This window comes from Ciconia boyciana, chromosome 12 (assembly GCF_034638445.1).
Source record: "Ciconia boyciana chromosome 12, ASM3463844v1, whole genome shotgun sequence".
In the NCBI taxonomy this organism is placed as follows: Eukaryota; Metazoa; Chordata; class Aves; order Ciconiiformes; family Ciconiidae; genus Ciconia; species Ciconia boyciana.
The window spans coordinates 2,096,154-2,166,866 of NC_132945.1; the positions used below are offsets into that span (position 1 = coordinate 2,096,154).

Below are 70,713 nucleotides of genomic sequence, written 5' to 3' on the forward strand. Positions count from 1 at the left end.
ACCTCCGAGTTCCAGGACCAGCTGCTGCACCACAGCTGTGCCGCCCTGCGAGCTCGGTTCACGCGCCGCGGGAGCAGCCTCTCCGTCACTGAAACCAGCCATGACATTAGTATGAAAAGGAGGAATCTTCCACGCTTTAAGTTTTGGTCTCTTCACAAGTTCTTTGGCCGAATAAACAGCATGGAAATCCCTCCAATGCCGCCCGACGAGCTTCTGCTGGAGTCCATCTCTTGAAACATAAGCCATTTCTCTCTGTGTAGGTGCTTCTCATAGCTTGAGTGAAGATTGCATTAGGTCTCCAAATATGTCTTGAATTACCCTTGTGTGCAACAGATGCCAGCATCTGACCTAGAAGAACATTTTGATGAAAAAAGGTTTGCTGGTTGTGTTGTCGCTGCTGGGGACTGCTTGCCTGGAAGCATTCTCCGTCACGTTATCGTTAAACTACCTGAAGCAGTCGTCGTTGATGCCAGTATTTCTCCCGTGTCGAACTGCAGTTGGGTTTGGGTCCCTCTCATTTCTGTTGTTTCAGTGCTTCTACATGTTTGTCATTTTTGGAAATCCTTCTGAATCCTGAGTTGCAAGCGGGCAGCTCAGCCTCAGCGCAGCTCGGGGAGGTAGCACGAGGGGAGTTTCAGCCCTGACCACAGCTACCTGCAGCCCGTGCTGAGTTACAGCATCCACTGTGCTCACAGGAGACTCTAGATCAGGACAGTTAATTATCTCCATGTAAACTGAACCTCTTTCCATTGCAAAGAAAAAAAATCAATCATCTGGACCTAATCTAGCCTAATCTGGACTGCAAGACTATAACTTTACCAACATATATCAAGCAAAGAGTATTAACTTATATCCACATCAGTGTTAAAGGGAGCTTTCAAACAAACTGGGGTCAGCTCACGTTATTGAAAAAGGCACCCAGAGCTGAGCAAGGGAGTCCGCCTGGCTCCCGGGAGCCACGGGATGCTCAACTGATTATGGGGGGATGAATACTTGGAAGACAGACTGTGACTGGATATGCCACGAGCAAAGAGGAGGAGGATGAAGGCTGTCTCCCAGGGCACATGTGCTTGCAGAGACCTGGGGTCAACCACAGAAGGGAGGACTAGTAGCTGGTGTTCCCGTTTCTTGTGTCATTATTAGGAGTCTTGTGTTACTTGGCATATCGCTAAAGCCTGTGGTTGTAGATTCAGATGTTACCCAAGCCTCTCAGTTTTGCTTTAAAAACCAGAGAAGGTCCCAGCCCTCGCTGGGTACCGAGAGAAGTTTACAAAACTGACCCAAGTGCATCCTCAAGGCTTCAAACTTGGGAGGAAATAAAATGATCTCAACACGTATTTTGGCATCACGGGTATTATTTTAAGTGCTTGTAAATAGTCTCGTTATGCACCACAGCTGCTCTCAAAGCAACGGTACAATCTGCAGAGGCGGGGGACCCCAGCTTGGGGCTCAGAGAGGCCCCATTGCCACCGTGGCCCCTCGCACAGCAGCCAGCGCGGGGGCTGCGAGGTTTCCTCCTCGTGGGCTAAGGCATCGACGACTGCAATGCCAAAAAACCCTCCGGGAATTATATAAGTAAACATAGGCAGAGGGGGTTTGATAGAAAACAGCTTTGCCGATGATTGGATGCACATTTCCAACCCACACAGTATTTCTGGGAAGCCCAGAGCAGGCAGTGGTATACCCTCGCATTGCCAAGGCAGGTCTTGGAAAGACAGAGGGAGATCCAGACAACCTGAAGGAATTTGCTTTGGTACTTACAGTGTGCCAGAGACGGGCAGAAAACACTGAGACGGGCAGAAAACACTGAGACGGGCAGAAAACACTGAGACGGGCAGAAAACACGCTGCCCTGCAGCTCTGTCCCAAATCTCCTCCTCCTCTCACCAAAAAAAAAAAAAACCAAACCAAAAAAAACCCAGGACACGTGTTCCTTATTTGCTTGGGGGGGGGGGGAAGTTTTCAGGGCTGAAAAAAAGCTGCTTCAGATGGCGCAAAGCCAGCAGCATTCACATGGCAAAACAGGAAACCCAAGCATAACCTTGCCGGTGCCGTGGCTGGCCAGACCTGGCTCCGGGCGGCTGCCACGGAGAGGAGAAGTCACATCACCGGCACCTTAACCAGGAGCGTGGTTTTAGCCTGCGAGTGTCTTTCGTGAACAGTACAACCCTAAGTAGCCAGGGTGGACATCCAGGTAGCCCTCCATAACCACGGTTAGATACCTAGAAGCCCTGCCAACCGACCACAGAGCCTGTATTGCAGCTCTGACCTTACGGCAGCACCAGCTCCAGGTTTCCCAGTAGCACCAGTTCCCAGTGGGACTTTGCCAGTTTGTTTTCAGATTGCACAGCTTTTCTGCAGTTTCTGCAATGCAGCTTCCCCCTTTCAAAAAGAAAACAGGAAAAAGAAAGCAAAACAAAAACTCTCACTAATCCGTCACGCAGAGACACAGCAGCAACCCTTACTCGGGCTGCCCTTGCCGCCCCTCGGGCTTGCTTGCACCACAGGTTGCATTGGAAATACAGCAGAAAAATCCCTTTCTGGGTTATATGCACAGGACAGCAAGAATTTTGCTGGGTTTTACCCCAACCAAACCCTGGAGAAATATCCTTTTCCAGTGCAGACCGGTGCTTTCTGCCCGTCAGAGGCCACGAGACACCTGCCAGCCTTGTATCACAGCCCACCAAGATCCACTACCACAAACACCCTGGCTGGGCACCGGGACCCGAACCACAGGGATCTGGGGTCAGCGGGAGCTCTGCTGCCTGGATGCTGCAGTGAGGGGGGGACAGACGGACAGGGATGCTGCCAGCCCCCAGCGCAGGGATGCAGGAGCAGCGGGCTTCACCAGTGGTAGTTCAGGTACCTTGTGGGGCAGCAGGTCAGTGTGGGCTGGGGGATGTCTGGCTCTACGGCACTCCTAAGATTTAGGTAAAAATCTGCCACATTGAGGATTTGCTTTGCTGAGGCCAAGGTGTGAGCTAACTTCTTACACGGGAAAAGCTCGAGGTTGAAGAGAAGGGAGAGCAAGGGACCGGGAGCTGACATATGGGGGAAGAGAGGAGAGGGTGAATTAAGAGCTTTTCAGGATTTCTTTCTCAAAGCCATTACCTGTGGGCATTAAAACTTTGATTCACGTGGCAAAATCAGCCAGTAATAACCCCAATACGGCACTTTAGCCTCATTAATTTCCAAGTAATGTATTACAGACCCTGGCCATGCTCTTGCAAGCAGGGCCAGTGGCAACAGCACCAAGAGCACGTCCCTTAGCCAGGCCACTCTCGTCCCCACGTACCATCCTCAGCTCTTCCGACGGAATAATACAGGGCACCATGCTCTGGCCTCAGCCAGCCTGAGAGCTCAGACCGATAAGCCACCGGTGAGGATTCTGGCTGTGATTATTTCCTCCCCAGCAAGGCGTGCTGGCAGGAGGGCTTCCGAAATGCCGCCACGGGAAGGGACGGGGAGCAGCGGCAGGGAGAGCAGCAAAGCTGGCAGCTCGGCCGGACCTCTGCCGGCACCGATGACAACTGCATATCCTGAGCTTTTCACATGCAATTAATTATTCTATATGGCTTAATCCTTTACGACTAGCTTTGACTAGAACTGCTTAGCTGCTTTTCTATATGTGCGTCCATCCATATACGCATACACCCCTGCACACATACTATGCTTACATATACCTAAAATTATGTAGTACTTAGGAATATCCAAGAAGACGTCTCTTGTGCACAGTGCTTTCTAGGGCACTGCAAGGAAGGAGGGAAGGTTGCTTTTCTCTTTGCTAAAAATAGCTTTTTCCTCCCTCCATGACCGCATGCTTCCAGTCCAGCCCCAGCAAAGTGACTTTGCATCTGGAAAACCACTCAGCCTCAGCTCTCGGCAGAGCTCGCACCACCTACCCGGTAGCGAGACCCGGACTCTGACGGTTTTTGGCACAGCGCTAATAGTCACCACCGCTGGCAACAACCTGCTTCTCCATCCACCCACCTCGCGCCGACGAGAGGGGAAAGCGCTGCGCCTGGCAAAGGAACAAACACAACAACTTCAATTCTGAGTGCAACCTAAACGCACAGAAAGCAAATTTTGCTGCTTTAAACCAACCCGAGCCAGGGAGTGGTTTTCCAGACGCTCATGATTTCATCAGACCCAAGTCCAATTTTTTGATTCACAGGCTCAGCCAGCAATACACTGCGAAGCCCAAGTCACTGGTGGTCAACGGGACAGCACCGCTTCGGAGACCCAGGGCTGCCCGTCAGTCCCTCGCGCGCTGCAGGGTCCTGGTCACGGCACAAGGGAAAGGGTTTTGGGAACTCTGTGTCAATGCCACGGCCACGTTTGGCACTGTAAGGGTTAGCTCTCCCCCGAGAAACAGTCAAAGCCTCAACCTTGCGGCAGTCAGCAAGTCCTTCCCAGCAGGAATTGCCACACCGATGGCTCAGTCCTGCTCCTCTTAACAGGGGATTTTTTGTTTTTGTAAAGAAATTTTCCCTGCTGTAGGCGGATAGGGCAGGCACTGAGGCTGGGGAGGAAAATCCAGAACTTTTTAGCCCCTGGCCTAGTGAAAGCAGCACGGCCGCGTCCCTGGCTCCATGCGAGCCCTGCTGATGCTGGGAGCTGCGGGCGAGAGCCCCGCGCGCCCATGGGCAGCGGTGCCAGGGCCCTGCGCCTGCTCCCTTTGCAAACGTGCTCCGGCCCGGTGCGTGCCCTTCCCTGGGCTCCTCCTGGGTCATCACCGAGGAAAACATCACCAGCCACGTGGAGAGAAGACAGGCACACAACCTGTTCTCAGGAATTATTGCCTTTAAAGACTGTCAGTGCAGACCAGAAAGACTTAGCTGTTTCTGCCTGAGGATCTCCTGCGAGGTCACGAAGCACAAGTTTAGGTGAACTGAAAGTTTCCAGTTTTTTTGAGATAAAAATGTAAGTATAAGATAAAATATAAGCAATAAGAGAAAATTATAAGTATTAGATAAAATTTTATCTTATACTGTAAAATAACTGCTTTGTGATTTGGTGCCCAGCTCCAAGTTCTCCTGATTTTTGGTGGCCTCAACTATGGCAGGTTTGGGGACGGCCCGGCCAGCGCTGCCACTGTGCGCCCCGTGCCAGGGGACAGCACGACTCGGAGACTGGCACTGGGCTGCCGGTAAAGGTGAGCCGGGGAAGGCACCCTTGGGTTCCCACCCACACAGCCCGAGAAGGGGCTGAGCCGGCGCTGCCGCACGCGACGGCTCCTGGAGTGACGTGAAACGGGATGGAAGGCGGCACGCGATGCACGCCAGCTGCACGCGGAGCGCAGCACCAGCAAAACAGGATATGGTTATGCTCTGAAAGGTGTTTCAGAAATGAAAAGTCTATCTGTACAGTAAATACACTCGCTGCCCCAAGCATGGGCTATGCTTTCTTATAAATGGTTGCCTTCTGCGGAAATGAAAGTGCAAAATTGAGCATCCATCACATATTTGATCAGGAAAAGAAAAGAAAAAGATGTCATCTTCAGAGCCCGTGTGTTCAGCCATGGTGGGGGTGGTACTGCCGTTAGGCTTGGGACTTGGCTCGACTCTGCTGCCTATGAAAGAGGTGTCCAAAGCGTCCCCCTCGGCCCCAGGGTCCCCTCTGCGGAGGCAGGTGGGTGCCAGGGTCACGCAGGGAAAGGCTGGCAGGGCAGGGGCAGAGCCTGGGGCCTGCCAGGTTTCACATCACATAATTTTGGGGTGGGGGGGAAAGGAAATAAAAGGTTTTTCTTTAAATCGCTGCAGTGAAAACACTTTGCAAAGTGTGAGAGCACACGGCAGAGGTGGCTGCCGGGAGGTGCTGGCAAGCACAGGGAAAGTTTTGCATCCCGGATACCACTGCAATTACGGAAACACTCTAGGACTAACGTGAGCAGAGCTGGCATCCTCCACAGAGGTCCCAGCACATCGCCCAGGACACTCCGCAGCAGCGACAAGCCCCATTTAAGCAATAAACCCCAAACCTCCGCTGCTTCTAGTCCAAAAGCATCAGCAGATTAATCCATCTCTGCACCCAAGGGGACAACTCTGCGGCAAAGATCCCACAGTGCTGAAAGCTCTGGCTCCCACACAAGATTAATTAAGGCACATTAAGTAATCAGCAGGCTTACAAAAAAAAAAAAAAAAGGGCTAGAAGCTTTAACTAGTAGGAGTATTAGCTGCTAAAACAGGCGAGTGCCTGCGTGTTTTGGGAGGTGCAAGCTGCAAAGCCCCGGCGAGGAGCTGTGCCACCGCAGGGATGACAAAACCCAGCACACCGTGAGGCTATAAAAGCCCACGACGTGCCCCAGAGATTAATTTCCTATAAAACCACAATAAAAAGAAGTATATAGAGCTGCAAAACCCTGCTATAAGCTGGGATTGTTATATGAATAAATCAATAATGCTTTAAAGGAGTAGGTGTCACTGAGACCCTGGTACCTGCTGCGAGCACGTGAGGCTGCGGTGGGGACACCGCAGGGGACCGGGCCCCGGGCACCCGTACGAGCCTTCTGCAGACCTGCAAGCCCCTCCACAAGTCACGCTGCAAAATAAGCCCTGTTCTCCTGAGCAGACATGCAAGAAAAATGAATGCATGCAAATTTAAAAAGTTGCGGATAATTTTAGGTTGAATCGCTACGGAAATGGTTAAAAAAAAGTTGCTTTTTCAAAGTGATCAATTGAATCAAGAATCCTCCATCCCTCTTGATATTAAAAAAATGGTTTTTAATACTTCTTGAGCTAGAGTCCCCAGACGGATAACTTCAGAAGCGCTACTTCTCAAACTCATCGTATCCCTGAGCGCACACTGGCAAGCGAGCAGCGCGTGCCGTGGCCAGCAGTGCCCTCTGCCGATGGCCACCGCCTGCCGAGCACCCAGCGGGTGCAGGGGCCTGGAGCCAGGGGCCACGGAGATGGGCAACGCCGCTTTGTGGCACAAGCATTTATTTGTAAGAGAAGAGTCCTCAGCTCTGGCCCTGGTTTGCTCCTCATGAGCTGCCGAAATCCGCTGAATAGGAAAATAACGACCGTGGAGAACCTCCTGCTTTTGGGGAAGCCCAAACCAGACGGTGATCAGCTCCAGCGCGAATCTCTGAAGCCCCCCCCAAAGCGCTGGGTGCAGGGACCCGCAGCGCGGGGGTCACAACGTCCAGACGGGAGCGAGGGAACCTTTCCCAGAAAGCTGGGGAAGGGACAGGAAAATAACCGATGAAGCATCTCGCTCCGCCAGCCTCGTTAGCCGCGTGTCCTCGGCAGACAGGGGCTCTGCGAGCTGGTGCTGCCGAGGCGTCGAGCCCCCCGGACCCCCAGCACCGGCAGCGGGGGAGGCTGCTGGGGCGACAGCAACCTCGCAGCAAACGGCGGCTGTCACGCTGCGGCGGCAGTTTCCAAAACACCCCAAAACCAACAGCACCTTTACATACGTGTAAATATATATAGAGAAAAAAACCACAAAAAAGAAAGAAAGAAAAAGGGTCAGGTCCAGCTCGGCCGCGGGGCAGGAGGAGCAGCACAGAAAGCGCTGCTGGCCGGGGAGGGCCCTGCTCTGCTCCGCTCCCCTCCCGCGCGGGCGCAGGCTGCTGCGCCCGCCAGTTGCACTTTTGCTTTGCACGTCAAGAGGGGTGGGGACCCGCTGCCGGCACCCACGGATCGGGGCCCGTGGGGGTCACACCGGAGCAGCCCGCTGAGACAGCAAAGGTAGGACCGATATTCTTTTATCCCCAGTTATCTTTGGTTCAGGCTAACGGGTTTAAATTGTACTTTTTTTGATTATTGCAACGTAGACTTGGTGCCTCTTTGACTCGCACTAGGAGTGCCGAGAGGGGATGGGGACACCCCGGCGAGAGGCAGGAGGTGCAGCTTTAATCACGGACCCCTGTGAGTCTCCCAAAGTAAATGAGTAGAAGCGAGGAGACGCAGGCTAAGCCCAGGTACGGGCGAGGAGCTAATATCTCCATTTATCAGAAGAGCAAGCTCCATGTAAGTGCCCTGTGTATCCGAGGGAGGAGGGGTACAGCTTAAGCCAAAATAGCCAGCCATGAAGTTCAAAACCATATTTTCTATTACGGTTACATGAGTATCAAGAAGCTACGTGTAAGAATAACACCAATTGCGGCGATTCTTAACCTTGCAAAACCCACAGCTGCTTGTGAAGGGACTTGTCTGTGAGTGGACTTTTTGAGGCCACACGGCCCCATCTCCCCAAGCCCGGGGCGAACTGGGCTGATTCACTCGTTACTCGGGGTCTCACTTGGGTTCGCCTCACTGTATTTGTCCCGTGGGTTTCCTTAAGCAGTCTGTTCCTCGCAAGAGGCAGTACGCTGACTTTCCACTGGCGATTTTCCACTTAATGGTAAGAAGGGGGGGAGGCAGGGTTATCTGTGCCCCCCCCACTGCTCGCAGCCTGGTGAGCGTGGGCGCATGGCTGCGCCTCCCCGGGGGGCATGTGCTGACAGTTTGGGTGGAAAAATTGCAGCTTTGGTGCTCGTTACTATGCACAGCTATCAGGGACATCAGGGTGCGCCAGGAAGAGAGAAGAGGGGTGGGGAATTAGGCAAATACACAACACCGCTGCTCCAGGTTTATTTTCCCTTTTTAACCAGTATAAGTATTAACAAGGGAGGACGAGAGCTTTTGCAAAGGATTAAAAGGCAAAACCAGCGTATTTCACATGGCATTAAACCAGAGCGTTTATTTTTCCTGCACTTTCTTGGAATTTACCCAGCCAAAATCCCCCCGGTGTCCCCAGCTGCCTGCCCGCCTGACTCACCGCCCAGCGGCACGCAGCCAGCCCCCCGCCACCGCAGCCCGGCCCCTCGTCCCAGTGAGCTCCCCCGGGCTCCAGCCCCACAGCCCCTTCCCAAAATTTCAGTGCCAGAGCAGGGTCTCCCTCGGGCAGATGCCGGCAGCTCCGCCACTCCTCCCAGCACGGCCGTGGGCAGAAGGGCAGGGAGTGTGGGCAAGGCGGAGGGGAGGCATGCCACAGAAACCTTAATCATGAGCAAATGAGAAATTAATGCAAGAACAAATAGAAAGAAACCTTTTCTTTCTGCTGTGCCAATGCCCCCCAGTCCTAACCTGTAAGATCTTGGCTGTTCCGCTGCTTTTTCCCCTGGAGCAGCCACTCACCACCTTCAGTGACTCACATTTCAGGTGACCACAGAAATCAGATGGGATGCACAGGCACTTACTCCGGTACTCTGCAACTGAGTCAAAGTGAAAAAGCCGCTCTCACCCATATCACTTTGCAAACACAGCATTAGCAAATATATTCCGGCAACTCAAGAGTACACCTGGTGCAGAAGAGATGCTGGGCGAGGGGAAGGATGCTCTGGAGGCTGCCAGTACCCGGGCTGGGAGGTGCTGCAGCCCAGAGGTGCCTGGGCTGGGGTAGGGCAGGCAGGGAACGCGGCGGGTCGGCGTTCCTGCTGTGCCGGGACAAGCACAGCAAAACACAGGAGGCCCCGAGGATGCCAAAGAAAAGCGCTCTGGCCTCTGTGGGCAGACGCTACCAAAGAGGAAATAAAAGAGAAACCTCCACAGTTAGCACAGCAAGAGGCGGCATTGCTCCTATGGAAGAAGGCATAAACCCCAAATATCTACCAGAAAACTGCTTCGAGGGAGAAAAGCCTTTATCCTCCCTTGACATTTCTTAAAGGAACTAAAAAGCAATCCTATGCAACAATCAGTTTATATTTCTAACATTTCTATTTTCAGTTACTACCTATTAATCATCACTACTAGTAGTTATCTCTGCCGAAATAGGACAGCAGCACTTCAGGTGACATAGAAAACAAGTGGTTACTGGAGAAGCCCGGCACAGGACACCGCTGCCCTGCTCTGGTCCCTGGGCCAGCTCCCGTGTCCCCACATCCCCAGCCAACTGCACAGGGAGGGACAGAGCCCCCACCACACCTCCTCTGCTTGTGTGGCTTCAGCAGGAAACTGGATTTCTATTTGAAATTACCCCTGTGCACATTCTCCTTTTATTTTAGGCTGTGGAGGCAAAGGAGGAAAAAATAGAAGAGCAGTCCCAGTCAGCAGCACGCCCAAGCCTCCCCCCGAAAGGGTAAGTCAGCAGATGATACCGGGGTGTCAGGTACAGTACCAGCTGCTGCTCTGCCCACATCACCTCTGCCACAGCCTTTACTAGGTTTTACAGCATAAATACCAGCCCCACACCAAACTGGGGTGCCTACGCACTCACTGCTCACCTGGGCCAGCAGCGCTCCTTGCGAGAAGGGTGCTTGGTGGCAGGATCCAGCCAGGCTGAGCTGGTACCCTGGTTCTGGGAGGCAGCAGGAGGGTTGGGGAGCATCCCAGGCTCCCTAAGGACCTGAGCTCCAAGAAGGGACAGACGAGGCACGATACTGCAGCAGGGGCAGCACCTACAAACAGCACCTGCCCATGGGCTGCTCTCCCCCAAGCTGGTTTAAGAGCCTCTCCTCCACTGAGCTGGGCTTTAAGAGCTGCTGTGGCTTTGCTTCCTGGGGTAAAACCCACAGGATTTGCTAACGAGGGTCCTGGGTTGACCCGGGCAGTGATAACCACCCTCAGGTGAGGAGCCTGATTGCTCGTGGGGGGTGTGACAGGCTCCGACGCGGGCATGGGGCAGAGCCCTGCTGCACCCCAGGCCCACGGGTGTTGCGGCCGTGACTGCTCCTACATCCCCAGCTCCTGCACTTGTTCATATGGAGCATACGGGTATATAGCTGCCCTTCAGCATATAGAGAATACTTTACACAATACGTGCCCAGCTTCAACAAGCGTTAACAAGCCCTGGTTGTAAAGGCTGGCTACAAAACGTACCTGGTGTTTCTGACTCATTAAGTCCAAATGAGAAGTCTTCATCCAGAGCCCTGACATGGCTGACTGTGGGGTCTCCTGGGCAAAATAGGGGGGAAAAACCATGGAGGGCAAGACAGAAGCCACGTCTGGGGAGAGTCTTGCACCTACCACCGCAGCCAGCCCCCTGCTCCAAGGGGAAGCGAGCACAGAGCATGTGAAACAAAATTTCCTCTTTCTGGAGCTTTTTTTAGCATCCTGCTGGTTTTTACATAGCACATTTGGCTGAACTTTGCAATGTTACTGCTCGGGATTTCCAAAGCGCAGTTTCTCACATTGCCGTGTTTTCACAACCCCTCCGAGGGTGGCAGCTCTCGCAGGGGCATTTCTGGGTGCCCTGGGCGAGCACCCTCGTTGTTCCCGGCTTTAGCTGGGCTTTCTGGGACCCCTTGTGCTGCAGGGTTGCAGCCCTAGGGAGAGGCAGAAGGTGCTGGAAGCGCATCCCTGCCCCGGGGCCGGGCTGGAGGGAACAGAGGATGGTGTTGCAGGAAAGTTGCTGTGCAGTGGGGATGGGGAAATGCAGGTGCTGGGGGGCAGCAGGAAAAATGCTCGTGTGCACGTGTGTGCGCACGTGTGTGCGCACTGGGCTGCGAACAGACAGATGGGCTGGGACTGCACCTTGTCCTCCTCTTCGCATGTCTCATGGCCCAGCGATGGAGGCAGGGTGGATTTACCCACCCGGGAATGCAGCCAGAGGAAAAGGAGCATGGTTCAGTCTCCCTGCCTGGGTGATAGGAGCCACCGGGCAAGAGATGAGAGGAAGGACAAGCTTGTTTAAAAAACAAAATATTTTAAAAAATCCCTGGAAGGCAGAGCTGGGTGATGCAGGTTTAGGGCTTTATCTTGCAAACGCCCCTGTAGATGCTCCCCGCCCAGGCGTAGCCCTGCCCAAGCAGTGTTGGCAGGAGCGGTGCCAGCTGGGCGCGTGTGCCTCTGCGGGAGCGGGACACCGCAAAGTCACCCGAGCTGCTCGCTGCTGACCCTTCAGAGCAAACTTCAGGCACGAAGTTGAGACATTCTGGGTGGGAAAAAAGTGAAAATCAACCCAAGGCAAAGCTGTGCAGCTCCTCGCGAGTCACCCTCGCTCTGCTGGGCGGGCTGCCCGTGTCCTAGGGGACGGTGCTGGTGTCTGGGGAGCCAAGAGGAACAGAGGAGCTCTCTGGGAGCGAGAGGATGCACCCGGTCACTGGTGCCCCAGCCCTACAACGCGGTTGTTTTGCTCAGACACCCTGGCAGGACCAGGACCTGGATGGGAAGCCCGGACACGTCATGCTGCGGAGTCTCCTGTAACAGTAAAGATGGACACATCTTCACAGGGCCTCAGCATCGCCATGGAAAACCAACATGAAAGAGAGCATCCCTCCCATCCTCTCTAAGTACCAGTCCCCAGGAAGCAGCTCTGGATGCTTTCCCAGCACAGCCTGCTCTGCCTGTACCTATAGTCAGCATTTTTTCAAGCCCAGCAAGGCAATTTCCGACCACTCGGGGAGGATGTACTGGTTTTGGCCAACTGGTTTGGCTCGATCCCAGTACAGAGGAGAAGGGAGGAACCCACCTGAACCCCAAAGGGGTTAACCACTGCCGAGGGCGAGCTCTGAAGCCCCAGGGAACCCCAGAGCATGACAGGTCCTGCCAAAAAGCAGCCACATCCACAACCCCCTCCCAGTTACTTGTCCCAGTCAAGCTCCAGCACGTGGAAACCGAAGCCCTCGGCCTGAGTTACCCAGCAGTGATGGATAAAACCTAACAAGTAGGTGAGCACCAATTAGTTTTTCTGCATGACGAAGGGATTACTCACATTTCTAGAATTAGTCGTGCAGGCTTGTGCATTGGAAGTTAGGCGGAGAATTAATAAAAGAATCGGAAAGTCTTTGAACAGAAGGCTAATTAACTCTACGGCTTATTAATCGTTGCTTCTGAAGTTTAACGGGATTATTTCACGAGCCATTTTGCTCTACTGGTTATGTTAGATGCTGGCTCCCTGGAAGAAAGGAAGACATCTCCGTCTTGTTGGACTCGTTACTCAATGGTATGCAAGAGAAACTACACAAATAGACACAGAATAGACACCCCCCCAAACCGTTTCCTTTTGTAGAAGATTTTCTGTTTCCACCCAAAGCTATTTCAAGGTTTCGGTGCAATCATGCTGGCAAAGTGTTGAACATCAGCTTCATTAATAAATGTTCACATTTTAACTCCTATACCTCAAAGCACAGGAAAAACCATCAGGGACTGCAGCAGGATATAATTTTGCCTTTATAAAGGTGCCTTTGGCATCTTGGTTGGTACCTACAAACTTTTCCCAATTAGACCTGTAGGTTAATTCTTCATGCTGAAGCAAAAGGCAAGCCTGAGAGGGTTTGGACAGAGATCTGAATTTCCTCTATATTTATCAGATCTGGGTTTGTTTTTTTTTTTTTTTAGTCTGACAGATTTAGATAATTTCAGCTGCTTACCATGCAAACAATTTTAAAATAAAGTCCACCTACAGTCACCTTAGTGGCAATATCTGGTATTTCCCACAGCCACAGCAGTCACATGCGCAAGATGGGTAAAGGAAAGGCTTAGAAAAAGCAGTTGTGAGAAAGCCAAATTTAATATAATGCAAGTAGTCCTGCGGCAAGAAGTGTTTAATTAAGTGGGCCAGTTGTTCCTGCTTGCATGCAAGTGTTTTATGTTCTGTTTATGAAAGATGAACGAAAAAGTTGACCCGGGTTTGGTGAAAGCCACCGACTTGGGACTTTCACTCTGTGCCGCAGCAGCAGCAGCGGCTGCACCGGTGGAAAAATATTCATTTCTCAGCTGAGTGTGTCAGGCTCGTTTACATAAAAAGCAGATTTTGTTCTGTCATCTTCTCGGCTGTCTATAGCCGTGGTGCGGGGGGAAGTTTCTGAAGGGCTTTCCTGGGAAGACCAGGGGAGCGTTAAACTCAGGAGTGCAGTGTGAGGCAAGAGCATCCCTCTGCCCGCGGCGGGGCAGCGAGGAGGGATGCAGGCACGGCGCTCACCGGAGCATCCCTGCGCTGGCTGCGCGCTCGGGCGCGGCGGGACCAACGCAACTGGAGGCAAGGGGAGAGTCGGATGGAAAAGCTGGAGCTGGGAAAGACGCGGCTGCAGGAGCCTGGCAGCAAGTTAAACATGCTCTGCTATCAGGGGTGACTTCTGCTTGGCGGTCTAGCACGGGAGGCTGGTTTGTAGCAGCAATTAAACACATTTTCTATTTATTCCTCAGTGGTTTTGCACCTGCCTTCACTGGGCAAGGCACGGCGCTTGTTAGGCGGGAGAAGAGCCGATCACCACAGATGCTACGAGCAATAGGTTTCTGCTAGAGAGATGCTCTTGCAAGCTTTGCCATACCTTTTGCTTTGTAAGACCCGTGTCTCCCCGCAGCGTTCTAACTGCACCTTTCTGTCTTTCAGCTGCAGGGCCACGTCGGTTGTCAAACTCCCGTGTTGAGAGAAGTGGCTGAAATGCCACCCAAAAGGTGACAGAGGTGCAGCTCCAGTGACGAACTGTCAACTGCTTCGGCACGTGACGATGCATTTCTCGGTGTGGATCCTCTCCCTGTCAGTCCTGCAAGCCACTAGAGTCAGGTCTGGGAACTTCTGACAAAGAGCATGAGCAAAGCACCCGAGCAGGACTTTAATTAACTCACTCACCCCATAACGAAGCTCCTCCCCAGAGTGGACGCGATGATCTGGTAACCGAAGCCTCACACACGGATGCCAGAGCTGAACCTTTTTATTTAAGCACCGACAACCCGAGGACAACCGGGCTGCAGGATGCAAGTGAGGAACATGTTATCATGCTGGGGCTGAGCACGGATCTGGAGCACAACCATGACGAACAGTTCGACCTGCACCGAAACAGACCTCAAGACCTACTATGCGATTACGTACACTTTCATCCTGATCCCTGGACTCATAGGAAACACATTAGCTTTGTGGGTCTTTTACGGCTACATGAAAGAGACTAAAAGGGCCGTAATATTTATGATCAATTTAGCCATCGCCGACTTATCGCAGGTTTTGTCCTTGCCCTTGAGGATTTTCTACTACTTGACCGGAACGTGGGAATTTGGAGGAGGTCTCTGCATGCTTTGCTTCTACCTGAAGTACGTCAATATGTACGCCAGCATCTACTTCTTGGTTTGCATCAGTGTAAGACGATATTTGTTTCTGATGCACCCATTCAAATTCAGCAACTGCAAACGCATCTGCGATGTGTATATCAGCATCGTTGGGTGGGTCGTGGTCTGCATTGGCTGTTTGCCCTTCCCGCTTCTCAGACTTCACCGGGATGATAAAAACACGTGTTTTGTGGATCTCCCCGTAAAGGACGTTGAGCTTCCCCTCTCCATTGCAATGATGACGATAGGTGAATTGGTGGGGTTCGTAACACCCCTACTCATCATCCTATACTGCTCGTGGAAGACCATCTTATCACTAAAAGAAAAAAATTCTGCTTCACATGACCTCGGAGAGAAAAAAAAGGCTTTAAAGATGATTCTCACCTGCGCTCTGGTATTTCTGATTTGCTTTGCACCTTATCATATCAGCTTTCCACTAGATTTCTTTGTCAAAACCAAAAAGATTAAAAATGGCTGCGTCCAGAAGGTGATCTCGGTGTTTCACGTTGTAGCTTTGTGCCTTGCCAGCTTGAACTCCTGTGTGGACCCAGTCATCTACTACTTTACTACAGATGAGTTCCGGAGACGCCTTTCCAGGCAGGATTTGCAGGACAGCATTCAGCTCCACAACCTCAGTTACGTGAGGAAGCACTCCAGAGATGGGCTCAGGGAGGACGCCATGGACTACTAGCGCTGGCCTTCCCCAAATGGTTGCCAGGACTTCAAAAGTTCACTATGTTTTGGGGGTTTGGCCCAATTTTTTTTCCCCCAGGACACTGAGAGCGACGATTCAGACAAGCTTCTGCTGATTTCAGTGAGGGTTGGAGAAAAAACAAACAAAATCCCCCCCCAAACCCAAACCTGACTGAAAGTATGTTGAGTTAATACTTGGGTTGCAAATTTTCTCTGACTATAAATAACACCGTGTAATTCCCACGGGCCTTATTTCTAAGCTGGGCAGCCAGGTAGCTTTGGCAGTAGGACGAGGACGCGGATCCGTGGCGAGAGGTGATGCTGTGCCCCCCCCGGGTAATGCCCCGGGGGGCCATTACCCGGCCACGTCCTGGTCACGCACCCTGGCTTCAGCGAGAGGCAGCAAAGATTTTGGGGTCTTGCTACGCAGAAAGAATTTGGTCCTAAAAATTAGTAGGTGACACAGTATTATATATTTCTGAAGCGAAAGACAATCCAGCAGTGACCAATTTCTATGGCGAGTGCCAAGAGCCTGCCTCAAGCCATGTTGGCCACGGAGCGAGGAGCGTAAGGTGGCCGCAAAGGACTTGCCATTTAAATAATCAACCAAGCCTCCATTTTGGGGTGTAGCAAATGACATACGCCCAAATCACAGAGTCATTGAAGCGTCCAGACACTATTTTTCTGCCATCGGTTCCCATTTCTGGCTCGAAAGCCGTATGGTTTGAAGCCAGATCGCTGCCTTGGATAAGCTTTAACCACGGGGCTGTGCTTTGAGGGTATTTATTCAGGCTAGATGTCCATCGAGCCTTTCAGGTGCTCTTTTCACCAAAGATGGGGCAAATTATTTCCCTTTCCCTGATAACTGACCCTGCGCCATCACATCTACTCTTCATTAGCAGCAGCTTGATTAAAACGCGGTCAGAGGAACCAAACCTGTCTGAAGTTTACTGGAATGGGAACTCACTATAAGCAGAGTCCAAGGTGCCACCCAACAGCCTACGAGAGACTTTTAAGAAAGGCTCAAACGTGGACGTATTTTTAATAACAATTTCTTTAAAATCAAACAGCAGAAGCTTTGGGCTTGACTGGTATTTCATTTGCACCTTCTTGTAAAAATTATTTTTTCTGTGAACATTTGAAATGTTACATTTTGAAATGTACAAATACTGTGATGGTATTAGGTTTTATTTAACGCAAATGTTGTTTTATAGATTTAATTTATAAAAAAAATATATATTTTGTGGAAAAATGATGTGAATCCCAGAGAGTGTTGGAACACAGAAAGCCTTTTTTTTCTTTTTAAAACCCCTTCCATATAATAAACCCAAACCCCACCACCTCAACCCTACAGAAGTCTGAGCCAGTGTGTCTGTACCTGAGTGTGTCGGCTGAGTAAGCCCTGCTAATTCATGGAAACCAAGCAGCACATTGTAATTTGTTCACAGCAATGAAAAAATATTTATTTTTTTATTTCCTGTTGTATATAATAAAAAAATCCTTTTTTTTTTAAGTTTTAGATGTAATTCTTGGCCCACTCTCCCCTCTGTAACCGCATCACCAATACACGCTTCCACGGACCATCGCGTGGCAGCACTTGGATCGCCGACGCCTCTCGAGCACCTGTAGCACATTTTAGATGCCTTTTCAAAATTATGTTAATCTCCTTCTTGCCCTGGGGAGAAAAGCAAAACGCTGGCTTGCAAAGGGACAAAACACACTGCTGCAAACCGCAGCAGCTCATCTGCCCCCCCCGAGAGCCCATCGCCGTCCTTTCTGGCCGCTGTCCCCCGTCCCTGGCCGCGTGGGAGGCGAGCAGGATGGTCCTGTACACCCCCCAGAGCTACTTTTAGCTTCCGAGGGGAAAAGATGTTACACAAAGCGGCGTCAGAAGTTCAGAAATCATTCAATGAGAAAAACCTCAGTAAGCTTAAGTTTTCCCACCTAGAAAATACTGTGGGTGCAACACGAGCCATTTCCCCCGCTGCCATAGCAATGTGGTTTATTCATATTAGTATCAACGGTCTCTTTTTACAGGAAGTCGGGTGTAATAGTTGCGGTAGATCACATGAGCTGAATTCAGGAGAGACCTGCCTGCCCTCCCCCTGCCCCAGCACCTCTGCTCCAGGTGGGATTTGCTTGGGCCACCATCGCAGAGGTCTCACAAGCCCTTGGCTGATGTTGCCACGGACATCTGGAGAATCAAGGTATGACGCAGATGAACAGAAGGTGTATTTTCACGTCCTGTTGATGGCTTGGGATCCATGATCCCAGCCCATGCTTGAGCCCCGGCGCAATCGCACGCCGGCAAAGAAATGCTCTGCTGCATTTCTGCTGCCCGGGAAAGCCTCAAGTGGGGATGGCACATGGCACGCAGGAGGTTTCGAGAGGACAAGTAATGCCCAGCCACTGCAGCAGCAGGGAGCAAGTGCTGTTTGATCGCTTTTCCGCCCAGCTTCGAGCTCTGCGCTAGGCAAGAGCCGATTCTTCACCTGGACTTTGCTCAGCTCTGGCTGCAGTTCTCTGTTAGCCTGTTCAAAGCCAGCAGAAGCTGATATTCCCACGGAAGTCTTTTCTCCGGAAAGCCTTTGGAATAATAAATCTGGTCTGCAGCACTGGACTTGGAATCTGAATGAGAATGTAACTGAGAGCAAAAAAAAAACCCCAAAACATCCCCTTTATTCTGCAGGAAGTATTTCCTCTGGTTGCTCAAGAAGCACCTCTCCCCTGAGAGGGTTGTTATTGCCGAGAAGCAAAGCACTGAGGTCTCTGCCAACAACCTCGCCAGGCGGACTTGTGCTGAAGTGACAAGTGGCTTTTTGACACAAATAGAGTTAGGTTTAACTTCTGCTAGGCCAAAAGAAAAGGTATATTCTCTTCTTTTTTTGCAGCAGTTATGTTTCAGGAGAGTTATTCTGTACCTGGCAGTGAAAGAAGCCTCTTTCAAGGACTTTTCAAGGGCTCTCCCTGAAACTGGAAGCCAGGGGCAGGCTGAGGGCAGGCTGCATCCCTCCTGATCCCAAAAAATCAATTTGCAGCAATAGCGCAGACCCAGGGAAGGCCTCAGGGGATGCTCAGGGACCTTAAGCTGTTCAGATACAGCATCAAGACAGGGGTTTTTTTGGAAGTATTATTTATACCCAACACAGCAAAGCAAATGAGGATGACACAGTTCTGGGTGGAAGCAGAGCTCTCGGCATGTTTCCGAAGGCTGCACATCGCAGCCCCGTTTCCATCGACTCCCACACAGCCATGCGCCTCCGAACCCACACGCTGCGGAAAGCGCCGGCACCGCCTGCAACAGCTGCAGACAATTTCATCACACCTCGGGCGCCGCTTCTCACAGCTTCCTTTGTGTCATTGTCATCATGAGAAGAGACGTGATAGGGGTTTTTTTTTTCACGCTGAGACTTAAAACCGTACTTGCAAGCGAAGGCTGCTACGGAAGTGGGAGAGCGCACGCCTGCCCCTCTTCCCGTTCTCCTCTTTAGACCTTCGCAAGATGGTTGCGTTGAGCCAGACCAGAGACCACCGAAGCGGCTCACTTGCTGCTGATGGCGGGCTTGGGGAGAGCGTTGAAACACCGGGCTGTGGGCAGCTATCCTGCCCGGGCACAGCCGTTCTCAACCGCTGGTTGTGGGGCTTCCTGCAGCTGCACTGAAGGCATCATTCTCCAGAACCACGAAAAGCTCTTTTCCAACCTGCTTGCCCAGCACACACCTGAACCCACCGATCCCTTCAGTCTGGTGGCAACGAATTCCCTATTTTGGTTATACGTACATTGCTCGGAAATATATCGCCGGTGCTTTGAGCCGGCCACCTGACAACATCTTTCGGTGTCCCTTCCTCTTGCACCACGAGCGACCGGTTCCCGTTTCCCCTCCTCTGCACGGCTCGTGCCTCAGCGGCGGCGAGGTCTCGCCCGTGCTCAGGACCCCCGGCCACCTCCTGGGTGGGAGCAGGGCCACGTGCTGATGGCCACAGCACAGGTCCTTCATGGCCACAGCCCGGCACGCTTCCAACGTCCTCTTCATCTCCTCTGCCATCACCAGCCATTGCCCATGAGCTATCTGCATAACTCAAAAGACCTTTCTTCATGAAAAGAGCTGATTTACAGCTCCTCTTGCCTAAGCAGAGTCTTTGTTCCCCCATACACGTCTTGTCTTTTATCAGCACTAGATTTTATTTGCTATTTTGTCATCCGGTTGCTCAATGTCCTGAGAAGACGGCCCGTCTCTCTGTAGCCGGTGTTAGGTTTTCCTGCTCTGGTTAAGGCTGCATCAGCAGCAAAATTTGACACTTTTTACTTCACCATTTACTTCCTTTTTACTCTGCTATTAGAGGCTAAAAATTAGTATCGTCCCCAGTGTCACAAAAACAGGTCGTTGGCCATAAAAGCACACAGAGCATCAAATACAGAGCTGCTGGACACCACTCCTCAGACCTCAATAACTAAAAAAAAAAGCCCACAGCGAGCGACCCAGATACAAGTCAGCCCCATCCAGTACAAAAACAAAGAAAAAGATAAAATCTTGTCAGAGGTGGTTTGATAAATACGCTGACAAAAAGAGAGCAGGTAAGCTGGAGCTGTCTGGACAGTGTCTGGTTCACGCTGCCAGTTAAGTCAGGGCAGAGGAGCTCCAGCATTTGGGCTGATAAACTGAGCTCTGTGTAAATATGATCTATACGATATACATTAGTGGTCAAAAGATCTGATTTTGAAAAAGATCCAGGTACTTAAAGCCATCAAGAACAAAATAATAGTAATAAAAAACCAGAGCACATCTGCGTCGGCACCACCATTCGCAGCTATAATGAGTTTGTTGGGACCAGCTACTACCATCGATTAACCTGTTTCACTCGCCCGCCTCTCTAACGCAGTGATTTGCACTTCAGAATTTAACTGCATGGGTAACGCTGCTGAAATAAATAAATAGAGGAAGACTCTATGAATTTCTCAAAATGAAAAGAAAACTATGCCACAAAGGAGAGTATTTGGGAAATTCGGGGTGAATGATGTTCCAGTTGAAACGAGCAGTCAGAGGTACAGGGATCTTTGCTTTGCTTATCATCAGTTCTTTCCTCCAGTGTTTATGGAGGAATGTTGTCTTTAATGTGCTTTAATGTTGTCTGCTCTATTAAAGACTCATCCATAGTCTCTCAATACCAACAAATTCCCCCAAAAAACATTTCATACTTTTTATATCGTTCCTTATTTCCCGAGACTGAACTCCATGCAAAGACTCCTGCTGACGCCAGCAGGCTCATTAATTTCCATTAATGAAAACACTGACCTTCCCAGGAGGAAACAGGGACGGACATGATCATATTTTTGGATTAGGGCAGCCGATGTGCTTTGCTTCACTCTCCTGAAGGCTCAACCCTCGTCCAAGGGTCTGTTCCACCAGAGCCGGGGCGACCACAGGAGAGAAGCAATAGAAATGTCCTTTCTCATCATGCTCCCAGTAGCTACAAGGGGAACGACTGCACGGCTTGTTGGCCGGGCGGGCTCCTAAGCCTTGCACTGCACTTAGGAATAATCTCCAGCTGTAACTGAGACTGCTTTTGGGCATCAATCTATCTTCTTTCAGGATTGTCATCATCCTCTTCCTCAGAGAGCAACCTTCAGCCTACAGGAGGAAGTGCCTGATCCCGGGTCAGGCGCATCCCTCCGATACACTAAGGGCTAGATTTAACGTAGGACTGGGGTTTCTAACAACTCAGCATCGCCTGAATCTCTCTGGGAGGAGCGTACCCTGGTTCTAAAACATGGGGAAGGGATAAGGCCCCCTCCCTGTAAGTCCTGTCCTTGCCCAAGAAGGAAGGAAAATGGTTAAAATTCCTCCTTAATTTAACAGGGGATTTGAATGCCTGTTTCTCCTTGCTAGGAAAATGCCCTTGGCTAGTCTGTATGAGGACAGTCTCTGCTCCTCCATCAGAACAGTGAGAGAAAGAAGAAAAGATCGCAGCCCAGTAGGCTGGGCCTGAGTATGGGGAACAGACACGTACATGACTTTTGGTGGTTAGTGCCACCTCCTCAAAGGGGAAGACCTGGGTGCTTGTTCCTGCTTCCAGCTCTATTTCTATATCTTACGTCAAACCAACACGGGATACGCTCCGTAAACATCACCAGCTGCTGGTAGGGTTTAGGTGGGGTTTTTTGGTGGCAGTTCGTGCTCCATTTTAAGGGATCTCCATCCTGTCTGTGTGTGGGCGATGACTGAACAGCAGCTACCTCCAAGAAAGCCAGTCCGGCAACATGCCCAGATGTCCCCAGGGCCTGTTTCAGCATGAGTTAGACCTCAAAAAAAGTCCTCATCCCAGTCCGAGCCAGTGCTCAGTTCTGGGCATACACAGAGGTGCCAACATAAAGTTAATGAGAGAGGAAAAATGAAGCCTCTCGGAGGTTAGGTACCTCCATAGTCAGCAAGTGGCTGAGCTACAATCATCAAGATTATAATTTTTGATGCCAATCTGCTTAAGTTTCCTTCCAGCCCTGCTTTTTCCCCCTAAACCTAGAATTTGGAGGAAAAAAAAAAAAGAAAAAACAGAACAACCAACAAAGAAAGGATGAACAGAAATGACATAACCAGTTGTCATAATGTATTGTGAGAATTAACAAATCTCTTAACTCGGCTGCCTAGCCATTTTCCCAGTGGGCTCAACAGTGATCTAAGAAGGGAATAGCCTGGCGGGGCTCCAGCTCAGTGAAGGTCGTGGCTTTTACCAACCACAACGTGCAGCCGCCAGCGGTCTGCTCCAAGGACCCAACGGCCAGCTTCGCCTCCCCACTTGCCCTCCGAGAGTCCCAAGGGTAAAAACCTATTTTAAAAGTTACGAATCCACCCAAACTCTTGTCTGGGCTGACTAGTTACTCTGCTGTCAGCCTGTTTATCAGGCTTGCACAAACTCCACTATTATATGACATGGTCGGTATTTAAAGAAATGGTAACTCCTTGTGGTCAGACAGAGGTCTGTGCAGCTAGAGAGAAAGTTCCCAGGAGACCTATGTAAAACAGAAGCTAAAACTCATACGGCTTTGAGTTTCTAGTTTAATGAGAGGTTTCTCATTTAAATGAATTAACGCTAACCATCAAAGCCCCACATCCCAGCCTGTTCCTGTTGGTTAACAGTCTATAAAACCCAGAGCAGCACCATCACAAGCCCAAAGACAACAGCAGCACCGCTGCCCACACCGGCACGGCGCTGTTCCTGCAAATTCCTTCACCCAACGTTTCTCCCTCTGGGTTCGCTTGCCCCTGACTGACCCATCCCAGGTGTCTCCCATGGGACGTCAAACCCCTGGTGGCATCTAGCTCAAAAGCTCTTTGGCTGCTTCCTGGATCAGTGGGATCTTCTACAGCAGCCACCGGCTTGGGACAGGGCCACATTCTCCCTATAGGGCAGTAAAGGAGGTATTTACCCGCCAGCCCCCCATTATGTTAAAGAAAGCCACGGGCTACAAGAGGCTCTGGGGACACGCTGGCTGCAGGACAGGGCTGTCCTTAGAAATATTGCAACAAATTCCAGGAAATCTCTCATGACCAAGTCGAGCAGTTCCCTTTTACCAGTAAAAGGGATACGGCGCCCTGCCCGCAGGGAGCGGATCACCCCTCTGTGCCTCGGCCCCCGGGTGCTCTCCCCGCCGGGGCCAGAGGCACCATGCTGCACTTCCACCCATCACACGGGAGGGACGCAATCACCGGAGCTGCCACGGATGGGGAAGCAGGATGGTTTGGTGTGGGGCAAATAATCCCACTACTCACCAGAATACAAGACAGCCCCGAACAACTGCCTCACTTCCTATGGGTGCACAACCCTTTGCAGTCATGTAATGTGGGCAATGCTGCAAAGCACTTATTTTTAAGGAATTCTCCCATTACTCAAGAGCTCTTTGTTTGGCCATTGGTCAAAACCCACAAGTTCAGCATCAGGGAGGACTGTTTCTGGAAATCGAAACCCCTTTGGAGATTCACCTGCCCCCCAGGCAGCACTGCCAGCACCCACCACGGCAGCACGACACTAAAGCCAACTTGACACCAAACTGGTCGGATACTTAGAAGTTGAAAAGAAACAAAAAACCTGACTGTAAACTATAGAAATAAGTGGGCTGAATATGGCACACGAGCACTGAACTAAACACAGAAGAAATCCCAGATTCAAGCCCCACTGATGACTTTGATGGGTTTTGCCCTCAGATGTTTGTTGCACTAAAGCACATCCATGCATTTCTGAAGCTTACTCTGGATCGTATTTGGCAACTGGAAGGTATTCCTACGCTGGCTCAAGGCCAGGTCTAAGAGCAACGCTGCGCCAAAACACGCACGGGCTCTCCGTGGCTCGGTGCCGAGCCCTCAGGGGCTGGCGGTGAGCATTTGCAAGGGCCTCGTGGGGCTGAGTTTGCCTCCATTTGCATCTACCAAAGTAAGTAGCCCTTGGCAGAAATACCATATGGGGGACCACAACACTGTCTGCTCAAAGGCAAAAGGATGAACACAAAAGCAATGCTGCAAGGCTGAGATTTTACGGCTTCGAAGAACACGTCCACGCTCCCCAGTGCAATAGCCACAATCAGCGTGACCTCTTCTATGTGGAACAGCGTGCGAGAGCAAGGGGGCAAACCAGGTCCCCTCCAGCCATCTCCCGTGGGAGGGGGTGACGCTTTTCTGTAGGAGATAGGGGCCCAGCCGCAGAGCACAGGCCCCACTCACCTGAACATCAGTGTTCAGTTGTAGATCCCAGCTCTGCAGCAAGGACCATCTTTTCTTTGTAGCACTGTAGTTTTTTGGCTAGTGGGTTTTGTTTGGTTGTTGTTTTTTTTTAAAAAATGTAAATGATAACACAGAAAAGGAAGAAAATCAAATGATGCTGGGAAAGCACAAAAAAGTTTTGTAGAGGGAAACCATTAGCTCCATTAAAAAACAACAAATATTGTGAGCCTGCAAATAGATACTGCAGGTATCTAGTATATCTGCAAATAGGATATTTATAGAAGAAATACAAAAGTTGTTGAGATCTGGAGCTCACTTCTTTCTCTCACACTCAAGGCACTCAGCCAGAAACTTTGTTTTCCCCCCAGTTAGTATGAGTCATATTGAAAATCAAGGGTCTTAATCTATGGTGAAAATAGGGCCTCGGTAATACACCACCAATCAGCAATTCTGGGTGCAAGCTCTCCTCAACCCATATACGCTTCTATTTCTCAGCCACCTCCAGCCAAGCAAACCTTTACCATGGAGAACACTTTCAGGCAGTCGGTAATAGGAGACTGTGTCTTTGGAGCATCATTCCTGCTTCTCAGCCGTCCAGATATCCACCTGATTCAGTGGTGGTTTGTGAACTGTCAAGAGCAGTTAACGCTGAAGCTTTGACAAGAGCAGAAAGAACTCGGACATCAAAGGAAAGCAGCTTACACTGCAGCACAGATGTACAAGATAAGCAGAAATGCTTTCATTTCTTTTCAGACTAGAACCTTAAGTGAAAAGCCAGCAGTTATAGCTCAGCTCACAGCCAGGGATGTGCTATGGTTTACTTTGTGTGAAAGTCTGAGCCCACCTTCCCCCTCTTTTTTTTTTTTAAAAAAAAAGTGTGAGTTGAGGAGGCAAAGCCATAACTGCTTCCAACTTCACACTGGGCAATACGGCACACTGGTAAGGGTAGGGTGGCTTCTACATCCCTCATTTTTCTAAGCATTAACTAGTGAAAGGGGCTAAGAATGAGAGATGACAAAGAAGCTGCGGCCACCAGGTGCAGAGAAACCAAAATACTGAATTACTTATTGTCAAGTCAGAGCGCAGAGTTACCACTGATATCACCACCCCACAAAACCAAAAACCCCTACACACCCCCTCCCCACCAACGGATTGTTGATCACCAAGTGGAAACTGTAGGTTTATCTATCCATGGATCTATTCCCAATGAATCCCGGTGCTCTCGTTCCAGAATAAAAAAGCACCTGGTTCCACTCCAACAAGGGATGAGGTTTGTAGGAAGGAAGTTCTGTGTTCCAGAATCAGGTGTCCAGACCAAGGCTTAACCTGGGACAGCTTCAAATATCACCAAGGCCTAAAATGGAACAGCTCATGAGAACGTGAACACTTCTCTAAAACACACGTCTACATTCAGTCAGAATGACTTTTAAAGACAGTCAAATCACTTTCACGTTTGCTAATGTGGAACTTTGAGGTGTCAGAGCACAAAAAGAGAGAAAAATATGCTAAAGTCAACAAAACAGTTGAACTACAACAAATAATTTCCTTTGGAGGTGGAGTGCTAGGTGGAGAGTCTTTAATTATTCTCAAGACAGGAAATACACCCATTCACATTGCCTAGGTAATACCACAAATATATACACATAATGAGGAAATAATATTAATGAAATAATATGGCTGTAATTATACGTATTATAACTATTTCGGTTGCAGTCTCAAAGCTTCAATCAGTGCTAGCATTTGGGCTCTGTGCCATTGCTGGCAGCCAAGCCATCCCCCACGCAGCTCAAAATTAGGACAGTCAAAGCAGCTTTAATCCTTCCAAGCCTGACCTCAAGCACAGTCTTCCCAGCCACATGGCTAGCTACTGTGCCACCGCGGAGGCTTCGTGGACTGCACTGCATGTATGTGGCCCTACAAATGTTCTCTTCTGTTCTAGATTTTTACTTTGGGGCATGTTAGGAGAACGCAAGATGAAATGCAACTGATTGGGCAAGGAGTAGGGTGGAGGAAGCTGTCTTTAGTTAAACACCGTAATATTTTCTTTCTTTCTAGCCTTCCTAAGTACTCAGAGAAGACCAAGAAACAAAAGCATCCACCTGCAGAATCTAAAGCTGGCAGCTGCTTGATCATTAATGAGGGCACCATCCAATTCAGCCCACCCTGCTGCAAGCAGAGCTGAAGCAGTTGGGGAAGAACAAATCCCAGACATAGGAGGATGATTTAAAAACAGTAAACCAGAATTTTTCTCAGGGAAATTCAGAGCTGATTTCAGCTCTCTGATATTTCTGCCATCATTCACCATAAACTCGGCTGAGCACACCTGCATTTGCGGTAGCTTTCCCTGTGATGCCAAGAACTAATGAAGTCCACAGAAGTCAGTCCAGTCTGCTGAAGTCCTAGCAGGCTCTTCATCCCCCAGGCATCTGCATATACACCGTGACTTTTGCTGTGGGTGTGAGGTGAGAGTTTGTCGCTACCATACTATGCACGGCTGTGCCGCAACAGTCCATAGTATAGAGTTGAGGTTATCGTGAAAAATGTCTCACTTTTAGACAACCAGTTTATCAAGTCTGAGGTGCAAAAGCTCTATTTCATACCAGGCCTCGGCCTGTCTTTCAAAGGTCTCCACGCTGCCCCCATTTTTTCTTCCCCGGATCTTCATCTCAAGGTATTTATATATGCAAATAACAGTTTAATTCCTATGAATTTTTACAAAGTCAGTCTGGAGGAAACTCTGAAGTCTAGTGTAGACTAGCACCTACCCTAATGGAAGCCTCTGTCACACATACACCACCACCACCCCCAGCCCACATCTTACCAGTCACGCTCAGGCAGAAAGCCCTCAGCCTTCTCAAAAGGTCAACAGCATCTCCTCCAAGTAACGAATTCAAGTTTGTTCTTAATTGCGAGTTCTCACATGCATCTTTCTGATTAGAGTACTTAAACGTGAAAAAGCCTCACGTGTAACGCTGGAAGAGGAATCATCCAGAGCACTGGATTGTCAGCTTAACATTTAAAGGTATTTAAAACTTACACCTAAATATATTGTGCCAGAAAAATAATGTGCAAGCTAGCATGAAGATAACTTGTCAATAAGCATGTGCACAGATATTGCTGATTGTCCTGTGCACACTGGTTACTTTTTCAGTAAACACTCTTGTAAACAGAAGCTACTACAGTAAATGAGTTTGCATTTGCATCTTGGGAATGTTATCCCTTCAGTTACCACACCCGTGTGTGAAGCACAGTCTTACTCAGATACTTAACAGGGTTTTACACAGGTTACAGTTGTATCATAGAAGTGTTCTTTAGTACAGATAAGAACTAAGCAAAGACACTAAACACCACCTAGAGGAAGCTTTTGTCAAACCATTTTTAGGTTTAATTTTGGCAAAATACCTGAAAACCTGTATGTTAGAATAAAGACACCAAGTTTTTATCAGTTACACACGCTTTACGCCCAAGCGCTTGCTGCCTGTGCCATCTACTGGTGCAAAGGGCTGCTCTGACTCGCACCCTCTCCTGCTTCCTACAGACCAGCTGAACACAGGAGCTACTCAAACCGAGAGACAGCCTTAGAAGATCCTGGGAATGCCGGCTCTTTTCACAGAAGCAACCTTAGAACTGCAGTCCTTTGATATGAATGCCCGCCCCCAGCATAAAATGATTAGGGACAGATAATAAGCCCAGCACACCGCATGCATGACCAAAACTTCCGCTACTTGCTCATCACAAGAGCACCAAGCAGGTAAGAACAATCTGTTCCTTTGAGTATGCTGGCTTATTGCCTAGAACATCTAATAAGCTTTTTAAGGAACTGACTTAATTTCTTTTAAAATCTTTACCAGACAAAGGTTAAGAGAAACTGTGTCAGCCTATCTGGAAGCACGTCTAGCATTCCGGTAAGGCAGCCAGCAGGTTAACGGCTTGTACCACGAGAGCTATCCGCTGCACAGTCACTCAAAGCTGGAAGGAACAATTTATATTTTTTGTTTTCAGTAAAGTCAAACCTCAACGCTGCAAGCAGATGCTTCTTGCTCTCTGCAACTAACACATTTCCAAACCCTTCCACTCAAGACTACCAAAACAAACGAGACAGCCAACCCACCCTTGTTATCCTCTCAGACAATCCGGAGGAGGAGGAGATCACCACAACAGTAACTTGCCCAAGCACATAGCAAGTCTGTAGCAGAAACTTGTCAGTGCAGCTACTTCCCCCAGTAACACATACCTGTTTCAGTAAAGCATACCTGACTCCCAGTGACAATAATTAGAGCTTTCCGCAGCATTCTCTTTCAGTAAAGCTAAGTACATAATTAAATACTCTCCTACACTTACTATTTTAGAGCCAAGCAGACCAAAGCTCCAGTTTTGGGGCACGTCCTCTGCATCGCGTCACCATACACCTCGGGAGAAGAGCTGCGTTAGTTTCCAAGACAGGGCAGCAGAATTCCTGCCTGCCCAGGAGCTGCACTGTAACTCCTTTCCTCTGCACAGGTTCATAAACAATGACTGAGAGCAGCTACTCCTGTAGTCACTTCTCACTCCCTAGCTCTTACTGCAGAAAGCCTGCTTACTGTTTTACTTCCAGCTGCATAATCCAAGTGACTTTCCAGGAAAGCCAGAAGGGTTCGATACACACTTTAGCTCTCTGAGCAACCAGTCACAGAGATTTCACCGTAGTGCCCTCACAGCTCTGAGTTTAAAGTGCAACAAAGCTCATGGATAAATGCTGAAAGGTGTTCAATAAGCTGTTGATTAACCCTCTGCTGTCTTGGTCTATCATGATATGCTAAAAAGACTTCTCATTATCACTGCCATAAATACACTAAGACAAGCATACCTTTAATCACCAGCCTCATCAACATCAATATTCCAATGGATGAATTAGAGAACGCATCCTGCCTTTGCTAAACCACAACCAACAGTTACTGCCCACATGCCAGGAACTCTGCTCAATGGATTCAGTTTACAGCACTAAACATCACTGAGAATTGCCTGCTGGTGGGTCGAGCTTGAAGCGAGATGTCTTTTCTTCCCTCCCCAAGTTTGTTTTGCACCACGAAGCATTTCCACAGCAACAGGAAGAGGAAATTCGGCTTCACAAGCTGAAAAAGAGGTGAGGGTAAGAGGGGTAAGAGAAGAGCACTGCATGCTGCCCCAGGCTCATAACCATCACTTCCCCCACACGGGCCATACACCAGCCGGTGTACTGCACTCTTGCCTGCGAGCGCCATGAAGTCACACAAACGCCAGAGTTTTAGAGAAACATTTATTATAGGGTTGCAGAATTTATGCCAATATAAAGTCCCTTAATAAAACTCTCAAGTTCATCAACTGCAGGACACTAACTCTTCATCATCTTTATACTGCAGCTTTCAAAAAAAGAACAATGCTCTGACTGCAGTAGTAATGCTACTTGCTCATAAAAAGTTGATCTAAAAAGTTCATATAAGCCAGAGTAGTTTAAGTTTACAACTACAGTCACATTCACAAGTGAGCTATACCAGAACAGATTCTTGAAGTAGGAAGTTACAGGATAAACCAATTCATAACCAAAAATACTGACAAGCTTTAAGAGCAACTCTATCTGAATCTAACAACTAAATACCACAAAACCAAACAAAGGTAGAAGAATTAAACGTAAGCTCAGGGAAGGTTCCAAATATACATACGAATTCAATACAGTAATTGCACAAAATGAAAGAGGGTAGTGTTAGAGGTTTATGATCACTGAGGTTGGATTTTACATGCTTCACACATGGTAGTTAAAATAAACTTTTAATGGTACACATCAGAAGGTTTTTAGCCAGGATATGGAGTGCAGAGCTATTCTACAGAACTACACAAGATGTGCAAACAGATTATTAATATTAATCATTCTGTGAAAGTTAAGGTGAACAGAATTGGTTCCAGCCAAAGAATTGGTTAACATTTTTATATATATATGTTTTTCTGCCATTCCCAGATTACACTAAATCAAACACATTCAACAGATAAACTGATATTAACCTTCTAAAAAAAAAAAAAAACAAAACCTTACTCAAATTTAAGTTTTACATGAGACAACTAAAAAGTTATACCAAGGATCAAAGAAAGCTGAAATGGTGACTTTGTCTGTTGAAATACAAGCGATACAGAGAAAATGCATAAGGCTTTTGATTATCACTGCACATTTCAATTTAAGAAGTCGACGTCTAATGCTCAGACTTCTCAATGAAGGTGTGAACTAGTCACCTCCCATCCAACACCTTTCACTGTTGACAGATCTTTGTTTCAACAACGAAAGAGTTTTCAAAGTGTCTGATTGAATGACAGTTCTCCACTGAACGTTTCTGCAGACCTGGGGACGAGAGAAGATGAGAGGCTAAGTAAAGCAGATCTAGAACCCAGCAGCAAGTATTTACAAGTCTTGTATCCTTATGAACAGCAGCAAGATAACAATTGTTCAGTACATAGTGTGCCTGCAGCCATGAATCGCCACCAGAGCTTGATATCGGTTTGTTTCCTATCAGAAAGCCTCTCTCATTTTCAGAATGGTAACAACCAAAGAGGGGCTCACATACAACACCGGGTACAAAAGCAAGCAAGCGCTTTTTTCTAATATCCCGCCACCATTTTAGTGACAGAAGAGACAACACTAAATAGATAATTTATAGCAAAGCTTCCCATAGCCCTTCCTAACCACGGAAAAGCAAAGGAAAAGCAAAGCAGATTGGAATTACAGGGAAAGAGTTTAAAAACTCAAAAAGGGTGCAGAAAAAAACCCCAGTGCTTTATCAGCACGTCCCCCCACCCAGTATGCGTTAACACAGACTGTGCTTCTACAGAGCAGTCTTCACTTACGATGAGAGCCCTGTGAGGATTTGCCACTCAGCTGATGATCTTACTGAACTTTTTCCTAACACTATTAAAGTGATTTTATCTATTTTGGGACATGCCAGCATTGGATCTGACACAGGCAGTTTACCTGTATCAGCTGTGAATCTTTACTAGGAAACAAGAATATAGTAGTCCTGCCATCAAAGACAAGCTGCTCAACTAAAGCTCTTCAATATATAGCAATTAGAGAAGAAAGATTTATAGCTTGTTTAATAAGCAGAGAATTGTTCAGAGTAAGCAAGAGAAGCTATCCATCGAAGTCTTAGAAGTACTAGCTCTTAAGCCAAACCCAGCAGGGCACTGCTTCAGTTTATAAACACTTAAAATATAGGCTGTCCTTCAATTCATCTCAATCTTAATGCCTGTACAAGCTAAGAAGTTTCAATGGCTATCTAACTGGGTACATAATTGAACAGTCAGGATAACCTGTCCTGTTTCTTGCATGCCTTCAGTTACAACTCCAGGGAACTGTCGCAGAACCTGAGGTCAGTTTGATCTAAGAGGTGAGCTCTACAAAAATCTGAGAGCCAATGCAGCACCAGCTAGATGAGAAGACTTCTCCACAGAAGTTACAGGAGTTTATCCATTTTAGTCTAATTATTTACATGTGCATGGCTTGTACACACCAGAAGAAAGGCATGCTAGAAGTTTGATGTGGAAAGCAAGACAAGCCTTGACCCTGAACAATTTTCTCCTCAGCAGCAGTCTTCCATTTGACTAGATTTCCCACTCCCTCCCTGCCAAGGGCAAACAAGGTTAGTTACGGAACCGAAACTGTACCAAGAGCCATTATTCATTTACTAGAATGCTTTTGTGCAAATATTCTGTAGAAGTCTCTTACTATGCAGCGAAGATGTCAACAACATGCTATAGCAAGATGATTTAAGGAAAACATAATAAACACTTTTCGCAGTATTGTCTGTAGACTACAGTCTTTCAGCCGCAGCAGCACTCAATTTAGACTTGTTCACAAAAGCATCTTCACAGCAGCTGAGACACATGCCTCTCCCTCCCATAAAGGCAACATTTACTGTTTCTTTGTGTGCCCTACACTGTTAGCTACACAGGACCAGTTTTATGCTCCCATATACAGAGCTCTCCATGTAGTAACAGGATGTAGTCTCTAGCAAACAGCAGATGTGGCTCCTGATGCTGCAAGCTGTAACTGGGCTGAGGAAACGCTTGCCTAAGAGCTTGGCAGGAAAACCAGAGCAGAGAGTTCTGACAAACCAAACATTTGCATTCTGAAAGGCTAACTGACAAAGGATTAGTTCGCTATGTGTTTGGTGAGAGCAGCAAACTATGAAAGGCTTCGAGAACTACAGTGAACTAAAATTCATAGCGTCAGATTTCTGTACTCCAGGCCTCCTTCCACTATGTCGAACCACCACCACCTCAAATTCAATCCTTTTCACAGAACGGCAGGGGGGTGGCGCGAGGAGACAGGCAATAAAGAAACAGAGCTCAGAAGTTCCTATGAAGTGTTCTTCCTCTTTTAGAAAGGAAGTCTGGGATGTCCAAAGCTAGTTGTTCATTTTTTTTGTCCACAGCAAGTGAACCAGAAGATAATGCTTTTACTTGGTGCTCCTCTAACCCAGTTTTAGATAGGACAGTGACAGACGAAGCTGCGCCTACAGAGACTCACATTATCAGAAGGATTATATGAATTTTGGGGCCAAACTAGCTTACAACTTCAACCAAAAGATGGAACAGAAATAGGCTTAAGTTCACATTCAGTCTGGGCATGTTACCTCTAATTTCATAACTGAAACTCTCTCTCACCATGTTCGAATGAAGCTTTGGATACATACTTGAAAGTAGGGGAAAACACCCATTAGTTCTACGAGTAGTCTCAGCTCATGTTTAATACTCACAGATTTCCAAGTCTAAAAACCCCGAAGGTTTAAGTATTTACCCTTTCCCTACTTGAACAATAGATTTGTTTTTTTACTGAAGATTTGGAGATTTGGTTTTTTACTTACCCGTTATCTGGTCTCTGCGCTGAAGTCTGAACGTCTCTTTTCCAACACAGAGTTGGTAGATGAAGATACCCAAATCAGACACATTATCTATCTCCTCTGTAACCACCATTTCTTCACGGACTAGGTAGGTCTGAGGCAAGTAAGAGCCAGTCTAAAAGAGAAAAAACCTTGAGATACAGTATTCTGCTAACAGAGGACAAACATCACTACATTTTACTTTTTGCTTTGGAAGGGCTTCAAGTACTAGATTGCACCTTTCCTTCTTCTTAATACTAAGATATGCTAGTCTTGAACAGCTGCATACCAGATAAGTTAAAAACCGACAAAGGCCATTTCAAACAGTTGCAGTTACATCCAAACAAAGCACAGTTAACCTTAACATTGCTTGCCTCACACCAAGCAAACATAAATAGAACCTGTTCAAGTTTATTTATATGCAACAAAAAGTTCACAGTTAAAAGAGGAGAAAAAGCATTACAAAAGTTTCCATATTTGAAGCAATATATTTTGAACACAAAAAAAGCTGTGCGACCTACAGAAGTTAAGTCTTCATCACAAGATCACAGCACTATTGCAACAACTTCCCACCCCTCATGACAGACTCCTAAAAATGGGGGCAGGGAGACACACTTGAAGCTTGCCTTCATTAAGCTAAAGAAAATGAAACAAGCTAAGCTAGATCAGGTGGCCTCCAGCACCCAGTGTAGAGGAGGCAATGACTTTTTCAAAGAGTACATGTGACACACAATAGCTCAGTATTGCATTTAATTTGAAAGCAGCAGCAAGCTCTATCAGCTTGACCCATAAGGTAAATCTTCTTGGAAAAATACCAGTTTTAGTCACTAAAGAGTCAAAGTGCTCGCGGTGAGCTCATAACTACAGTGCCAATAGAACAGAAGAACAAGTTAGCATTGTTCTTTTCATTAAAACTCTCATGGGGCAAGTGAGCTTTCCAGTAGTAACTTTCAGGGTTAGGCTTTCAATGATATTTGGAGCTTTATCAAATTCCTTTATAATAGCTAAATTTAACCTTATTTGCTAGTTGCTTTCAGCTTTCGTAAAGCTAGGTATTAATAAGAGCATTAAGCATGAATCTACTCAACATAATATACACTGACAGCTGGTCTTAACTTCAGTACAGTGCCTGAGCCAGGGGGATTATGTACTTTGATGGCAAGAGGACTATTCTAGCAAGAGACTGTAGTTCAGAAACAACACCCAGCATTCTTATAAAAAGTGATCTTGTCAGCATAACTAAATGGTAAAGTTTCCACGTACCGCCAGTTTTGCGAAGAGATCCATCAAATTTCTTGGCGGCATAACTATGGATGTGTTCAGTGGAATCACATAGCAGTTACCCAGTTGCAAGTCAAGATACGCCGTCAAAAGCTATTTTGAAAACAAGTTTTCAATTAATTAAGCGTGGCCTTTGACTATTAGAACACAGTTCTACAAGGACTAAGAAGGAAGCTCAAAAAGCTGGAGATCACACACAGCTAGTATCAAAGCGATGCATTCAGGAACTGTTTAGTCTAAGAATTTAGCTATTACCACTTTTGCAAAGTGGTTATAGCTATGGTTTACAACAGGACTTTTACAGAAGTGAGAGCTGACTCTAAAAGCGGTTTCTATCCTAATTCTAAATGAGTAGTTTGTATTAATACAGAGAAAGTATTTGGGAGTATACTCTCATAACTGAGAAGTCCAATTAAGCACAATGCAAACAAAAGTTATCCAACTGCTGATAAGCAATCACTCCCTGTAAATAATTCTTCAGAAAAAAATATTAGTCTCTACAAAGTCACATCAGCATTACCACTGAGCGCAAGAACTGCGGAGACTAAAGTTATCAACATATCTACTTGTTTTATTATGACTTGGCATAGCACTTAGCCAGAATCAACTGAAGCTCTTAAGTTGCCTGAATCTTTTAAGTTATAGCCAAGATTCCGTCAAGACACCACAGATAAAAGCTGCAAATACTGCAAACACAGGTAGCACGGCTTGACTGCGTGGCATTCCATGCTACCGTTAAAGGCAGCATGTACACAGATCAGTTCTAGTGTCTTTACCATGATTATATCTGCATTGCCAAGTTTTGATTTACAACCCACCTACAAGAGCTTTTACAGCTGACTAAGGATAACTTAATACCATCAGTCCAACTTTAATAAAAAGGCCAAATTAAAACCATCTTCTCTTCTTTGCTTTAGAGAAACTACATGCAACTAACACAGCATTTTCAAGTTCTAGGTTTCAACCACCTGTAGTGATTTTTCAATTCACTTACCCAAGGCCCACATTTGTTTAGAATTCTGCATTTTACTGTAACACAGTTTGGCAGAATCTAAGACCAAATCCTCAGTGTCCCCATTTCTTAACTGACATTTACAGTGTTCTCCTACACTCACTTTCATTTACATTGAATTCTTGACCAAAGAGCAACTGTCACTTCCAGACAGCCTATGGGCAACAACATTTAAAGCTGCATAGCACCGAGAGGCATTGTTCTGAGAAACGATCCAGTCGGAGTCACTGTGGGTATGAACTCCTCTAACATTCTCCTAACAGTCCTCCCTTGCAGAAGTTAAGTCTACTATTACAGAGTTAAAAGGATCAGATTTTCGACACTTAAATCCACCCCCAAAGAGAAGCTTGCATTGCCAGTAAGCTTTAAAGGTCTCAAGAATTAAAACCCTGGAGCTGTTACGATTATTATCCGCTCCACAGTTTCCCAGTGAGCAACAAGACTAGTTATTTCTTACCGCTCCACATGTACTCACCCTATCAAAGTCATGAACGATCGCTGCTGGGTCACTGTCCGAGAACTTTGGAACAGGCACATCAATGATGGCTATGTTATCATCTTCTCGAATGTCAGCTTCTTCAGCAATAGGGAGGAAATAAGGTTCTACTGCACGATCACGATTTTCATTTTCAAAGTAACACATTTCACCACGGTACACCTTATGCTGGAAGCAAGAGCAAGGCAAGTTATTTTTACAGCAAATGTTGCTTTAAAGTTGTATTTCTAACAGTTATGCTATGATGAAGCACAGGTCTGTCACACCTGGAGCTTTTAGAAAGGACACAGCAGTCTTCATGTCCCAGTTATTGAAGGTTTTCTATTATAGTGGTAATCCATTTATAACTACACTTTTCTTATTCAGTGATGCTTAAAGAAAGAAGAACTTTCACATTACCCTAGGCATGAAGTACTTGTAGATGCAGGCTCCACCGACAACAACTCCTGCCAAGATGAATGCTAGACCCAGCAGAGTCAACAGACATCTTCCGGATGAGTTTTCACCTCCATGCGTAGCAACTTCTGGATCCTTTAAATAAAGAGGGATGAGAACTTAGAAAGTGTAGTCGGTCTGAATTTAAAGTAAGCTGTTATCTACTGCTTCACTTCTTCTTGCGCAGGACCTACTATCTTCTATTTCGTCTAGGTGCGCAGTGAGAATTCTAAGTCAAGCATCATATAATAAGTAAACACTTAAATGAAATACTACGGCATCATATTAAGATCAGTTTTCACACAGCACTGGAAGAGGATATTTTCTTAGTTAGAGGATGCTTTCTAGACAAACCTTTACCCAGAAACTATTTGAGGTAAGAAATTTAAATAACTGTAACTAAAGATACAGTGCTGCAGCTGCAATATAGTACAAGGAAAGCAAGATTTGTAGAGCAAGGTCATTTTAAGGTACAGTGTTTCAGGCCTCTTTCCAAAAGCCTATTTCCTATCCTCCTCTTGCTATCAGATGGATTAAGATAACATTACTTTTCCTTACAAAGCTGGGCTAAGAGAAAAAGCTAAGATGCAACTTTGTCTATTAGCTGGGGAGCAGACATCTGACAAGAGTCAAACATTCAGGTTTTAGAACTTGTAATATGCACAACCGAAGTCCGCTATGAAAGAGAACCCCTCATCAGCTTAAACGCAGCTTCAAATTATGCCAAATAAAAATAAGTCCCTGTGGCACATCCTACCCCGCAGCTTCAAAATACTCTTTCTTCCACCCAAGTCCCAGGGAAGTTTTGCTTCTGGCAGCCTGAACCTTATCTCTTCAGTTCAGTGACTTGTGTTTTCCCCCTAAGCGTTCTCTCAAACAGAAGATGACTGCATCCAAAGGAAACTACCATCACCATCACGTAACATGGTGATGAGTTGTGTAATACCGATTGTAAAGTTAGTGGCGGCATCTGAATGGCAAGTTTAACACTCAAGAGTTCTTTCAGTGCCTTTCTAGACTTCCAGGCAAAAGGCTCACACAAGCCAAGTTGAGAGGAGAACAGCAAAAGTACTGTCAAATACTAAACAATCAGAAGAGACATTCCCTTTAGGCAAACACACACTGGTTTTGGGTCTTTCAAAAAAAACCAAAAAACCCCCAAAACCACAAACAACCCCAAAACCCTCACCAAACCCCAACTGCTTAAATAATCTATATGTTTGGTCAAGTATGTTCCTTTAATGATTCATGACTCTGGTATTTATCAGCTCACTTTCAAGACCTGCTCTTTGCACTGGTCAGGAGGAAAAACTGGATTTCACAGGAAAATATCTTTTCCTTTGTGTTGTTCCTAGAGTCAGCAGCTGGATTTAACACAGCAGCTTCCATGGCCTTTCTTTTTTTTGGGTCCCACTATTTGCACTCCTATAGGAACACAAATATATTTAAGTGACCTGTGATCATGACAAGCCACAGTATTATTACAAAGGCTGCATGCATTTCCATGCTCAGCAAGATATAGCCGTGTAAAAGTCAAACGCATCAGCTATGCAAGTACTGAAACAAAAAACAAGCTGTTTTGTGAAAGTCAATACTCCTACATTCCATTCTCACATCCTCCAAACAGAAAAATGTTGGTTCAGCAAGATATAAGCTGCCACAATTGGCTAGTTAAGCATTTGTCAAAAAACCAAGCTAGTTTCAAGTCAGAATTATGCCACATTTATATGGCATTATGTGAAAACCATCTTTCAGAGTTAACTGGCTTTTAAGATCAAGACTAATTCTGTCCTCTTCATACTCTGCCACCTTCATCTACACCTCTCAGCAGCTTACTCATCTAGCCTATCATTACTTGAACACAACAGTCTGCAGCAGGTTTTGGCACCACAGACGTCCTAAGCTTGGATGATGTCGACACGTAATTAGCTACGCTTGCACTACACATTTCAAACAAAGCAAAGGTATTTATCATTCAAGAAGCAATGCAGGCAGCCTGAATCTGAGAAGGAAGAGTTGACAGAGCTGATAAGAGAACACAATACCAAGACTTCGCTCCAGTAGGTTACAAAGCCTCTGCTCAAAAATAATAAAAGTAATAAAAAACCTGCAAAGCAAATGCAGTTCCAAGCTGTGCAGTAACAAGCAAAGCAAACTAGGAATAAGAGAGAAGAAAAATCACTTGTGCTAACATCTGCAGCTAGCTCAAGAGACACTGTTGACACAGTCAGCTCCAAAGAATCTGCAGGGAGAGTATTCTGCAAGCTCAAGTGTTTTGTGCAGATATTCTAGGGGACTTTTATTGGGCTGCTTCAGCCAACATTAGCCATTAAGCTTGTTTGCTCTACACAAATATTCCAGCAAAAGGAGACATTAACAAGCACTAGAACAAGTTTGTCTTGGAATAAAATTGTGAACTTGATGTTTACATGCAACTCTAAGCCCTGAAGTCAGAGTGAAGAGTTGTTAAAAAACCACGTACGCATGTGCAAACACAGAGCGTACTGTGACAGGTATAACAAAACAGCACGAGTAGCTTCTAAATTGAGAAGAACAGCTATCATGAGAAGAGAAGAAAGAGTCTAAGTGTATATTAGAACTATTATGCTCAGAACTTGCACAGTACAGGGCCAGTAAAAATACATGTAACAAGTTGCCTCAAGAGTAGCTGATGAGTTTGTCCTACAAGAAACCGGCCAGACTAATGGCATTTTCAAAATTTAAATTAGTCCTTTATCTACACTGTGCCGCTACTTTCTCCCCCTCCTCTAGATCTAGTAATTCAGTGCTACTGTATTAACTGTGCACACATACAACTCCTACAGCTCAGAAGAGTCCACTGAGCAGTAACACCGCTCTGCACCCCTTCCCCTTTTAAAGGAAGACTATTTCAGGAGAGGTAGAGGCTCTGCAGGCTGGAAGGCAAGCTGCTTTCCTGATTACAGCTTACAAGGAGGGAAAAAAAAATAAAGACACTAGAGTCCAAGTTCACAGGTGCTTGGTTTTTTTTTAAATAGTCCCACTCTCTCTCTGATTACAAATAAACTCAGTGCATCCCATATTCTTCCTCTAGAGCTACTGATTTATTTACCTAGACACTGATCTTCTCCATCTGACTAAAAACGTCAGCAGCTAAGCAAGACACCTTCAAAATAAAGTCTCCCACAGATTTGGAAAGTTCAATTCAAGTCAGCGACACGGCACCTCGTTAGGAAGGAAAAGCCAACCACAGAGTACTTGCCTGGGTTTCTATTTAAAACCCTTTATGGCAGGTTTCTTAATTTAAGCTAGACATACCAGAAGCCCAGACACCTCACCACAGCGCCGCGCTCCAACTCGCTGCCTACGAGGGTTTCGGAGCAGCAGCGAGCGGAGGATGAGCCCTAACCCACTTTGTTTGCCTGCAAGACGTTGCCGCAAACCTGCTCTTTCCTGCGGGGACCAAGGCTGCCGCCGAGGGCACGGCACTTTCCCTGCGCCTTTCCCCGGGCTGGCCGCGGCCCCGGGACAGAGCCGAGCCCCGGAGCTCGCCAGGGCGCAGGACTCACCCGCCTGCGACCTACGAAGCTTTAAAACCCCGTCCGGGGTTTTAACGCGGCCCTGGCACGGGCCCAGCTGCGAGATAAACAGCCGGGCCTGCCCCCTGCGTGCGGGCCCGAAGCTGTCCCGGGTATGTCACGCCAGCCCGCAGCTCGGCACCGCCCGGGGCCTGCCGAGCGGCAGCCGGGCTGGGAAAATGGCTGTGGCGAGGGAACCACAAACCGCTGCAGCGGCGCGACGCGCTCGGGCCCTCTCAGTCCCGCACCGCCCGGCGGGCGCCCGGCAGCCCCTCACGGCGGTGGCCCTGAGGGGAGCGACCCCCGCCCGCCCCCCGGGACTGACCGCAGCGCGGCCGGCCCCACGCTGGAAGGCTGTCCCGGCGCCGGGGAGCGCCGAAGGAAGCGGTGGGACGGCCGGCCGGCGAGCCGAGGGCTCCGCGGGCTGCTGGCTGCCTTCCCCCGGCCCGCTGCCTCCGCGAGAAGATGGCGGCGGCTTCCACCTCCTCCTGCCCCCCCACCCCGCCGCCCCTCGGCCTCGCTCCTCCCGCCGCGACCCGCCAGCGGAGAGACCCCGCTCCCCGCACCTTATCGGCCACCAGCGCCTCGGCCGCCTCCTTCTTCGGCTCGTCCTTCTGGGCGAAGGGGGAGTTAAAGGCGATCTTCACCATGGTGCTGCTGCTGCGCACCGCCGCCTCTCCGCTGAAGAGCCTCCGGGCGGCGGGGCGGGGCGCGCCGAGCTGGCCACGCCTCCCGCCCCGCGCGGGGCGGGCCGCCGCCGAGCACCGCCTCCCGGGCAGGGGGGAGGTGCGCCCCCTGCAGGCCGGGCGGCTCACAATGGCTCGTCCCCGCCGGGGCGGGAGGGCGGGAGCGGGGCCGGCCCCGCCGCGCTGACCCGGGGGAACGGCAAGGCCAGACGGCTCTCCCCGTGCTGGGAAGACGAGCACGGCGTTGGCAGGGTGCCGGTGTCCCTTCTCAGCCCTGCAAACCTCCTACTTCCCTTCAGACAGTGATGATGAAATTAGACATTTAAGGACGCCCAGGCGCCATTACAGCGGGCAGAGTGCTTGACCCCCAAAAGGGTCATAAACTCCTTGGGGGTGACCGAAACCTCCTTTTCTCTTCATGTTTGTGTGGAGGATGGCACCCTGCCTGAGGTGGTCAGGTCCTTTGAGCGGTTCGGTGTGTCATCGGCCGGGGAACGCCACCGCCTGTCCTCGGTGCCGAGGCCTGGCGCAGGCCTCACTGGAGCGGCCTTTATTCTCATGGAGCTTTCTAGAAACACCACGGCTGTCCCTGTTAGGGGGTTATGCCCCCCTGTGGCTGCATGGAGAGCTTCACAGGCAAGGGCAAGGGACCAAACTCCTTCCTTAAAAGACCTGCGTCCTAAAACCAGCCTGAAACCTGGGAGAGGCTGACTGTGGTGTGGGGAGGGCGAGGCGGTGAGGGGACAGCAGCAAGCAGCGGCTCGCGCGTTCGCTGCGTGCTTCTCAGGTGTGTCTTCACAGCAGTCATTTTATTTCCCTTTAGCTTTGTGCAGCATTCGTGCAGACAATCATACATACGTCTAATATACTGTGTATTTACACCGGGAGCACATCACTGGTGAGAAGGAGGCGTCTCTGGGCCACCTTCAGTATGGCACAGGGATGGGGATATTTTTAATCAAGCTACCTCCCTCCTCTTGTGAAATACGGCCTAAGGGATCTTTAACAGCCAAGAAGACAGACAAGGCATCACCATTCATTTAATGTCTCCAAAGGGGGAGAAGAAGAAAAGGCCTCATGTTAGACTGTCTGAAACAATCTTCACCTTCATACAGATGAAAGTATGTGTCCGTCGCACTGGAATTTGACTTTACAACTCTATAAAGAAATCTGGTTTGAATCTGGTGCCTACACCATTCAAGTCTTCCTTACAGACAGCTGTAATTAAACAGAACTGAATATTACGCAAATATGGCAATAAGTAATTCTTCTAAGTGTAAACAAAATGCAGCGTGTATTCCAGCATTCAAAGCACGTTCCTGTTATTCTACAGATGCAACACCACTGTTATTTCCTTTCAAGATCATAGGTTTGATATTGCTCCCTTTCACGTTAATAAGAATTTTGACTTTGACTTCAGTCAGAGAAGAACAAAGTCTTTTATGTCTATTTAACCTGACTTTGTCTAGTAACAGAAAACATTTTTAGCTCATTTTAGCAAGAAACCAGCGAAAAATTAATTTTCATACTTCCTAGCTTTAGCATGATAGGAATAAATAAAGCCATACTCTCATCAAAGTCCCTGAAACACAGATTTAAAAACAGATTAAGTTTCCTGTATGGCCGATGCAATATGTGTACTCTACAACCTGGCAGTTTATAAATGATATGAATAATTTTCAGTATCTTAATCTAGTATAATTACTTCATGCTTAAACAAATTGACTTTATCTTCTGATTACCCAACATCTTTACTTGAAAAATAACACAGAAATAAAACTGAAATGGACCCTTGCTATTTATCAAGACTAGTGTCTGTACAGCCTGGCTTGCTCACTGTCTATGTTCTGCGATCTGTTGCAAGGGATGAACACACCTTGAAATATTGTGCTCAGATAAAAATTTAAAAACATAAGGTTTTTTGACATTTGTCTGCACTCACTGAATTTGCAAAACTGGAACTCTCATAGATTTGTTGTGATTTTTCTTTTGTGCATTTCTATTTGTAGCATCTGTGACAATCATTTATCTTAACGCATTCAAAACTTATTTAAAATGTGCAGTGTCCGGGAGAAAGTAATTCCAGTATCATCAAACAATTTTTCCTGTCCTTACACACCTGATAATAACTGTCAATTCAGTCAGTAGCTACTCCTTCCAAATGAAGCTCCTCCTGCCATAGTCTGACTGTATTTTGTAGAGCAGTTGCAATCTGAAGTACCAGGTCTGGGAAGACAAATTCCATCCTGAGATGCATAGACATAAGAAAATTCAGATTTTTTTCCCATCCTGAAATCATCACGCTGTTTGACTGAATAAGTATGAGAGATCTCCATGGGTGACTCCACCACTTCACCCCTAAAATGCTTTTGCATGAGCCTCTTAGTACTGGCCCAGTTTTCTTTCAGACTTTTGCCATATGCTGGCTGCAGTTTAGGCCTGGAAATCCCAAGACATCTAAAGAAGTAATATCACTTATTCTTTTGAATTCCATAGTATTTCCGATTTTCCTTTCTCCTAAAATACCCTGGGTTTAGTTTACTGGTATTTATTCTGAGTTCATCTTTATCACCTTGAAAGGCAAGAGATTATCCCCTTAATTATCCTTTTAATCCTTCTGGTGTTTGTAATGTTAAAGCAACGCTGCTTAAAAATTTAACAAATATACGGACTAGATTGTCCTAGAGACTGGAGGAATTTGGCCAAAAAGAAGGGTGAACTGGTGTGCCGTAGCGGCTATGATTCTGTTGCCTTGAAGCTTACTCACAAAGAGCAGCAAAGTGTATTTCTTAAAAGAGAATTAAACACCGACACCTCCCTTTTTAGCGGTAGTGGTGATGTAAGTAGCCCAGACAGTCTAAGAATATTAAAGAACAAGGTTTGTAAGGTGAGGTAGTATCTTTTATTGGGCCCATCATCGGTTCAGCAGATAATGCCCCTTCAAGCAGCTTTTTGAGCAATCCTGCATAGCACTAAAAATAATTTTTACTGTGTAGGAATTTTTTAAGTATTCTAATGGACTTTTTAAAAAACACAAACTTTAAAATACATTCACATCTATTCTGTCTCCTTCTCGTGTATGCCAGGAGAATACTTCCCTACCTTTTGGGAACAATATGATATTACATTTGTCCTAGTTTGTAAAGTATTCTCAGCCTTTGAAGTAGAAGGTACTACGTACGTGCATAATCTTCAGCCGTGTAATTATTCCAGTTCAAACAAAGTTACGATCAGGAGGGCTACAGTCTGGCAAGACATGTAAGCGCACACTTTACATTTTGACCGTCACTCACAGCTTCATGTTAAGCATGCATTTAAGTTTGTTGTTAGGCCTGAGTCCACGTCCGTAGTTAAGTACTTGTCGTGGTTTAGCCCCAGCCGGCAACTAAGCACCACGCAGCTGCTTGCTCACTCCCCCCCGGTGGGATGGGGGAGAGTTGGACGAGTAAAAGTGAGAAAACTTGTTGGTTGAGATAAAGACAGTTTAATAGGGAAAGCAAAAGCCGCGCATGCAAGCAAAGCAAAGCAAGGAATTCATGCACTGCTTCCCATGGGCAGGGAGGTGTTCAGCCATCTCCAGGAAACCAGGGCTCCATCACGCATAACGGTGACTTGGGAAGACAAACGCCATCACTCCGAACGTCCCCCCCTTCCTTCTTCTTCCCCAACTTTATACACTGAGCATGACGCCATGTGGTCTGGAATAGCCCTTTGGGCAGTTGGGGTCAGCTGTCCTGGCTGTGCCCCCTCCCAGCTTCTTCTGCACCTGGCAGAGCATGGGGAGCTGAAAAGTCCTTGCTCAGTGCAGCAACAACTAAAACATCTCTGTGTTATCAACACTGTTTTCAGCACAAATCCAAAACATAGCCCCATACCAGCCACGATAAAGAAAATTAACTCTATCCCAGCTGAAACCAGGGCAGTGCTGAAGTGCATCTGTGCTTAGCATGAGCTTCACACCCTCCCTGCCCATTGCACAAGTTCACAGGTACAAGGGCTGTCCCCTGCGCAGAGCATTACACACGCACGGAGCATTGCACGGTTGAGCCCCAGCCCAGACTCAAGGTAGCACACGTAAAGAAAGAAGAATTAATACATGTAATTAATAATAGTTTTAAATATACACTATATCTATTGATTGACTTGTTTTATGAGTAGCATAATTACTGAAAGAAGGGCAACAAAAGGTAAACAGTAAGTGCGTCACGTAGGACTGTTAAAAATGAAAGAGAAACTACAAACTTTCTCCTTTATGAAAGGAGACCTGCAAGTTTGACGTTTATGTTTATCCAGATGTCTGAAGTTCTACTTTTTGCCTCCAGTCCTTTTCCATCTCTCTTGCTAAGACTTCCTCCTTCGTCACCTCCTCGGCCTCGCTCTCCAGCTCTGATGTTTGCTGCCTTCCTTCCTTCTCTAATCAATGACCCTCGGACCTCTTTTGCATTTCTACCTCGCTCTTGTTTATAAGGCTGTTGATAAGGAATCTATCTGTACTTCAGACTACGAACTGTCATGCTGAGAGCTGCCAATGTAAACGTTCGTGGAGGAAAGTTTTTTTCCCACTGGGTTGAGATAAATTTGGGCCCTTGACTGAGGAGCTCTGTTTCTGGACAGCGATTACTGTGTTTGCTCCACTGACTTCCCTTACTGCCTGTGCTGTGGCAGTATTAGATTAATATCTGTGGCAAAGCAAGCATACGTTACTCCCTTCTACTGATTGCCTTGTTACAAAATACTGTAGCAGGAATATTGGTTCAATGGAAAATATGAACATTCTATTTACATTCAGGCTATTTACATTCAGGGGAAAGTCGTGAGTCTGTTTTGACTCGGTGACAAACTGTGGAAGTGATGAGCAGAAAAGTGAGCCTGAAGGAGACAGAGACGAAGAGGTGATTACCGATTACGCAACGACATCAAGAGCACATCCTGTAATGACTGCTCAGGCTGATGTTGAGGAGGACTCGCTGCCCACACAGCCGTTGCCTCACAGAACGGAATTCCACAAGAAATTCCAGTCCTCCAGAAAATCTGCCGAGCAAGCAGCACGCCCAGAGTGATCAGCCACCCCAAACAATTAAAGGGCCGCATTCACCTCTGGTGTCACTGCAGTGAGGCAAGCAGAATTACCCCAGAGATACACGAGGACCCCAGAGCCTTGGCAGGTCTAAAAAACCATTGCTAAACACTACTATTAGAGGAAGAACAATAAACACTCAAAGCTCAAGCTATTTTCTACTGAACTGACCAAATACACATTTTTGGACACAGATTAATGTTTACCTTGGCATCGAGGGGTGTCATCTTGGGTTCTCCCTTTTTCCTTTCAGGCACGCTTCCCCCCCAAACCACCCTTACGGGCGGCATGCCCCCGCGATTCTCCCTCTGGCAAGGTGGGCTGGCTGAGGCTCAGTTCGCTCCGCTGCTCGGCGGCACCATGCTGCGAGTTCACCTGCCTGGGGCTGCGGTAGGCGAGGACCCCTGGACTGAGCAAGAACCATGGGCTGATCAGGGGCTGTTACTTGTTACACACCCTAAATGGGAAAGTGCTGGGGTTAACCCCACCCCTCCATCCTTGGCATTTTCTCTGTGTCCTAATCTCTGCTTGCTAGTGAGAGCTGCGGGGTGACGTCTCGGCCAGCCTGCTGGAATGCAGCGCGGCAGCGGCAGAGCCCACACCTACACCCCGCCGCCTGAGACTCAGCAGGCATTGCTGCAGCGGCCAGCCTCTTATCAACGGCAGCAAAACAACCCAGTGCTGACCGTGCTTGTGACCACAGTCGTAGTTTGAACTTAGTTTATGACGAGGGTGGACACGGGTACATCTTGTTTGGCTCTGCTGTCCCAAACCGTGCTGAACTCGGCATGTGCTTGCCTACCAATGCAGTTAAGCCCGAGCTGTACGTACACTGCGGCTGTGTGAAGATGTTCCCAGATCAACAGAGCTGTGTTGGCAGAGATCCCTGCCGTGCTGTCAAACCCGTGCATTGACTGGTGTAGCTTGTTCGACTTGTCAGGTGTGGGTTTACTTTGCAACGTGTTGATATGACTGTGCACACAGGGGCAGCTCTTTCCTGGCTTAATAAAAATAGTACCTATAGAGACGGTACTCCTAAACTACAGAAATGGTTGCTGTGTGGGCACACCATCAGTTTAACATCGTTTAAATCTTCCAGTGAAGACACAGTTCTGAAAAAAGCCGAGGAAACAAGAGCTCTGGTTTGGTCTGGTTGTTTACATCCGTGTGTGTTGCATGCACACCACTTGCATATAGAGTAGCTATATCTGTTAATAGGACATTAATAAAGGTTTTACAGCTAGACAACATTCCAGCTGGAGAGTTTTCTTATTTACAGGGTGATGTAATTAGGCACCCAGTCTGAGCACCGCACTAAGAGGCTATAAAAGGTTTTGGAGCTGGGGTGAAAAATCACAGGTGAATCTTTCAGGGGCTTTAGCAGAGTTTTGTTAATCATGCAGAGGTATATCAGAATTGGAACCAATAGCATATAGTTTGTAAAAAGCTATAGTGCAATTATAAGACAGCTTTCCTGCAAATAGCACCCTGCTTTCTGTCACTTTTCTGTCTAAAGAAGACTAAGTATATATTTTAGGTATCATGGCAATATAACTAATTGATAAGAACTTTAAAGAACAAAATGTTCTATTGTATCACCTTACGTACCGAACTTCAGTCCATTAACGCTAACAAAAATCACCCTTTGAGGAAGAATACCTTACCGATTTTTGCAGCCAGTCGCACTGCCCTTTTGCTTTCTTTCACCTAATGAAATAACATGAACTTTTGAAAAAGAAGCACTTATGGAAAACGAACCTGCCTTCACCCTCGTCTACTCCTATGGGCATTTTTTTAGAATACAGGTGTCCCTTTTCATCTGCGTGAAGCCTATATTGTCAAAAATAGAAATACCGCAGAACACCTGTCCTAACAGCAGCTTGGAGTACAAATATTGCCAGTTAAAGAGATTTGTTGCTTTTTTTTTCTGCAGATTGTCAGAGAAGTTTTGCAACGCGGTGCAGATTTTCTGTTAAGGAGCAGAACAGGTGACAGTGGTATCCTGTTACGGTATTTATCTGTGAGCAAAGGGACCCACAGCTCTGAGAGGCAAAGCCTCAAGAAAGTTGCGGTGCCTGCTCCTGGGTGAAGATGAAAGCTGGTTCTGTAAGGCGCAGGCTGTCAAGCCCAGCTTGCGTTTCCTCTTTGCAACGCAGCAAGGAAGGAGCCTGTGATGGTACGGACACAAACACACACACGCGAGTTTCCTCTTTACAGTGCAGAGAGGAAGAAACATGATCACACACACGCGCTCTCATACAGACACAAGCGCATATTTAACACAAACGAAGTTTAATGCATATATGAAATATTATGTTGACAAAACAGATCCTAACAAAATCGTTAATTTTTTAAAATGCATTTGTTTCGAGAAGACGGCTTTTGATTTTAAGGGAAAGAAAATCTACTGTCTACAGCATTTTTACATTACAGACTACAGGTTTTACTGCAGAAGGTGTTTTCTGTTTGTATGATAGATATCGCATCATGATACGGGAAATAACTCGCAGTACTTTATTTTCCTGTTCTAAGAAATCTCTTCATACTGAGGAGACACCTGGTGATGTTAGAAGTCTTTGATGGGACCCCATGCGATGCTATTTTTGAATGTGTTGGCTCTCCAGCAGACAGTAGAGTGAATAGCATTTGCGTTTTGAAGGAGTGTAATTAAAAAATCCCTAGAAAATGGTAGTTTTCTTCTATTGCACTTTTGTATGAAGCCCCCCAGTTCAGAAAGAAAGACTTTTTAAGGAAAGCAGTTCAGGATATATTGAGATCTTACCAAGTTTAATATTAAAGACATGCGCATTGGCCTGAATTTAAGATCATAGAAACATGGGAGTATTTGTTGGAAAAGAATTCTGTTGTTTTTCAGTCCAACCTCCCACTCAAAGTAGGACTATCACCAACATTAGATCGGGTTTTGTGTAGATGAATCTTGGAAAAGCACTAAGGACGGAGACTCCTCAACCTGCTTGGGTAACCTAGTCCAGTACTGCACTACCTTCCTACTGCTGGTTTTCCCCTAATGTCTAACCGGTGCCTCCTACGCCACAATTTGTGGCCGCTACACCTTGTTTCTGTCCTCTGGCACTGCTGACAGGAGTTTGGTTCTGACATTTCTGTATTGAGATTTCTGCCCTTCACATAGTTGTGGGCAGCTCTTAGGTCACCCTTCGGCCTCCTCTTCTTCAGGCTAACAAGCCCAGCTCCACCAGCCTCTGGCTGTAGGTCAGGAGCTCTGCGCCCCTGACCATTTTGGTATCTCTTCACTGGGTTGTCTCCGGTGTCTCTTACATCCTCCTTGAGCTGCAGGAGGGCCCTACACCTATTGCGATAAAGCCGAACGCAGCCTCCAGGTCTCACCGAGTAGAAGGGGTAATAGTTTCCCTCACCCTGATGTAGCCCAGTCTGTGGTTTGCCTTACTCAAGATGAGAGCACGCTGTTGGCTCATGGTCAGCCTGGCATCTGCTGTAATCCCCAGGTCCTTCCCCGCAGGGCTGCTTCTCACCCAGCAGCTTCTCAGCCTTTCCCGGGACAGGGGCTTTTCCCAGCCCACGTGCAGGACCTGGCACTTTTCCCTGCCATACCTCAGGGGTTTCTGCTGGCCCAAAGGTTACTCACATCCCTCTGGGCTGAGGCTCTGCTGCTCTTTGCATCAGCCGCTCTGCCAGGCCCCCACTACACGTGTCTAATCGTCTGCTCCCTCTCACTGCATCATGTCTATTCTCAAACACGACACTTCTTCTGCTCATAGGTAGCAGTCCTCCCCAGGGCCATTTTTGACCCCTTCTCAAGGCTATTTAGGCGTTATGTATTAATGCAATAAGGGCTTTAGTCAGACCAGTCACTCGCTAATGAGGTGAACAAGCAGGAATGTCCAACTCACAGCAATATTACCTTATCATTTAACAGTGAACACAGTGGTTAAGTAAAATGTTCTGAGTTTCTGGTTCATATAATTAGTATTTAAAAAAAAATCAACCGTATTATGGACGGATTGGAATATTTACACCCAAAGTCCAGTGTTGGGATGTGTGGGCTCTGCTCCTTGACACCATTTCCATTCCTTTTGTACCTTCAGGTCTCTTAACTCTAATGGTGTGGAGGAGGTCATGTTCCCACTGCCCTAGTTCTAACTCTCGGCTGTTCCTCTGCTATGCAACTGGGTGTATAGGATGAGGGGTTTCCAGGAATGTGACCCTTTTGTCTGAGTAAACAAATCTCTGTTCTTCTGCAAATTTTGGTAGCTCTTTCTAGTGTCAATCGTTTTAGTGCTCGGACCCATTTCTTGGAGGTGGCGGTGCAGTTGCCCTAAAGGAATAACCACGCAGAGGTAGCAGTGTGTTTACTTCCACTTCTCTAAGGATTACATCACAGAGAAATACAGTTCTCAACAGTTATGGTGCAATGTTTCATCTTTTGGTAATGCTCAGATAAACTAGGAACCAAATTATGTCCCAGTTTCATGCAATGATAATCTCAAAATCCATGTGTTGGGAATTCACATGGGACCATTTGCCCAAAGGGCTAAAGACTCTTCACAGACTCTTCTCTTGGGATTTCTAATATTTTCCAAAGAAATCAGAGCTGCTTCCACTGTTAGCAGCCTGCTGCTCTTGCTGTCATGTGGAGTGGCATCCACACGCCTGTCATGCTCAGCAGGAAAATTAGTTCAGCCTCAGCACTACTTGAGATTCCCACGGGGCTATCAGGAGAACAATGACCTTATTTCTAGGTTATTTTCTTCTACTTCTTCCCAAGTGAATATTCCCATTAGTGAAGGACATGATCTCCCCTACTGTGTCCCCCTTACTCTGTGTCATATGCTGGAGACCTGGAGATGATGCCATCCTGAATCCAAATTTAACCCTGTGACAAGTGTGCATCACCACTCTCCTGAAATTTAGCTACATTCATTCAGCAGAGTTGGGTGGTATTTGCTGATATGAAAAGATGCCACTGAATTTAATGATGGCATTAGAAATTCTTCCACTTATATTCTGTGTAACCTCCCGGGAATAATAAATACGCAGAATATAACAAATAGATATGTCTCTGGGATTGCTTGCTGAGACCATTGCTTCAATTTCTTGGATGAGCTGCTTTTTCACCTTAATTAGCAGAACCGTGTCTGGTTCATTTCAAGACTTATTGAAAATTAATATTAAAACTGAGGCCAGTTTCTGTTCAATTACTGTACTAAGAGGATAAGGTGCAGCCTCAGTCCTGGTTTCCATCATGCAGACATTGGAGAGGGTCATTCCGTTAAAGGTATTGCACAGATTGTTGTTTTCATAGTAAAGTTGCTCACCGTGTTTTAATCAGGCTGAACAGCAAGACAGGAGGGGCTGGGAAAGTGCTGGGCATGCGAAAGAGCTGGGCAGGCAAGAAGACCAAGTGGCACGAGAGGGAAAGTGGTGCAGGGCAGCACTAGGGGAAGGGGGAAGAGGGAAGGAAGTGTTGCTGTAATGTAAAATCCACTGCTCTTTAAAAATATTCTACCCTTCAGATATCCGTTCTGATCCTTTGTGCAAGTTATTGCAGCCACCGGGCAGCATTGGACTGAGGGCAGTTTCGGAGCCCGGTTTATGCTAAGGCAGTATCCCCAGTGTACTCAAGCACATCGCTGTCTCCTTGAGTCCCTGTTGTACTGAGGAAGCACTGACATTTGCAATTAGAAAACAGATAAAGGGAAAGAAATTATCTACAACGCCTGAAAAGGATGTTTTAAGTACAGGTACAACTGAGTCATTATCTACAACTGTTTTTTTTTCTCATAAAAAGGAGCTGGTACAAGAAACCACATGAAAGGGTGTTGGCTTTTTATCTAAAAAAGACAAAGCCCTCTCCGAGGGTGGAGCTCCCAGGGGAGGGATTGCCCAAGCCTGGACCTGCTGCAGGGCAGGGGAGGCAGCTGCCTGCAGGAAGCCTGCCTGACGCTGCCTCCGCTGCAGCTCTAGCAGGGTACCCGTTCCCTTCCCAGCCTCTTGCAGCATAACCACGCTCCTGAGCTTGTGCTGCTGGCTTGCGACGAGCAGGGGACCGTGGCACATCCCGTATGAAAAACTGGCCGGGTAAATTTGCCCTCTCCTCGGCAGGGCGACAGGAAGCGGGCTCCCAAAGGTTCTGCTGAAAGGATGGCAGCAGACTGAGTCGCAGAGTACTGGGAAGTTTGGAGTAGTGAAACCCAGTATCGGGTTGACCGTGGCCATGGACGTGCTGATCCAGCACCTCATTCTCTCCACTCAGACCGTAGCACGTGGCTGGGGTTCAGGCCTTTGCTGCTCTGCTCTGATCTAGACACAAAGTGATGCTAAGGGTGGAATTCAAGAGGGAGACTGTTGATCCATCCCATTCCTTTGGGATCCATGCACAGGTGGAAATAGGAGACCAGAAGAGGTGTGAGGATGACAAGAGGTCCACAGACAGTAGACTCTTGCCTGGGGTCTGGTGGATTAGCTCTTTGAGACCACGGGCAGCCATGCTCGGATCCTGCTCACCTTACTGAGGAGGACAGTCCCCACCGAACAGGCGGCACCGCTCTCTTACAGCGAGCCAGGCAAGCCCTGGCTCCCAGCAAAGACTGGAGCAGGGGGGGTTATTAATAACCTTATTATCTACTCAACAACACTTGCCAATCTGCCTTCTTCTCACTGAATTTAGTCATTTCCTTGTCAGTCCCAACCACAAAAAAGCACCCAGAGAGGACAGGACCCTTATCGTGCCCCTGCCTTCTGCTGAGTTGGGTTCAAAATTTGGCTCTTTCTCCTCCAGCTCTTCTCCTTGCTGGCCCAAGTCCCTGCAGGAGTGGGAACCGCTGGAGCCATGCAACTATTGCTCTCAGCGGTGATGCCCACATACAGAAGATTTCTTTTTTCCTTGTAAAACCCACTTTCGGAGACTTTTCTAGAGCTCAGATGCCCTCAGAGGAAAACCCAAACCTCACTTCTTTTCCCAGTTTTTCCGCAATAACTTCAAGTAGAAAAAAGAAAACAACCCACCAGAAAAGCACTTACAAAACAAAATGTTCAATCCCTCCAGGCCGAAGGGAAGTGAAATCAAAAGAGAAATGAAATTTATATATGTAGGCTTTATATTTTGGGGAAGTGCCTGTTGACAAAGGTCAGGGAGGAACATGCTGCTGGGACGGCTGTCTCTTAAATTTTGCTGCTGATATCAAATGCTGAAACTCAGTGAAATATTTGCATTGATAATTTTCTATCATTCTTCAGAAATAACTGTGGGATATATAACTAGGGGATTTTGCAGAAGTAAAATTGAACCACAAGGTAAATGAGGAAAAAAAACCCTTCTGCCTCCCAAATATCTTCCTTTTATCCCTCGTTGATGCCTCAGCTTTTCCACAAAGTGCTCTTTCTTCTACCATCTCGTCCCCTCCCAGAATATCGCATGGTATTGGAGTATGATTTCTTATTGAAGAAGAAAAGCCACATTGTTCAACATCTTCCTCTACTGAGTTATGCCAGAGTGGCACCTATTTTGGCAGAGTCTTCAGAGTTTCCTCATATCTGACTAATAAGAGATGATGAAAAATATGATTCATTAAAAAAACACAGATAGTCATCTGAGAAAATTAAACATGCATCTTTAAATGTGGCTTAATTGTCTTAAATAACAATCAGCCCTCAAACAAATGGTTTAATCTCAAGGCTCCATCTTGTGGCAAAGTAAAGCAAAGTCACTTATTGGGAAATTAATATTTGCCCTTCCTTAATTTCCACCGGTTCTTCTGTAATAACCTCACGATGCTGTAACGCTGCGGACAGGTACATCGAGCTTCGCCCGAGTGGGAGCGGAAGGGCAGGCGGTGCCGGGCGGACAGAGCGTGTTTCTTGCTGTTTGAGTAATATCAAAGCTGTCTGCGTTAACAGGAGGCACACATGCATTTCCCAACCAGCTCCCGTGATCGGTGACCAAGGGCTCAGCTCGCTCATGTACAGCATAAATTCGATTTAATACTCTTGAAAGCCTAGAGCAGTAGACAGAGCTGTGATAATTATGGCATATTCCAAGTATCCTGACCTCCTGAATATTTGCGTATAATATTATAGTGCTTGAGTGCATTTCTATGAAAAATCTCTTGCAAAAATGTGGGATTTGGCATTCAGTTTTGGAGGGCGTCTCTCATTTAGCCTCATTAAGTCCTTCACTTAAAATTGCATCAATGGTACAAAGGATGGCAAAATTGCTATTATTACTACTATGAATTACTTTTGATCAGTTAGCAGAAATTCTGATTATTATTATTACTATGAATGATTTTTTACCAGCTAGCGGAAATGGTGATTAAAAAACTGGTTTGCAAGTGGGAAGGTGTAACCCGCCAGTGAAGCACTGCAGCCCGTCCGGGATGGGCATCACCTTGCTCACACCCAGGGCCACTTGGCCACGCTTTCTGCTGTTAAACTGCTGCATTATTTCTTAAAAACCTTGTCCCTGGTGCCGTGCCCCCTCACTCGGGAGCAGGAGCCGGGCAGCCCTGCCTTCACCAGATAAAGCATGGCCTTTCCATTGGGTGGCCGGGGAGGAAGGAGGACCGCTGCCTTATCTTCCTTCCTCCAGCACTGTGCGGGACTGCGTCTTTTTTTTTTTTTTTTTTTGCTAAATATAAAGTAAGGCTGGTTTTTAGCATGCAAGAGCTGGCGAGCTTCCCGGAGCACGTCCTGGGCAGGAGTCGCGGGCAGCCAAGGGTGCTCCCTGCCTGCTCATCCACCCCAGCCGGCCAGGGACCTCCTGGCTGCGCCGCATGGGAGGTGAAGGTGCAGCTCCTGGATTGGGCTGTCCTGGCTGCTGGTTTTATCCTGCTAAAATTATTATTTCTCTTTCGTGATGCAGGGAGCAAGGCATCATCTCCCACATCGTATCTTGGGGACCCATGTTGGATATCTCTTTAGTAACAGCTTCGGGCACGGTTATGAGCCGAGCCCAAACTCTCAGACCCTCCTGCCTTCCTGTGCTCACCTAAGCCGGTATCGGTGAACGCGCCTGCAGCAGCAGCTGCTGCCCTGGCAGATGTGTGGAGAACTACTGCAGTTTGGGGGGGTAATTGTACTGCTTCAGAAGCCTTTAACAAACTGAAATATCATTCTGCTCCATGCCTTTTTATTTTTTCCTGTTCCAGCTACGATGTCAAGTAACTAATGAATGCAACATGATGTGGTATTGGGTTTAAAGCGGTATTTTCCTGTTGCTGTTCCTTACATGTTGGTCACACCCTTAATGATCTTCATAGGAAATATTTACTTTGAGGAGTTTGGTTCTAAGTATGCCAAGTGATCAAAACCAGGCAAGGCAGGGTTTGCTCTCATATGACTTCAGTTTTTCCTGGAAAGAAATAGGAACAAAAAAAAAATCTTACTTTCAAAATTAATGCAAATCAGCTTGCAAATCATCTTGTCCTGATAAATGAACACTCCGTTCTTTCTCAGGCAATCTAATATTAACTTTTACGGGAATAGAAACTCAAGGAAGAATGAACACTGGGGAAAAGTGAGGTCTGCAATGGTGGTGCTGGTAGTGTCTGGATGCAAGTGTTAATGTACAGCATACATAAGGGTGTTGTAGATATATCCTTGCAGCCATCCATTTTGGGCTATCTGAAACTGGGGTCTTGGCACTGAGAAAGGGGAAATAGCTATCTGTGCAAAGCTTTCTTCTTAGTGCGGTCTCCAGGTTCAATATCCTCGAGTCTTTTAAGTAAGCAAGGAAGCAGCAGCCTCATAAATATTGCTTAAGGTGAAAAATTTCACTAACAAGCCCCACTGCTTGTTATTACTTCTGTTGCTTCACCCAGATTTCTTACAGACTGAATTGCAAAGAAAACCGTGCCCAGGTGAAGGTGTTTGTGTAATACATATTCCCATCGCTGCGTGATGCGGCCTCTTCGTGTGCCGAGAGGCCAAAGGAACGTGATTTTGTCAGGCCAGAAATTTCTACCTGTCGCAAACCCTTGATGCAGCCTGGCCTGGGAAGTGGGGGTGACTCCTCCACCACCCTGTCATCAGTCTGGGGCTAAACCATGTTAGAAATGCTTGGACAATTTTCTGTTACTTTATTTGGATGCTTTTCTTTGCAGGTCTGGGTTTATTAAGGTTTTTATACCTTAATATACCTTTATACCTTGGGTTATACCTTCATAACCCAAAGTCAAACGTGCAGGAGCAGGGGTTGCCATAAGAAACCTCTTAGAAATGACCTACAATGACTTTTTTTTACATTAAAAAGTATCACATGGAAAGATCTAATAACAGGAACGAGGAGGAGGGGAGATGCACAGCTCGCATTACCGACACAGCTCAGCTGGCACCGCTCCCCAGACCCGCTGGCCTTGCCAAGTGTCCTGGCACGGGCAGGGAAGGGGTGGCACAGGGCTGCTCGTCTAAAAACACTGCGGGTTGGTTTTGTTTTCTCTTCCCCTCACTTCTTTGCAGTCCCCTTTGCCCAGGATCCCAGGTCTTTCCTTTGGAGCCCATCCCGCTGTCACACACCACGTGTGCACATTTACACAGCCAGCCGGAGCGTGGCATCTCTCCTGACTCAGCTGTCATCAACAAGAAACACAGGTTTTGGCAATGATGTGAGGAATAACCCTGTTTGGGTCATTGCTCAGCATTTGTGCATAAATATTTAATGACTTTTTTTGAAAAAGGAATGAAATTGTTATGCAAAAAAGCCTACATTAGTGTGGACTTAGGTTTGAGAGAATGTATTAGTAAAGAAAAGTAAACTATAAAGCAGAGATATTTTAATTATTCCAGCCTAAGACCTATGCATTTGAAACTGCAGAGTTAAGGTTAGACACGACCAAGTAAGAAACAGCTGAGTTGCCCGAAAATCCCTCGCCTGCTTTGTGATACTGTCATGAGCAGGGAAAGCAGCTTGTGTATCTTCAGGGTCATCTTAACAGATTTCGAGCCATGTGACTGGAAAGGACGGGAGGGCTGAGACGGTCGGCATGGCCTCGTGGGGTTTTAGGGTGCTCTTGGAGCACCTGGGGTGCTCGGAGCCCGGCTTGCTCCGGCCAGGCAGATCGCAATGCACCATCAGGGTACGCGGAGAGGAAACCCCCCTACTTTTACAGCTAACCTTCAGGTACCATTAAAAAAGATTTAATGTTATTACTTTGTGGTGGTTTTGGAGTGGAGCTCTCAGCCCTCGGAGTTCTCCTGCTCTGTCAGCCTGCTCTGTCTTGTGCTTTCTTGTGGGAATTGCAGATAAAACACTTTTTAGCTAAACCTGAGGCATTGCAGCATCTCTCTTTCCTGCTCGCACAGCCTCCTGCGCTCGCACATTTGTGCCCTCCAGATATGCCAAGCAGAACTCACGGTCTTGCCCAGACGACTGCCCTAGAGACAGGCGAGCATACCATGCAGGCGCATATACACTTCCAAAATTATTGTTTGCATCACTTTTTGCAGCTTTTTAGGCAGTCATGGCAGTGGCTTGGCTCTGTGGGGCGGCTGCTCGGAGGGGTGAACTCGACATGGTGTGTGTGTGCCAAGGAAGTGTGGGTGCCTCTGGCCTTTCCTAGCCCATAAAATATATAGCATATTGCTTAAAAACCTTTAAAGATGCTTAATTACCTTTTAAATTCCCAACATCTAATTCAGATGCTGATGTTTCTGTGCTCTCATGGGGTCCGGTAACAGATGAAACATGGATGAATACCATCTGGAGTTGGTTCAGGTGATGCTGGGGAGGAGAGGGCTTGGAGGACATCAGAGGGGCAACCACGGTGTCCTCGCAGCATGAGGGTGGCCACTGCCTGTCCTGGGAGGGGATAACTTGGGACTTCTCTTGGCTTCACTGGCACTAATTCACCCTCCAGCCTGGTAGGAAAACTCATTGAACAAGGAGTCACAGTATCGACTCTTTACTTTGGGGAACGAGCAAGCTTTAAATGGCACTTCCCAGTTACAACCATGCACTTATTTATAAATGAACGATAAAACCATGCAGTTAAACATGATAAAAGGAATTGTGTAAGGACAGCAAGCGTTAAATTTTGGTTTCCACCAGCCTACTGGAGCGTGCTCTCCCAGCAAGTCGCAGCGGCTTGCAGAGAACTTTGCTCCTTCTGTCTCTGCAACACGTCGGCTCGTCTGAGACAGGTTGACCTCCAGCTTCGCTGCTGAATAATGAGGCAAGGAATGCGTTCAAGCTGCTGAGTAAACCACCGTCATCTGTAAGAGATTTCCCATCCTTGTGCCTTAATGGTCAGGACAAGTCTTTGCGGGCTCGTCTCATGCTTGGTGGGAGTGTGCTGCTCTTCATCTTTGTCTGCTGAGCTAGGTTTTTAGAAATGAGGTTGAGTTTCTTTCACTTTTTTTTTTTTCTTTTATTTGTTACTGATTAATTATTCATCAGTTTCATATAAACTGGAAGTAAACACAAAATATGTATTTTGCCTGTTTACCAATCCTCGAATTCCTGTGATGCTGTGTACCATGTTTTGTTTGTCGCTGGGCCGTGCTGCAGCGATGGAGGCAGCTCCAGGGACGCAGCTCCAGGGACGCTCTGACATTTACCAACACTTCACGTGCCTGCTCCATCACGTCGGCCCTGGGATCAATTCACAAAACACTCTGGTTTGATGCTGGGCATGGGCAGAGTTTTTCCGAAGGGATGTCTTTCCTCTTAGGGCAGGGGGTCCCGTATCTAGAGGAAACCCACCACCCCGACCTTGCTCAAGCTGTCTTCTGCAACTGTCACTGTCCCCATCTTGGTGTCACAGCATCACCAAATTGCTGGTGAGCCTCCTGCCAGTGCCTGGGAGCTGCCGAGATCCCTGGATAACTGCCATGTCTGCATTTATTTTGAAGTACCACACTAGTGACCCTTCCCAGAAGAAAACTTGCTGGCAGGATGGCCCTTCGGCGAGTGGCACCTGCAACAAATTCCAGCCACGGGTGCAAGGATGGCTTTGGAGGCTGAAGCTTGGGAAGAAGTTTGAAGAAATCCCAACCACCTTACGGCTCAGCAGCCCGGCGGTTGCTGACCAAGATACTGACAGCTCCGTTTTATTTGCAGTCCCACTCTGAAGCTTCATAGTTCCTGTTTCGTACAGATTAGGGAGTGCTCTGAACGCTGTTTTCACCTCCTTGCTCAGCTGCACCTTGCCAGAATTTGAACCCCCACGGGGAACATGCTCGTCCCCGGGCTGCCCTGTCCCCACCGCCCTGCCTCCCCTTGGGGCTGCCGTTACACCAGCTGCCTTCACTTTTGTCTGTCCTAAATCCTCACTCTTTGCAATCTCAAATGAGTCGGCAAAGGGTTGGCGTACCATCATTTTCTGGTAGCACCGTGGGCTGCTGTAGCGGGGAGCCGGGCGCGCGGGTGCAGGGGTGCTGGACCTCGCTGCGGCATCCTCAGGGCAGTGCCGAGGGTGAACGTGAGCACCCTCCTCTTGGGTCTGCGTCTGAGTGAGCTTCCGAGCTCTGGCCTGCTTCCCTCAACCTTTATGGCCCTAAATTCATCTTTCAGTGAGTTTTCTGCCCTGCGACTTACCTGTCTTCTTTACCTGCTGCTCCCTGGGTGGAGACATCTGCTATTTCTCTGCGCTGCATGGAGCCTTTCAAGAGATCCCCATGCTATTTGCAAAGTAGTTTGCAGTTTAATTTTATTAGATTGTCAATAAACCAGCAGGGCATAATTACACACCAAAATTATCTAGACTTGAAAGCATGGCGATCACTCCCTTGTTCTCCGTGAGCTGTAACTTAATGCAAACCTCTGTCGTTTTCCATTTTCTAGTTCTTTCATTCGTTCTTGCTGAGTAATTAAAAATGGCTTATAAATAAACACCGGGGATGATTTCTGAAATGTTCTGTATTTACTTGCAAGGCTGGTACTTCTGTCATTGGCCCACTTAAGTGATTTTGAAAGATTGTATACAGGTTCCTTTTACAATGTATTTGAAGTTTGTAATCCTGCTTAAATACACAAAAATAGGAAGGATTAACAAACTGCCACGCTGAGGCTAAAAGAAGACAGAGCTAAAAGCAATCAAGGAGCAGCCTATCAGATACATGAAATAAATTGGGGGAAAAGTGGAAAACTGTCAACAAAAATAATATCTTATGGATCCTCAAGCCTTTGTGTTTATGCTAGAGGAAGCCTAAAATAATCTGTGGTTTCTGATGCTTGATTTAGTTTTCCACAAGCCTAATTAACACCAGATTAAGTTTGCTGCCACTATAGTTTATTGCTGAGATTGACAAATACTTGCTGTTTATTTGTTTTCTAAAAAAATGACTGGAGGCAATAACAGTATGACACAGTTAATAAGCTTGAAAACAATGCTATAATATTCATTTTTATAAACTAAGTCTTTAGGAGAAACCCCCATGACTTTCCATATTAAATTCTGGCCCTACAGTCCTTACAAAGGAAAAAATCCCATTGATTGAGTGTCCCATTGATTTAAGGTAGAGCCCTGTGAATTTAAGCTAAAAATTAAGCATGTGCTTATGTGCGTTGCTGAACAGAGGTGGACTGTACCATATGTTTAAAAATCCCTCACGTGCTCAGGGGCTTGGCCAGCGGCTCTGCAGAACGGAGCTGTGCAAAGCCATGACTTACAGGTAGAAAATCCAGCACCATGTGCATCGACCCATAATACGGACATTTTCTACGAAAAACATCCTGGAGTGGCATCAGCCATGATATGACTCTGTCAATACGAATGTCATGACATCAGGATTGAACCTGATTCCCAGAAATCCCAGAATAGGTGGAATTCCAAATCTGCAATCATTTATTTATCCAGGCAACTTTGCGCATGCAGGATGACCCATTAAAGTCACCTGGATTTCGGATGCAAGGAAAATTCCTTGCATGGTTAATGTATGCAGAAGGACACCTTGGCATGTGAGAGCCGAGGGTGCCGCTCTTCAGCCCGCAGATACGAGCTATTTATGCCCAAAACTGGCAAACAAACTTTCAACCACATCCTTTCGCGATCGTCCTTGGAAACACATACTCCGTCCAACGGCTTCGTTGTGGCTCCTTCTGGACTCGAGCCAAGCCAAAAGACAGAGAGGCTGGCAAAAAAAAAAAGACCTTAAAAAGTTACCTAAATCTTTGTAAACCTCACAGCAAGTCTGGATTGGGCATAGGTCGAGATCTGGGCAGAAAGTTGGTGTGTTACGGGGCTGATCTCCTTGATTTGTATTTCTCATTCATTACATGTCAGCGGAACCAGAATATTTCATGAAAATATAGAAGCAAAGAGCCAGTTCATGCTTTTTCTTTCCTTCCCCTCTCCAACATTGTGGAGGAATGCTGTTACCGAAGCCCTGGTGCTCAGGCCTGGGATTCACATCTCTGCCACCTTGGGTAATTACTCCATCTCTCCATGACCCACTTCTTCATTAAAAAAATGTGGATAAACTTTCTGTGTGTCAGAGAGGTGGCGTGGAGTAGTCAAATCCATGTCTGGGATGTGCTCTGTTTCTCCGGTAATTAGGTATATAACAAATCTGAGCTCTGTATCCTGCTGAATGCATTTTACTAAGTTCCTTAATGTGTGGCGTTACCTGACCTGGCTTGAGGAGTTGTCTCCATTCCCTCCGTGCCGATGGAGAAACACAGTGCTGGTGTCCCATGTCCTCACCAAATCTGTTCTCAACGTGAGCGTTGGCCGGGAACTGGGAGGGTGGAAATGCTCAGGTTTTGTCTCGTGAGAGGCCCATGCTTGTACGACACTGGTCCCAAACCCTGTGGCTTCCCTTACCCCAAACAATCCAGCTGAAACCTGATTTTCTGCATGTGATTTTCACATTGACAAACTCCCAGCAAGCAGATAAACAAATCCGGTTTTCCCTGTGCAGGCTTCACCCATTGTACAGCAGCTCCCCAGCATCGCCTCCATCCTCTTTGTTTGTCTTTGCACCTTTGAGAAACTCCAGCTGGGGTTTTCTCACTTTGTTTTTGCCCGAAGCACCGCTGTTCTGCTGAAGGAATCATGCCTTCACCAAAACAACACAACGGCTCACACCCAAAGTGCAAATTAAAAAAAAATAAACCTGTGGTTTTCTATAAAGTAGCACTGCCAGATTTTCCATTATTCAATCCAAGTTTCTACGAAATAAGTCTCAGGATGCTCCTCCTGAAGCACGTGGAGGCCAGTGACCACGTACCATCACCTCTTGCTAAGGGAAACCCACGCCGAAATGAGTACCCAGTATGGGAGTAAGGAGACAAGAAGGGAACGGGGAGCCCTAAGGAGGGAGAAGCGAACGCAAGTTGGCAGACCTCGGGCACTGGGCATCATTGAAAGGCTCCCTGGGGATGCTGAGCTCCGGGTCTGAGTTGGTGGTACCCTGTCAGGAGCGCTGATGCTTTCTGGGGGCTCCGCTGGGCTCCTGGCAGACCCTCAGCCTCTGAAGAAGTCATCCAGGTGGAGGGAACAGATTCTATCTGTACGACCAAAATGTGGGCATAGATGGGGATGAACAGGTCAGACAAATACGCATTTTCACTGCAAGCCAGAGTCAACATAGTCACTGAGTTTTCATCCTTGAGTCTTCATGTCCCCCCAAAGCAAAGGCCAAAAGATTCTTGTCTTCGTGCTGACCTGAACCCGGACTATTTTTGGAAGGGCTGAACAGATAATGTTAGTGTTTAGTGATACAACCAGCAGCTCTGCTGGGAGATAAACAGAAAATCATAAGCCAGTGCAAATGTCTGACGATAAGGGGCAAATGTCAGGATTTAGTGGCTTTCTGCTCTTTTCCACCCTGTGTTATAAATCACCGATAGCAGCAGCTCGCTTGAGTGTGACGCTGGCTGAGAGGAACGCACCCACCAAGGGACGGCTCACACCTTTCCTCCTGGCCGTGGGAAATCGAGGTGACACCTCTGAACATCCTGCATCTGGACGCTCAGGGACCCGTGGTCCCGCCTGCGCGATGCCTGTTGAGCATATCTTAAAGCTAGTGCTGTTGTCTGAAATTAACCTCTTAAAGGATTTCTTTTGCAGCAGGGATTGCAGCCGCCTACTCCAAATTGCTTTGCAAAGCTCTGATTCGTACCAGGGGCAGGGGCAGCCCCAGGCTCACCGTCCTGCCACCAGCCACCCTGAACCGAAAAGAATAGGACTTAAAGGAATTGCAGTGAAATGGAAGAAAAATACTGAAGATTTCTTTTCTTCTAACATTCAGTTAGCATCAGGCTGAAAACTTCACTGAAAAAGCTATCACTTTATTTAAGGTGTGCTTGGGGAACAGCTATTACAGCGCTGCAGTTTATCATGCCCCGTAATATTGTTAATTTTGCTATGAAGTGAGTAAGACGGGCTTGGGCTGTAGAGCCATTTGGATTTAATAATGCACTTCCATACCTTCTTAGCCCAGATTTCTCAACCAACTGTGCAAGGATTTATCGTTTGCTGACTGTAAGTGAATTACTGCAGGGTAACACAATCCCGGGTTGAATGCAGAAGGAGGATGATGCCTTTCATATGGTCGGGGAGAGCCCACAACAGACTGGGGCTGGGGCTGGGGCTGCATCTGCAGGTGGCTCCTGCTGCAGGGGACACCATTTCCTTCAAGACAAGAAAAAAAAGACGAGAAGCCTTTTCTGGGCATTGAAATCATATTTTACTTAAAGGAGATGTGCCAGAGCCCAGCGCTGCTGGTGATGCTGCGGGAGAGCTGGGGCTGGGTGGCGTTGGGCATGCTGGCCCTGCTGCCCGCTTGCTGCCCGCAGCGATCCCTCCCCTCTCCCCAGGTCCCATTTGGGGCAGTGAACGGGGCAGAGAGCGTCACCCGGGGGTCGGAGGGTACGATCAGCCTGAGCAGCTTCCTGCATCGCCAAAGACTGCTGCAAAGGCGAACGCCGTGAAGCAAAATGCAACTGTAACTTGCATTAAAAGAGGAAAGTGATTATTTTGAAAAGTCTTTCAGAAAGAAAATGCCTGATGTCCTGAGCGGGTGGCTATGGAGCTTTTTTCTTGAACATCTTTTCTAATAGCGTGGTAGACGCTGAGTTATTCCGCTATTTATCCTCCGTGTTGGCTCCTAAGCTGCTCTCCGTGGCTCGCTCGTCACGTAACAGCGATTCTGCTCCTTTCCAGATGCTGCATCACGTAACGGAGCAAGAGAATCACGTTGTCTCCTTCTGCCTCTTGCGTAAGCGGCTGCAAAGCTGGGGCAGCTCTGCCGCTGCTGCAGACCGCAGGGGGATACAAGTAGGACCCAAGCCCCACCAAAGCAGCACGCGTTTTGAAAACCCAAGCTGCTATAGCTGCCTCTGATAAATATTGTGGTCGTATTTATTCATCAGCTTCAGAAATGAGTAGCTGAGCCGTATAACAGAATTAGAGGGTGTTTCTCTGGGCTTTGGATGCATGCCTGTGTTTTAAATCCCATCCCCATCTGCCATGGAGGACAGGGCTGCTCGGGGCGGGGGTCAGTCCCTGCCGGTGTCGGAGGGGGATTCAGTTTGGGGGGACGGCGTTTGGGCACGGGCTGGTGCGGTGGTGTTGCTTTCCTTGGCCATCACTGGTAATTTTAAGCACGCAGCATCCCCGCCTGCTCCCCAGGGCGTAGCGGGAAGGGGTGTCATGTTTGAGTTATTGGCAGGTACCTCTTCAGGCTGCCCTGTCCTCCTTCCTAGCCTGATGTGTGCATTATTTATGGGCAGCTGCCTCCCTGCTATCACTTCATCAGCTTTCCCTTGCCAGCATTTTTCCATCCCCTCCCCGCCGTCCCGCGGACACCTCTGCCGCTCAACAGGATTTGCTGAAATAGGGATGGCTTAAGTCCTGTTTTAAAGCAGGCAGAGAACCAGAGAAGGTAAGTGGGGTGTTCTCAGGCTCGGCAGGGACAGAGCCCGGCAGGGAGAGGAAACCACCCTACTGATCCCTTAGCTATATTTTAGTATACGTCGTGGGGACCGCAGCGGGAACGCAGCTGACAAAAGCTGCTCTGCCTTCCTGCGCCCAGACCCTGCAGATGCCTCTGGTTTCAGGCCAGCGCCTCGGAGCTGCCCTTCTCCTGCGCTGCTTTGGCTTTGTCTCCCCTCCCGGCAAAGCAAAGCCCGGAGAAGCCTGACCTCGTCTTCTCCCACGCGGGGCTCTGGCATCTAACCATGGAGTGGCAACTCTTCTCTATTTTCTCCCACATTTTCTGAAAACAGCCATCGAGATGTGACCTGACACAGGAATCCCAGATGCCTCTGTTACTTCCCAGCATGAGTCAACCAGACCCGATGGCAGTTTTATCATTCAGCTAGGTTATTCTGTGTTGTCGCTGGTCAGCTGCACCACGCCATTGCTTCTGCCTCCTCAGCCTGACCTAAACTTTTAAAAATTATAGCATTTTGGGGGGGTCACATTTCCAGGTGGCTCATGAGCTTCCTGGGATTCCTGAGCTGTTTCACAACCCCTGGGACTCTCCATGTGTTCACAAATAATAATTACACCCAGGAACTGCAAAGCACAGAACTGAAAAGTCTTTTTTGCTTTGGTGCAAGCCTCTGCAAATCTCTACATTTCCTAAACAGCTTTTCTTTCCTTTACTCCTTTCCCCACTTCCCTCAGTCCCCCGTTCCCTCTCCCCGCTGCTGCAGAGCTCGGTGTGCTCTCCCTCGGGGCGTACGTGGCAGATGATCCCCCTTTTCGGGTCCTCGCAGAAGGGACGCTCAGCCACCGAGGCAGCAGAGAAGCCTTTCTGAGCTCAGCGCCCGGCAGCCCTGCAGCGGTGGGCTGCAGAAAAGGACCTGGGGGTGTTGGTCGACAGCCGCCTGAATATGAGCCAGCAGTGTGCCCAGGTGGCCAAGAAGGCCAATGGCATCCTGGCTTGTATCAGAAGTAGTGTGGCCAGCAGGACTAGGGCAGTGATCGTGCCCCTGTACTCGGCACTGGTGAGGCCGCACCTCGAATGCTGTGTTCAGTGTTGGGCCCCTCACTCCAAGAGAGACATGGAGGGGCTGGAGCGTGTCCAGAGAAGGGCAACGGAGCTGGGGAAGGGTCTGGAGCACAAGGCTGATGGGGAGCGGCTGAGGGACCTGGGGTTGTTCAGCCTGGAGAAAAGGAGGCTGAGGGGAGACCTCATCGCTCTCTACAGCTGCCTGAAAGGAGGGTGTAGAGAGGTGGGGTCGGTCTCTTCTCCCAGGTAACAAGTGATGGGACGAGAGGAAATGGCCTCCAGTTGCGCCAGGGGAGGTTTAGACTGGGTATTAGGAAATTTTACTTCACTGAAAGGGTTGTCCAGCATTGGCACAGGCTGCCCAGGGAAGTGGTGGAGTTGCCATCCCTGGAGGGATTTAAAAGCTGTTTGGATGAGGTGCTCAGGGACATGGTGTAGTGGTGGGCTTGGCAGTGTTAGGTTTACGGTTGGACTCGATGATCTTAAAGGTCTTTTCCAACCTATACGATTCTGTGATTCTGTCTCCGAGCACCCGCTCCAACCTCGAGGAGACCATCGCGGCTGCGGCTGAGGTCGGCGTGTGCAGCCTGGCTGCTCCCCCATCACCGGCAAAGCTCACCCCATGCTGGTGGCTTGCACCAGGGCTTTGCCACGAGGTGGCTTTGAGGTAAAGGAGATTTGGTGGATATTCAGCTAAAGCCTAAATCCAGGTCACAGTCGCTTTCTTCTGCTAATCCTTCTCAGTCTTATTGATGGACCACAGAGTCTGAGAGCAGGACTCAGATTTCCATCAGCATCAGGAGGTCAGCGACGCCTTGGATAAAAATTGTGTGTTGCGGAGTGACACATTTTACGGGACAACGTCACGTAGAGATCCTTCATACAGATCTTCCAACCTAATGCCACTTGTTCCTTGCCATCCATTGTACAGAACGATCTTTATGCTCAAACTTTCTCCGTTAATTGCCATGGAAATTTGATAATTTCATCCTAAAGGAGAGTTGAGGAAAACTCAGGAAGAGCTCCGATTACTGAAAACTGGAAAAAATTAATCTTGATTAAAGCACTTCCCCCATGAAAATAAGGACCTCCTGAACTTTGCAGAGAGCTGATTGCTCGGAAGCTGTTCTTCGGGCAATGTCGAACTGTACTTCTGCCAGCTTTTCCTGCAGCATTATAATAAAAGAATCTAGCCATCACGAGACAGAAAAAAAAAAATCTTTAGAGTTGTAATTTAGTGGGCTATTGGCAAGACCTTGCTTCAGTTCCCTTCTAAGGGAAAGTGCCAAAATATGCATATTACCTTCCAAATGCATAATGGCTATAAAAATGCCTGTCAGCTGTCAGCGCCCATAGAGTTTCTCAGATGAAAAAATGGGACTTGAGCATCGAAGATTTTTTTGCCAGCACCAACAGAAGGAGCGAAAGAGAAAATTTTTAAGATGAGGAGGCAGGAGTCCTTTTCAAAAGATCAGCGTAGTACGGATTTCTGTGTTTTCTGGCAGATCGATTCCCTCTAAGGTAAGAGAGGATTGGGATAGGAAGTGCTGCAGGTCTGCTTCATAGCATTTAAGCACACCTGGAGTTTGCATTTAAAACCAAACTATTTTATTTTATATATTTAACTTTATTTTATTCATTTCACTTCATTACTTTCTTTAACTAAGTATTTTTCTTATTTCCTTTGAGGCATACATTTGCCTAGGGCTTTACAGAGTACACGTGGTGGTGGCTCTTCCCCGGCACGTCCAGTGTCCCTGCAGTGTCCAAATTTTTACACCTCGGACGACGATCCAGAGGAGCATGCTCGTGTGTTTTTACCCTTGCCTACCTCGTCCCCACCCACTCTCATACTTGGCACTACAGATGCTTACAATTATCTGCAGATGCAGAATGTGAATGCAGATTTTGTGGTTACAATTTGTACCCCCTAAAATTGTCCTTTTGAAGACTTGTCTCCCAATTTCTGCAGGCTTTCAGCACTCTATTTATTTAGCAATTGACTCGCAGCGTAAGAGAGCAAACATCACCCTTGCTCCCAATCCCCCTCAGCAAAGAAGATTTATTGCATTATTATGCAGAAACGTGCTGGATTTGCTGGGAGGGAGAGGACGTGCCTGGCTGGAGCAACCTCAAGGTCAGTTTGCGCTTGGATTAGGGACAGACCTGCCCTGGTCCTCCCAACCCGTGGAGAGGACCTGAGGACGCAGCAGAACAGTAGCTGCCTTTCTCAGCTAGCCTAGGGATCTCTCCCAAGTCAGGGTAGTTAAACCAGCAAATTATTCCACCTCTTTGGGAGCTGTTTCTGCAGAGAGCTCCCCACGCTGCTGCAGCGTCTCTCCATGTGGATTTTGCTGCGAGGCCCCGTTGCTTCTCCTCCTTCCAGCTGCTTTGGAGACCAGAACAAAACGATGGAGAAAAGTGTGTACAAAGCAACTGGAGCTCACTTCCATAGCTGGAATTGCTACTGAAAGTAAGCATCAATGTAAAACCCAGCACCCCACGTGTTCCAGACCCCAGCTGGACTGGTGATGGGGTTCATTTCGGTCTGTTCTGGGTGGGATGCGAATTTTGTTGCCAGCTCATCGTCTGCCGTTGCTTCACAGGAGACGTGCTTGCATCCTGCTGCTCAGCAGAACACCACGTTTCTCAAGAATGTGTTACCGCTTATGGTATGGATCTTCACAGCGCAACCCTGCCTTTAGCTGCAGGGGCTTGAGAAGAGTTTGAAAAAGCCCGTGTGCTGCCTCTGATGTGGATGAAGCACCAGTGGAAAACCACGCAAAGCTCCCAGTGAAATGACCCTGTCAGCCAGGACTGCTCAGATGGTGTCAAATCGCTGCTGCAGAAAAAGGAAATAACTGAAAAGGTGAAGGATTAGTCCAAGGAGGCTCATGTCCAGAGTGGGAAACATTATATGAGGTCTTGCAAGCACCAGCTCACACTCACGGCAGCCCTTCCTCCAGCGACTTGACTCAGTGACCTGGTTCCTATTAAACAGATGTTTAAGAGACAAGATAAAACCCAACGGCTGCCTACCCCAGGCAGTTCCCGTTATCCAACTCATCTTTCACCTCTACAGCTTGCATCCCTCTGGGTTGGGCTGGTTTCCCATGGGACCATTTGTGGTGGAGCATGGAGGAACAGAGAGGAACCTCGAGCTCCCCAGGGCTCACCTGCCCCACGAGCAGAGCACAGCCTCCTTCAGGACTGCTGCCAGGATTTTGGGTGGATGGGTGAGCGGCACCATTCAACCTGAGCTACTTCAGTCGAAGTCCAAGCTGCGTTCATTCGTATTTTCCAGTTGTGCCACAAGAAGGCGAACACAGGCCCTGGGGTGATGGGGAACTGAGGCACACCGGGAGCTGGGAGCAGCTTTAGTTTAAATGTGGTGTTCATATTCATCAAACCTGATCATAAAACGTGAAAAGCTAGAAAAACTGCAGACCTTTCCTGCCCCGTCCGACCTCCTTCTGAAGCATGAGTGGAAACAAAACCGTGCTTCAACAGTTACATTACCCCCAAGGAGTTGCCATCTTCTTGTCAATCACAAAATATTTGCATTTTAAAAGTTTTGCCCTGATTCAGCTGCGATCCATCCTCTGCCCTGGCTGTCGGGGCAGGTCCAGCCCCGAGTCTGAAACCGTTCCTCGGTCCCAGCCCCGTGGAGGCTTTGTGGCACCTTTAGCTCATCGTTAAATGAAGCAATGAAAATAGAAGGAAAGCAGAAATCCATGGGCCACCTGGCCAAGATCTGTACCCAAGATGCACAGCCGTCAGAGGATCCTCACAGATTTCCTTGCCCCAGGGTAAACTTGATGCCATGAGTCTGTATTTTCCTTTGTGCAACATTTTGCTGAGGTACCCAGATCCAGCAGGCTGGATCTCCACCAAACTGGGGTGCACAGATGTATGTTTGTGTCCGTGTCTCCACTTGGACAAGGTCCACGTTACATAAAGACCCCATGCACCAAAACGCAATAGCTGAAAAGTAATTTCCTGCAGCATCAGGTCTTCTTGCATGAGGTTTGGTACATCTAAGTGCAGTTTTTCACCCTCCTTTAGCACGCTGTTGAACAAGGTGGGGCTGAAACAGCACGGGTGAGGGAGCCATGACTGCATGGGAAGGCTGGGACCTTCTACACCGCCTCTGCAGGAGCTCTGCGTCTGCCTTTCAACCACCTCTTTCAACGTATTTCCCCCCAGATACCGCAAATCACAAAGACAGTCAAGTCCATCCCCCCTTCATGTCCATGACGTTGCTCATGGTCCACACTATGGTCCTCAGTGGTGGCTCAAGATCCCGCTGGGCCGCCCCTCCTTTCCACCCCTGTCCCGCACCGTGCCAGGGGCTCCGCTGGTCCCGCTGCACCCCAGAAGGACGTCTCCGAGGGGCCGGTGCTCCAGCCACGACCGCTTCCCCTGGACTTCATTATTTCATTGACAGCAGTCAATATCTCCCTGCCTAGGAATGTATTTACTTATAGGCACATAAGTAATTCATTTATAAAATTGAATTATCTGACTAGGGAGATTGTGTGTTTTGATTGTGTAGCAGTACTTCTGAAACCGACTTAAAATTGATAAAAGCCAGATGGAAAGCGGAAACAGTCCATTTCATGACTCTTTAAACGTTTAAGTTGGTTAACCCTTGTACTGCACAATTTTTGAAGTCGGGGTGTAGTGTGGAAGCAATTTGTTGGTGAGTTCTCAGGATGCAAAGTGGGCTGTAAGTGCTTGCTGGGTTGTGTGCCGAGGGGGAAAAATGAGTCTCTGCAAGGACTCTTAGTAGGAAAAATTACTTACGTGAGAGACATTTCATCTTGGGAGTTGTCACAGCCAGAAGAATTTCTAAGAGAATGGGCAAAATCCCAACTGAAGGGAGTTAGGGTCCCGGGAAGGTTCCCAAGGGTGCAGGACGAGCAGTAATTCACCCGGGCAGCCTTGGCCGGGGCTCGCGCGGGGAGGGGGGGACTGCAAAGCCCGTCCTGACCCTCCCGGCTCTGCTGCAGCTCCCTC

At 47.7% G+C, this 70,713-nt stretch overlaps 3 protein-coding genes and 1 long non-coding RNA gene across 6 annotated transcripts in view; 2 read left to right on the plus strand and 2 right to left on the minus strand.

Moving 5' to 3' along the window:
• The window catches only part of LOC140658451 (putative P2Y purinoceptor 10), a 6,026-nt gene extending 4,702 nt beyond the window's left edge, over positions 1-1,324 (plus strand). For both annotated transcript variants that reach the window (XM_072876896.1, XM_072876895.1), the window contains one exon: positions 1-1,324. This exon is cut by the window's left edge and continues 932 nt beyond it. In XM_072876896.1, coding sequence (XP_072732997.1) covers positions 1-234 — 234 coding nt within the window. In that variant the 3' untranslated portion in view covers positions 235-1,324.
• Positions 1,325-7,621: 6,297 nt separating this feature from the next.
• On the plus strand, positions 7,622-15,659 carry GPR174 (G protein-coupled receptor 174). Of its 2 annotated transcripts, XM_072877027.1 has the most exons (3): positions 7,622-7,693; positions 9,991-10,064; positions 14,259-15,659. In XM_072877027.1, exon 3 carries the CDS (start codon positions 14,679-14,681, stop codon positions 15,657-15,659), a length of 981 nt encoding a protein of 326 aa, XP_072733128.1. In that variant the 5' UTR covers positions 7,622-7,693; positions 9,991-10,064; positions 14,259-14,678. The 2 variants fall into 2 exon arrangements, with proteins under 2 accessions (XP_072733128.1, XP_072733129.1); XM_072877028.1 differs by lacking the exon at positions 9,991-10,064 and having other exon boundaries at positions 7,628-7,693.
• A 13,969-nt stretch (positions 15,660-29,628) lies between these two features.
• ITM2A (integral membrane protein 2A) lies at positions 29,629-40,760 on the minus strand. Its single transcript, XM_072877026.1, has 6 exons — positions 40,602-40,760; positions 36,443-36,574; positions 36,023-36,211; positions 34,518-34,628; positions 33,240-33,390; positions 29,629-30,718 (listed from the first exon to the last, which is right to left on the minus strand). The coding sequence occupies exons 1-6, from the start codon at positions 40,683-40,685 to the stop codon at positions 30,630-30,632; spliced, it is 756 nt and encodes a 251-aa protein (XP_072733127.1). The 5' UTR covers positions 40,686-40,760; the 3' UTR covers positions 29,629-30,629.
• Positions 40,761-41,766: 1,006 nt separating this feature from the next.
• On the minus strand, positions 41,767-46,301 carry LOC140658631 (uncharacterized). Its single transcript, XR_012044800.1, has 3 exons — positions 46,005-46,301; positions 42,841-42,967; positions 41,767-41,939 (listed from the first exon to the last, which is right to left on the minus strand). It is a non-coding gene; the product is annotated as an uncharacterized lncRNA (long non-coding RNA).
• Positions 46,302-70,713: the final 24,412 nt, after the last annotated feature.

Coding starts and splice junctions, on each gene's coding strand:
- GPR174 (XM_072877027.1), top strand. CDS start 14,679: ATGACGAACAGTTCGACCTGCACCGAAACAGACCTCAAGACCTACTAT.
- ITM2A (XM_072877026.1), bottom strand. CDS start 40,685: ATGGTGAAGATCGCCTTTAACTCCCCCTTCGCCCAGAAGGACGAGCCG. Junction 36,212..36,442: donor ACAAGTACTTCATGCCTAGG/GTAATGTGAAAG, acceptor TCTTGCTTCCAG/CATAAGGTGTACCGTGGTGA. Junction 30,719..33,239: donor GCGCAGAGACCAGATAACGG/GTAAGTAAAAAA, acceptor TCTCGTCCCCAG/GTCTGCAGAAACGTTCAGTG.